The sequence below is a fragment of the Clytia hemisphaerica genome, unplaced genomic scaffold (assembly GCF_902728285.1).
Source record: "Clytia hemisphaerica strain Z4C2 unplaced genomic scaffold, Clytia hemisphaerica genome assembly, whole genome shotgun sequence".
Taxonomy (NCBI): domain Eukaryota; kingdom Metazoa; phylum Cnidaria; class Hydrozoa; order Leptothecata; family Clytiidae; genus Clytia; species Clytia hemisphaerica.
In genome coordinates, this window is record NW_027104627.1 from 1 (window position 1) to 64,330 (window position 64,330).

Below are 64,330 nucleotides of genomic sequence, written 5' to 3' on the forward strand. Positions count from 1 at the left end.
CCAATCGACGCGTTTTTTGACGTAGATTAAGAAAAAGGTCAGTAACTATGTCTGAAAATAAAAAGTTACAAGCTTCCGAAGTTTTGATGACGTCATATTTACACTTTCTTTAGGATCGATTTTCTCGAGTTAGGTTGAGAAATCATATATATCCACTTAAAAGTCTTCTATATCGATTTTTGAGAGCTCTCGAATGGCGGTCTTAGATTTCAAATTTGAGAAGTTTGAATTTTTGATTTTTTTTTCGTCTCGGACAGGTAAAATTGACGTTACGGACATAAAGGAAAAGCGTTCTAACTTTTTATAGCAAAATTTTCAGATATGGTTACTGATCATTTTCTTAATCTACGTTAAAAAACGCTTCAATCGGTATATAATATGTCTATGTTGGTTCTCAAATTTTTTTCAGTTAGCCTATGGGCACGCATGACGTCATCAGGTACTAAAAATACCGGACACGTCCGGTAAGTAATTTCAACAACTCCGGTTGATGGTTTCTAGATATTTAGGTTGTATATTTTCAATTAAAAGTGGTTTGGGATTGTTCGCACCCCGTCCAATTTTTTTGTGACCTCAGCTGCCTGTCTAATACCATGCTATATATTTCGCCATCAGTATATAGAATAAGAAATCATAGCATGGATCTCCAGGCTACAGCAAAAAGGGATTACCAGATGATTTTTGATATTTGGCTTAGAGATACCTTTTATGGTCCTAAGAAACACCACCAAAGTTTTTTACCCAATTATTTTCCAAAGCTGAGATATTCGTCTTTGGATTTTCAAATTTTTACTTGAAAACAGACTGTGTAAAGACTCATTATTAGAGATTTCAAAGTCAAATATCTCAGCTTTGGAACAAAAATGGGTCAAAAGATTTAGAGGTGTCTCTCGGGACCATCATAAAAGGTATCTCTAAGCCAAATATCAAAAGTCGTCTGATAATCCCTTTAAAGTTTCATATCTTAGGATTGAGCCAAGTTTTAATTCTAAAATACATTTGACCTAACTCGTACGCATGCGTAATAATTTGAGAGTGTTTTCGAATTCTGATATATTAGGGTGAAGCAACCAAGAATCATTATGCAAAAAAGAATAGTCGTTTTTCGTCAATCCAGAGAAAAAAGAAATTCAAAATACAGTTGAACTCATGTAATTCGAATTCTCAAGGGACCGAGAATTTTGTTCGAATTACATGAGTTTCGAACTAGATGAGTTTTCGCATTTTTGACCTTATTCGATAAAAAATGTCTTTCCCAGGTTTCCTTTTGAATTTTTTTTTGTATTTGTACTTGATGGATGCGTCTTTATTGGACATACCATCCGCTCCAAGGAGTCACGGAGAGCTTCATATTTCGTTTTTAAAGTGACTTCTTCATGTTTTCTTTTTCCCATCTTGTCTTGATAGGAAATGGAAGGCAAGCAGAGAAGAAGAAGAGCTCCAATTGAATGTAAAAAAAACAACAACATTCGATTGGTAAACAATAATTCTAACGTCAACAAACGTTCGATTGAAAACGTTTGATTGACAAAATGTCGAGTTTGTCAGCTTTAAAAACTCAAAAAATTCGAAAATTCGAACTACATGATTAAAATTTCTTGATGGGACCGGAAAATCTGTTCGACTTACATGATTTTTCGAATTACATGGGGTCGAATTATAAGAGTTTTCTTGTAAGGTTTTCAAGGTAAATTCTGAGGGGACCACAGAATCTGTTCGAATTAAGTGAGTTTTCGAATTATAGGAGTTCGAATTACATGAGTTCAACTGATGCAAATGACATCAATTATATCGGAAATTCCGTTATCATTCCCAAAAAAGTAGAGCCCGGAGCATCTACTGTGGGACGCGACTGCATGTGATTGGTTCAAAAGTAGATATGATTTTGAAACTTTTTAAGAGGGGGCCCGCGAATTTGGCATGACAAAAATTTTCACGGTAAAAAAAACTGACGTTGTAGGCAACTCCAGCCAAATATCAAACGACAAAATATCGACAATTTTTCTAAATTGAATTAAACGAAATGATTGATAACATCCGACAGAGTATGAATATGTACTTACAACAAAGTTTGCCCCCTACTATGAACATGAACATCGCGAAGGCTCGTAGTTCCCTTATTCGAAAACATGGACACGAAATCAAATATGATACAGTTTGCGATGAATTTCATAATTTTTCTATTTTCTCTTATATAAAATGAACCAGAAAATTACATGATGCTATTGAGTTTGTTACCAACGGAAAGTTGGGATTTCGTTAGACTGGACAAGTATAATACCATCAGCAGATCCTGAAAATGTGAAAGGTGAAAAATAAATTAGCTCAGACAGCCAGACTGCAGTTCGCTACTGCCTACAAGTTTTCTTTAAAGAATTGAATTCGAATTGTAGAGCGTCGTTTACGAGTGCTTCATGTTGACGTTGGCTTTCAATGTTATCGAATAATAGAGCGAATCGAATAGCAGAACGTCGAAAAGTTCGGTTCACCGCATCAAGTACATATTTACGCTAATTAATACACCGCGCTTACTAAGAATTCGCCGGCCTAGAATCTAGAAATCGCCAGAGTTAATTTTTCATTCGTCAGCCTACCAAAAACAAAGCAAAACCCTGAGTACCCCCGCTCCATTTTTTCCCCAACCTATCCATTTATTAGGCAGCTGAGACTTCCGAGAAGTCATTTCAAACAAACATTTCACATAATTCACACAAACCTGCATATTATTATTCATCATTTGTTCGACTTGCGACGCTTCCATTTGTGGAACGGAACCAACGATTGACATCAATTTTCGTCCGATCTCGTTATCCCCTACTCTATCACCATTCTATAAAGAAGAATGCGAAAGAGTGAGATTTCATACGGGGTACTGTTCGTGCGTGATGAAGCTAAACCAATAAAATCGCACCTTTGGAACGGGAGCTTTTGTCAAGAGGTTCTAATGTAAAACATCGACTGAATAATTAGAACATGACCACTCACCACGACTTCTTTCACGTATTGTAAAGTTTCTTTTAGACGGTCAACCAAAACATCTGTTGATCTACGAGAAAAATATGGAAACGCGTTCTAATTTCTAATTTCATTTCATTTCAATTTTATTTCTGCAGTTGACGTTAGAAGCTACCCCAGAGGCCACAACCGAAAAAAACTAAAAAGCTTTGGAATAGATATTAGAAATTGTCAATTTGAAGAAAGGAGCTTTAAAGTGATTTGTATACCGTGATACGTGGTGCACACCGTTCTGTAGAACAGCTGGGCTCTTTGATCCACCCTTATTTCTTGAGAAGGTCTCCACTATTAAAAAAAAGATGAATTGCAAAATTCTTTACATTGAAATCGAACAGCCACCCCAATTCTGAAGCCTGTATTACCGTCAGGTCGGCCCAGAGGTCTAGCCACTGTGTCGCCAAGCGAACGGCCCAGATTCGATTCCCGCAGGTGTGATATTATATCATCTATCTCTCTATATTACAGTATATACAGCTCGTGACCAGAGCCAGCTCAGCTCTCTATCCGATTTCGGTCGGAGTACCAGTAAGCACTTCTGCAATAAGTGGGTCAACCACAGGTCTTTGGCAACCAGGTTGCGCTGTGTTGGCCTTACCCCAAGTGAAGTAAGACTTGCTACAAGAACCCTACCCTCGGCATGGGATTGGTCAAGGTAGCTTCTCAGTTATGGAAACCGCTAATTGCTTGATTTTACCGTTGTTTAGATCAAAATAGGCGGTGTCACACTATGGGATGATTACTTGAAACTAACCTGCGACAGCTTCAGCTTTTTCGTATTTGATTTGATGTGGAATAGGAGTGAAAATGAGACCAGTTGTTCCTCCAGGTACCCCCATTGTCGAACTGAAAAATAACAAGCAACGTGCTGAATGGACCTACCTGAGATACATAGTCAGAAACAATGCTGAATGAAGATGAAAATGTTCGAACGAAAAAGGAAAGATAATGTATGGCATAGAGGTAAGTAAGCTTGAAAACATGAAGCTTGTTTCACACTGGCTTTCCGTTGGTTTTTAGAGGAAAGGAGCCCCATATGAAAGGATTTTTTGGAAATCGAAGTTTTGGGAATAAACAAAAGCAACACCGCTAGGGTTGCAGAAACTCGATTCAAACTCAGCATGTTAAACTAACTTAGTTGAGTTCAATGTATAAAAGGTAGAAAACAAAAGCAAAACTATTTAAAAACGGTATAAAAGTGTTCCTCTTGTGAAAAATGGATGGGAAACCTAGATTTCTTATTTCCTACCCAATCGAAAGATTTTTGAGTAATTGTTCGAGTTACGGAAATTCGAGTTATAGAGAATAGCCTAAGAATCTCCTCAAGAGACCGGAAAAAGCGTTCGAGTTTATAGAGATAATCGAGTGGAGGTTCAAGTTATGGAAAGTCGACTGTAGTTTAAAGCGATAATGGAAAAGATCGCGAACAAAGAGCGGACGAGCGGACGGTTTCTTAGTGATCTAAGAAAAATCATTTTCCCGGCGATTTTAAGAAAGTTCCGGCTACCAAAACCAGTTTCGTTGAAAATTGAACCATTCTTAATCGTGGGCATTCTTATAAATAATGTTTTTGTTTGAAAAAAACATCGATGACGTCATCTATGACATTTTTGGGCTATTTTCTTTAATAGCTTCTCAAATATCGATTTCAGATATATATTTTATGATCTTTTTTGGAATCCTTGGATATCTTTCATTTGAGCTTCTAATTTTTACTTTCATTTTCAAGCCCCAGCAAAGGTGATAACGTCACATTGGAACTAGCAGAATGGTCAAAACTTTTCTCACCACTCATTTTTGTGATCTTATTTAAAAAAGTTAGTTTGCTTCTATCAAGTCTGTGCACTGCAAGGATGTTTTCAGAACATAGTGGCTCTCACTATTATGATGCCCGCGTTATTAGAGGAAAGCTCCATACTAAAAAAGAGTCAAATTCAAACTATGTACCTGACGTAAGCTTTCATAGCCATTCTACCGTTTTTCATTTGTGTGTCAACAGTGAAGTGAATTGGATTATCAGTAGCAATGGAATAATACTCGTGAATCAATGTAGAATGGTCTGTAACGTCGTCACTTGTAGCAAACCTACAAAAAGAAATTCATAAAGTTTAAATATAATCTCAGTTGCCGAAACGACCCCTCGAAGTTGAAGTGTTGGAAAAACTGTTCAAATTCTAACGTCGAAAATCTTATTGCCAGTGTGAAGAAACATACAGACGGACATTGTAAATTATCTTATAACGAATGGCCTTACCATCCGACAATATCTTCAGTCCTTGATGCTTGTTTGTGTAAATCCAGCATTGATATGGCATACTCTTTATCGAGTGCAACCTACAAAATTAGAGTTAAAAAGGAAAACTTTCATCAGGCATGTTGATTATACCAATCTAGACTTTTTGACAAGAAGGTAGATCATTTGCACTACAATCCAAGGGTTTTGGGTTTAGGGTTTGATCCTCAGTCGACGCCAACTTAGCTCAGATGAATAGCTCATTGAAACAAGGTAGCCAGTCTGGTCAAGGTAGCAGTAGTATCTAAGAGGTGAGAAAACTTGGGCAGAATCCCAAAAGTAGCAGTTTGACAGATAGAATTCAGCATGGCTGAAAATGTTTATTTTAGTGTCCCTATCTCACTCTTCTTTCTTTACCACACATAAAAGCTATCCCATCTAAAGTATCTTATATGGTCATATTCTGATAATGAAATAGTAGTAAAAATTTCGAGTGGACCAGACCAGTCTTGCTTTAGATTAAAAACTATGATTTTTGGCCAGACCAGAAGCAATTTGGTTCAGAAAATGTCTGATGTTAAACGGTTATTTCGAACCCTTGAGTAGATGATAATTAGAAATAATATAATAGGTTTCACCAGTAATGTCTTTCGGTGCTGTTTTCAAACCCTGAAATACCAAAATATACATAAAATCGCATGTTTTTGGGATTTAATTGTTTCGTTTCCCTATAAATAATAAGTTAAAACATTTTTAATCACGCGGCTAATCTAAAGTTGTTTCGAAAATTTCATTTTTCATTCATTATTTTTAAGTTTTTCTTAGACCTTTTGTACCCATAAACCAGGGAAAATCTAATATCTAATCCTGAACTTTCCAAAAAAACTACTCGTGAATTATTTTTTGTATCCTGAAGGAGCAACCTCTAGGGCTTTCTAAACAATCGAAAACTCACGATGTTACGCAGTACAAAAATTCAGGCATTTAAGCTGAGTGAATCTATTGTTCTTTTTAATGTAAAAAAAAAATAAACAATATAGAATGAAAACGTTTTCATTTTCATCACTTATTTCTTTCGCCCTATCGCAAATAAAACAATAGGTTTTCAATTCCAGATATCTGTCTGAATTTATTTTTTGCGACAAACAATTTTGCGAAAATCTTATTTTCCCCAGCTTTATGGTCCAAATTCGACTACTCTCGGGTACCTAATAGCCTCCCCCCCCCCCGCTAATTAATTTTCGAAAATTTTCCACCCAGGACATTTTTATTCCAACCCCCCCCGCTTATTAAGTTTGAGATTTTTTCCAACCTCCCCTCACTTATTCCAATCCCCCCGGCTATTAGGTACCCGAGAGTAATTGAATGACGAGATGGCAATTTCAAGAAGCATCTCACAATAGAAGGCTTCAGCAGACTTGCTTTTTTCATTGATATAATATAGACAAAATTTGAGGAACAAAGGCTGCAAAAAGCTTGCTATGCAGTTATTAAGGGCAATCCTAAGCAAAACACAAGCTAAAAAAGCCTATTTTCTCAGTCTTCTGCAGGTCTAAAGAAGCTTATGCTTAGGCAAGCTCTCCTTCCAAGTCACTTAAACCTAGAGCCTTCGCCATTATGAATTACCAAAAAATGAGAAAGTAGTGCAAAAAGTCAATTTTACTCTGCCCGAAGTCTTACTGCCACATTATTTTCTTTCGTAAAATGATAATACATACTGAAGGCTCTTCAAAACAGCAAAAACCATGTGGCAGTAGGGGCCTTAGGAGATTTCGAGCTTCAAAGCATTTTTTTTGTTTTTTGTGATTTTAGGCCATGGAATCTAGACAACTTAAATTTCTTTTGAGCGTAAAACTCCTGTTGGGATTTTTGCTATGACAAAATGCGTCAACATTACACGAAGTTAAGGAATGTATCCTCAGAAATTCAATATTCAAAACAAGAACAGTGCACATGGTCTGCAAAGTAGTTAGGGTGATTTTCAAACAGCTTACTCAGGAGGTTTTATTTATGAACATTTTTTTTAAAAGACCAGAGTCGCTATGACGGAAATTAGACACGGTATATGTTGGCATTACAAGAAGTTACGGTTGTTGTGCACTGAGGATGTGATTGATGAAACAATAGAGAGTTTCAAAACCTAAGCCAATCAGCTGTGTTTTAAGCATTCTTTTATTTTAAAAGCAGATGCACCTAAGAATCAGAAAACCTTAGTATAAAGTGGAACCATGGGGGTCTTTATATCTCCTTCAATTTTCACCATAGCTGTACAATCTTGGGCATAGTGTGCAAGGGGCTCAAGGTCCCACCTAAAAATTCAGGTCCCACCTAACCACCAAATTCCCATCCTCAATCCAGACTCCCAGATCCCAGCTGAAAGTGCTATCTTCGCGAAAAATTATACTAATTAGAGGAACGAAACAAAAATTCTTACAGTACAATAATAAAAGGAGAAAAGTTAAGTATAGTAAAAGAATTATTCATAGAATATAAAATTGCATAACATTATAATTATAATTGGAAAATAAGAAAAAAATAAAAGATGGCATTCAAAAATTGTGTGAGGTTTTTCAAAAACAGCAAAAAAAAAGAAATTTGAATATCTTTTTAAAAAATTAACTGTTTTCACAACGAAATTCACCATATTGGTTCTAAGCAAGGGGGGGGGGGGTACAGCCGCAGGGTACTAACCCATAGGGTACTAACCTGATTTTTAAGAAAAATTGTCTTAGGTACCACCACCCCCTTTTTAGTCCCGGGTACTTTACTTTTTTCTTAAGGAAAAAGGGACCCCCACCCCCCTTTTAGTACGGGGACTTACTTTTTTTTAAGGAAAAAGGGACCCCCACCCCCTTTTTAGTACCGGGTACCGGCTTTAAAATTACCAAGGAAAATAGGAGACACCACCCTTAAAACTGGCCAAGCATGGTCCCAATCTTTCAAAAGCCAGAAAAAGCAGCTCTTGTGTTGATTATGACTTGTATACCATATTTTTAACTCAGATCCTCTAAAAGTTCTTTAAATCCAAACACAACTTTAATTGCAAAGGTTAAAACAACGAAATTCCTTGGCAAAAGTAAAAATATTATATGCTGTAATAACGGCAATAAAAAGTATATATCTATCAGAAGAAGTAAAAATCAAGGTGATAGAAATTGAAGCAGAGTATGAAAGCTGGATTGGATGGATTTCCTTATTTCTTCTTCAATAGTTTATTCAAATTATTCAAAACTGGTGTCAATCTTATGAAAGAAGTTGAAATAGAAAAAAGTTGCATTGTTGGCTCTGGTTGGCTTTGCTTAGTTGACCTGGCTCCGTCTTAATTGTCATAAACAGACAAACAAACAAACAAACAAACAAATATAAACAGAAATAAGCTATAGGGTATAATATAAACTGCAATAAACTAAAATAAACTAACCCTGCTAACAAAAACAATCATCAGTTTGGATAAGAATTTTATTGTTTAAAAGACAGATTGTATCACTTTGGATGCGACAGCTTGTAATTCTTTTCATCAGAAGGCAATGAAAAACATATACCTCGTTCTAACTTGAGATATCAAAGAGGAACTATCCTTCTCACTAATTAAAACAATACTGATTTTGAACAATAGGTTTCTTTACATTAGCTATTTCAATATTTGTATAACTTAGTGGTCACAAAATTCTCCTCTTAGAAAGTAGGGAAAGTACCCATGAATTTGAATACAATAATAATTGATGGAAAAACATAACAGTTCTTTCTTTCTGAAACTATTGAGACTAACAACCTCCAAACTTCCCTACATATGATAAGCAGGGAAGTACCTTCATTGGAAGGAGGAACTTTTCAATACTGTCAGATACTGTAAGCCATAACAAGGAAATCTTTTCTCATCAAAATCTGAAAGTTGAAGACAAAAAAATTAAACAAATGTACCATATTCAGAGCCTGAGTACTTGAAGAAAAATTGAAATGATACCCACCCCACCCTTAAAATTGGTACCGGGGTACTAACTTAAAATTGGAGATATACCACCCCACCCCAAATTAGTTACCGGGTACTAACTTTTTTGAATTTCCAAATTAGACACCACCACCCGGCTATGGGTTAGTACCTGTGGCTGTACCCCCCCCCCTGTCTAAAGTAGGTTGAAAAATTTTTTTTTGTAAAATGGGCCAAAATTGCGGCACAAATCAAGAAAAACACTGTGTTGATAAAACAGCAGCCACAAATTTGTTCAATGAGTAAAAATCATTTTTTTCAGATGAAACTCGTAGCAAAAGGGTTTATCCACAAAATATCAAAAATGAAACCAAAATTATTGGGTCATTGGGCTAGAATTGCGGCTCAAAGTTGACGATTTCTTTCATATATGCTTTGATTGAAGCCACATTTCAAGCCCATTGAAAACCCTGCAGTCACAAATTAAACCCATAAGTATCTTAAGACCTTAAACTACCAATTTCAAGAAAAACGGTTAAAAAATATTCAAGTCATAAAGCAGGACAGCACATAAGCCAACCCTAAAAATGCCAACTAATACCTAATGTAACAGCTCAGAAGGTTATAGTTACAAAAAATGGTATTTGCAGCCACAAAATGTACACTCTTTCTTAAAATAACACTGTCTTGTGTCAGATTGTGTTTGTTTTGCTTTAGGCTTTGCTAATATTCATGTTTCGAAAACAAAACCCAACCTGGAATGTGTAAATTGATAAATTAGTGATTGAAGTATGATTGAAGCCACATTTTAAGCCTATTGAAAAAAACCCTGCAGCCACAAATTAAACCGATAAGTATCTTTATCAGACCTTAAACTACCAATTTCAAGAAAAACGGTTAAAAAATATTGAAGTTTTAAAGCAGGACAGCACATATAAGCCAACCTGTTGAGTGACCCACATGACATACAGCCACAAAACCTGCCCTCACTTTGCCATCTTATATTTCAAGACTGAATCACTCAACTTCAAAGATAGCCTGGGAATCCAAGCTCATAATCTTAGAAAAAACAAAAAATACCTCACCTCACAAAGTTCTAAGATTATAGAGCTTGGTACAGGTAGATTAGTCTGACACAGAATCTTATAAACAGTCTGTGTGTGAACCCTTGTTGACAGACTTTCTGAACTTTGGGAACCCAGGCAAACACACATAATTAACTTACCATAAAAATTCTTTTACAAGCTCTAAAGACTTTCAAAAATACTAAAAACCACATCAAAACATCAGCCACATGTATTTAGACTTCCAGTCAACAGCCATTTTGTTTCGAAATTAATCTATGTTTTTCTGCAGAGTCAGCTTTTTCCATAAATTATGCGCGCGCATCGAAATTATCAGAATGCGCCCGAAATTACTGCTAAGTAATACGCCGAAAGCTGGCCAATCAGGCCGAACCTGGATTGCAGGGAAAAATCTCCCTGCAGGAGAGTTACCTGCGCCAAGCGTTAAACAAGCAGCAAAAATATCATAAACTAGACTGTGAATAAAGTTTAACGCTTGGATTCCCACGCTACTTCAAAGAGGGCCACATTTTTGGAAAGCTCATCAATTTCCTTATTTTATGGAATTTTGTACTACACAGCAGCCACAAGAATGTCAACGCCGTGGGCTAAAAATTCGTTGTGATTGAAAACCTCACTTTTTGGGGTTCTATTTTTGAATGCAATTTTCAAGGTCACATTATGTACTAGTTATATCTAATCTCATGGATCAAAACACTACCCTCAACATAATCTCAGCAAAAGCTGAAACACAATCACACCCCAATTGCTCGACCGAGAATACCAACAAATATGATACAAAACAGACAAAACATTCAAACAAACAACTATACAAAGAAAAAGAAAATGGCAAGATGAAGACAAAGCCTAGAGTCAGGTGTGGTACCAAGAGTAAGCGCTCTCTGGCGCCTGCGAGCCACCCGTCATCTTTACCAAAGAAGAAATATAGACACTATTTCGTACATAAAAAAACAGAGAAAAGAGATTAAAATAAAACAAATTGTAAACAAAAACGTTTAAAATATCTGACCATACAGTGAAGTACAGCAGAAAGAAAGAGAAAAAGTTGAAAGGTTGACCGAGAGCCCGAAAAAACGAATGTTTTGGTTTAAAAAATAAATTTTTGGTCAACAGACTAACTAAGCAATTGGAATGCAGTCAAGAAAGAATTTGCATTAACATGTCCTCAAGAAATGACGTTTTGATATTTCGAAACCGTCTACAATTTCATTCCGGAAATTACACAAACGAATTTACGATGCAGCCACACTTAGTATATCTTATTCGGATGCCGGGAAAACCCTCAAAGACTCTATACTAGAGAAATATCCAGTGAAATGTCCAAAGAATGCGGGAAAACCAAAGGAATTAGATACTTTCATGAAAGATGGTAATCGGACAAAAAACTGAGAAAAGTACAACAAAAGTTATATGATGTAATGGGGCCACTTGGAACACTTTGGAAAAATCTGAGCAAGACCAAGAAGAACTCCACTAAGACTGTTTCAGGGCCAGAAATTATTGAACTATTAGATCAATCAGTTGTGTTATTAGGCCAAGCCAACAACTCACTCAACTTCATTCGTCGGCTAACTGGACTCACCTCCTTGGGAATTGACAAGATCCAAGCTGCTTCCATGTTAAAAGAATCCTCAGAGGATTTCAAACCGAAATCGGACAAATTATTTGGTAAAAACTTCTACAAAACTTTGAAACACAGATCCAAAGATCTCAAGCTGTCAAGATCACTAATCTGGGACTTAAAGAAGAAGCCCAATCGACAAGGCCCCTCTGGCAAAGGTGAGAGAAAGTCTAAAAGAGGCTCAATCTCCCTATCTCAAAAGTCCTGTAGCTCCAAGTCTAAACTTAATGGAAAAAAGAGATCTCTCAAACACAAAATCAATAAGAGGTCTAAAAAATGTACACCCTGTTCTCTTAAATCTGATAAAAACAAGCAAAGAAATAACAAAGCCCCTTGCGGGAAGATTAAAATATTTTTCGGAAAACTGGGAGAAACTTACAACAGACCAGTGGATATTACAAACAATCAGGGGAAAGACACTAGACCTAATAAATATTCCAAGGCAAAAAGCCTCTCCAAAAGACATAAACATAAAAAAAAAAAAAAAAGACATCTAACACCCTTCGGGCTGCTTATATCATGCTTATATATACTTCATTGCGCGAAGCTTTGGAATCGAGCGTTAAGCAAAGGGCAAAGACTAATCTCGGGCGTTGTTTTACCGCCCCCATTACCGGAATTACAATTTTAAGTATATTAATGAACATCCATCTCCTTTGTATTTTTGTAGAAAGCACTGCTACCTTCGTTGCAGCCTGGTTAAAGGGATAATCAGATGGTTTGAGATATCTGGCATGTGGAAACTTTCTATTGTCCTAAAAAAAAAAGCAAAACCTCAAAATATTTTTGCCTAAATATTTTCCAAAATCGAGATATTTAAATTACAAGTTTTCGACTTTCAGTAACAAAACAATAGAATTTTAACGTAAGAACCCTGTGAGAACCTGCATTTTCAGAAATTTCAAATTGTGATATCTCGACTTTGGAGAATAGTTACCCAAAAATACTTCGAGGTTTTACTCAAGCCCACACAAGCTTTCTGTAGGCCCAACATCTCAAACCATGTGATTATCCCTCTAAAAATATAAAATAAAATAAACAATGGATTTTGATGATACACCTCTTGGGAATACATTGCTAACTAACAAAGTCAAAATTTCGACAAAAATAATCTCTGTTTTATGTTCTACTGTTCTCAATATTTCTAAATTTTGACCTAAAAGTGTCAAGTGATTTTAGAGAGTGTCACATTAAAATTTTGATATTCTTGCAGAGGGTCTCAACTTTTTGGCAAGCTATTTTTTTTCAATTTACAAATAAAAATTACTGGAGTGAAGAAAGTGATTCAACAGTATACACGCAGTTGAAATTATGAAAAATTTTAATGAAAACCATTGCAAGGAAAGCCGAGATAACACCCCCAAAATGCATGGTGTATGGGGCCTAATAGAATAGAGATTCGCGCAACCTCGTCCCCATCATGAATACAGGCTTTATTTACGTTGTGATTGACGCCAGAGTAATTTTACGCGTTCGAAAACCAGACAAGGCCTAGTGCTATCAGTAAGAGCATAAAAAAGCTGATAATGCACAGGGAACGAGGTTGAGATTCGCTGCAACAGTCTACAATATTAATTACATGTACAATTAATGCTCATCTTTTACGCCCACACGCCCAAATCTGGCTAATTAAATTAGCCCAGAAACCCTCAATTTCCTGGCTCGGGGAGGGCTGAGGGTTTCCTGGCTATTAGCTACCTAATTTGCATATTTGCGTACACCAATATGGTGGCTCAGGAGTGTCATAAGCATTTTTTTTTAAAAATGGGGAAAAAACAGAAAGAAAGAAATTTATTGAAAAAAGACAAAAAAAATTTTTATTAGAAAAAAAAAAAGAATAAATAATAAAAAACAAAAAGAAAAAAAAAAAAATAGAAAAAAAAAGAAATAAAAATAAAAAAATAAAAATAATAAAATAATTTTTTTTTTAATTTTCTCTCGTGGACCATTGATATCACAGCCAATGAGTGTCATACGGTGCCGTAGAGATACGATTTGCCGATGCCGTATAGTTTTCTTCTCAATTGTCGGCTACCGTATGAAAATTTATCGGCTACCGTTGCAAATGATGTGTTTTATGTTTAGATGTGCATGTCCATTTCGTTCCTTTCCTCTTCCTGTGCACGATTGAAGAAGCTGTCTGAAAGGAAAAAATGCCAAGCAATAAAGTAACAAACCCCAGTACAACGCATTCGTTAACAACTTGAAAGAACAAACAGCAGGAATGGGAAATTTGATTCTGTTGATAATCTGACTGTACAAAGGTTATCAACAAAAGTTAGTGGTAAGCTTCAAACTTACACCAGAAACGGGCCAATGGTTTTGGTCAAAACGAATGGGAGAGAGCTGACATTTGCTAACATCAAGGCGGCATGCAAAGAACACTTTAGATCCCAAATGAAGCCAAATGAGGAAATTGATATTCTTGGTGGTGAACGTGGCCCTTCATACACATGCATCTCTGAGATAAAGAAGTTTGATCCTTTGCACATTCGTTTTGTGGCAAAAGTAGGTGTTGCTTCCAACTGCCAATCTTCCATAATACCACCAACACAAGCGATGAAGCGTGCCAAAACCTCCACTGCTCAAAGTGCCTACTCTAGTGCAGCAGGTGCCAGGAACATACCCATGCGTTCGTATCCAAGCAGCAGACCAAGCAGATTGCCTGTAGTAAATATCAACAATAGGAAGTTGGTGTCATTACCACCGTCAAAAATAATGAAAATAGGACAGTTCATTGAACCAAACTCTTCAAAATATAAAGTTTTTATGTTAGAAGAGTTTAGTGTTGCATCTCAGAGATGGCTCCCAGCGATTGAAGTTAAAATGTCACTAGAGGACAAACCGTTTGATCATGGAGGCTTTCGTGACGTTTTCAAAGCCTTTGCTTACAACAAATTGTATGGGGAATATGTGGTAAAGATGTTTCAGGAAGATAAAGTCAATGTTCTGACTGAAAGAGCCTTTACAGAAGAAGAACATGCACGTAAAACGGTCCAAATGCATTCGCTTGCCAGGCATTTGGCAATGAAATTTGCTCTTTCAGTCCCACAGGACTTTGGTGAAAATTTCACTTATACCAAGCTCTTCTATGGAAAGTTTCATGATGGCAAAAAAGATCGCTTTGTCACTGTTGAGAAATATCTTGAAGGTGAATTTGTCAAATATGTGAACGATGATGGAGCAATAAATCAAGGTGTTAATGATGAAATCAAGTTGAAAAAAGCTGAAACATTTGCACACTTTACTTACATTGACTCTGAACAAACAATAATGGTTGTTGATCTTCAAGGAGTCAATTTTACGCTGAGTGACCCTGAAATAGCAAGCAAAAACACATATGATGAAAGCTCAAATAAAATGTACTTCTGCTCTGGTAATTGGGGTGAAGAAGCTATTCAGAAATTTTTGAAGGCACATGTCTGCAATGAACGGTGCAAGTATGTTGGAAAGAAACAAGGAGAGTGACTTATCAATTAGCACATATATTAACAGTTAACTTTATTGATTGATTTCTTCATATATGACCTAGGATTTTTTGTTGTACTATGAAATTGGGTAAAAGCAATGGGTGAGGGTAAGATACCTCCATTTCACAGTTTGACCAAGTTATTTTTTGTTTACTTTTTGATTTTAGCATCTCACATTTTATGTTTTATTATTGATATAGCAAAAAATTTAAATTTCGTTAAATATTTAGTAATGTTTTGCTTGCCAAACACTAATTTACATTTGTCATTTGGAGTTTATTTACTCATGTTTGCTCGTGTTTGGACAAAACCTACCACAAGGGAACTATTTTTTGTGGGAACTAATTTTTACGAATCGCAGTTTTGAGATTTTTTACAGGAACTTTAAATTTTGCGGATTTCTCACTTGAAAGAAAAATAGAGCCGTTCTATTAATTAATCAATCTTTTTCGCATTTGAGAAATTTTACAGGAGCTAAGTTTTGCGGTTCGGGCCCAAATCCACAAACACTGCTAAAATTTGTTTCCCTTATAATGTAGCATGCAAGTAGGATCCTTAGAAGATTAGTTTTGAAACATTTAAGTCTTTTGTTTACATTTTTTTATCCCTTTATTAAAAAAGAAAATTTTATTTACTAGAGTTATTTCAAGTTCCAGGAAATTTATATCATGAAAAAATATTTAAGTAAAAAATATTTACTTCTTAGATTTTAATTTACTTAGGGCAAAGTAGATACATTTTATGGCAAAGTAGACTATTTTGAATAACTCTAACCAAAGTTCTAGCCATTTACCATTGTATGATATTATCAAGATCGACCCTGTTGTTTGTACTATACTGGTAGCAGCAAGTAGGATACACTCTTTTTTATTTATAAGCATAACGTTTATAAGCATACTTAGGCTCAAATTCGCTAAAAAATAAGCATAAGCATACCTCCAAGCTGAAATGCAAAAAAATTGTATAGCTTTTTTAAATCGTTGACCTTTTTAGGGTTGCTTTTAAAGCTGTTTGGGCTTTTTAAGACAAAAGATTTTCGCTTGTGGTGCCAAATTACAAAGAAAACTTTCATTTCTTGGAGCCAAATCAATGTTCCGACTTAAAAATTTTCATGAAGTCAAAGAGAATCAACAAATCGAAGTCTAAGCATATAAATAAGCATAAATTAAGGCTGAGAATGAAATTTTGCTAAGCATATTGAGCCTTGACCCGATTTTCCCGTATGCTTATAAAAAAAAAGAGTGTACTTGAAAGATTCTTTTTGAAACATGTAGGTCTTTTGTTTACATTTTATCCCGTATTAAAAAAAGAAAATTTTATTTACTAGAGTTATTTCCAGTTCCAGGAAAGAATATTTATGTAAAAATATTTACTTTTTAGATTTTTTTAACTTATAAGGCAAAGTAGATATATTTTATGGCATAGTAGACTATTTTGAACAAATTTAAAGCCCATTACACTTTTCTAAAGACTTTGTTTGCCTATTATTTGGACCATCCTGAATATTGTTTCTTGTCGTAAAGTTATAACATTTTTCAATATAGCATATAAAGCATGTCTATAATACTTTTGCAATACCTACATTTTGATAAATTAAACCTGATCAATAAATGACGTTTGCACGGGGTATTAGGGTTGCCAGCTGACGGGGATGTGCTGCCTGACTTTCGAACCTCGGACCCTTAGCGGGACTGAAAAAGGAGAAAAAATAGGAAATTTTGCGAATTTTACGACCCTTATGGTAGTCTAGCAAGCTAGACGACTAATTTATACATAGTAGAAATAAAGCAAAAAGTAATGAATGGAACAATTTTAGTCGTCTAGAAACCTTTGTACATTGACTCCAAACAAAAGAAAAGTGTCAATATTGCAATTATAATTTTTTCCTGCTCAAAATAATTCTTGAGAAAAAAAATATGTGTGGATTTGTGTATTGAAAGTTCTTCATTTGAGTTGATTTCGTTTTGAGAGTTTGTTGTTGCTTGATAAATTGTTTTCTCGCTACGCAAGTTTCTGCGTAGCTAGCCCCTGTATCTATAAGACTGGAACACCGGATTCTTCCAGTCGTTTATACAAACTAAATCCCGTGTAATTATTATTATTATTTCTATTATTATTGGTATTATTAGTATTACACGCATTATAAACGACTCCAGTCTACCCTTATGGGGACTAATTTGACCAAATTTCAATCTTTGAAGAAGCAATAAGTTGAAATTTCCTATTTTTTCGATCCTTAGTGGGACTGAGATTTAATTTTATCATTTTCCGACCCTTACATGGACTTCAAGGTCTCAAAAAAGGTACCCTTAAGGGCGGCACATATCCATACCCTTCACTTGCCTAAGTAACCCCCCCCCCGGCCACCATTAAGGTGGATTAATTTTGGCGATTGCCCAAAATGCGATTTTTAGCTAGGATTTGATTTGGCGATTGATCAATTTTGTAGAATTGGGCAATGAGAATTTGCAATTACACTATTAAGTATACTAATGAGGTGCGATTTTTCACATATTACTCATTTTATTTCGATTCTATTTGGCAAATGACTGATTTTCGAACTTTTGATGAGGATTTAGAATTTAATTCACGCCAAAATTAATCCACTTAAGGTAGCTCAATCGAAAGATAATCGGGATTAGTTGATTTGGAAAACCTTTTTTTCGAAAGAATTTAAAATGAAGATATTTGGTGATAGACTTTTCTTTCTTGTGCACAGACCTTGTATTAATTTTGGCGTGGATTAAATTAAAACCATTAGAATGTTTAATTTAAAGGGCCTAATATTAGCCAATCCGCAAAATTTTAGACACAACCCGCCAAATTAAATAACCGCCGAAATTTGCTCTTTAGTCAACCGCCAAATTAAGTAGACGCCAAAATTTAATACACTTAAGATTGTCCATTTTCGGTTGGTTTTTGGATAATTACACTTTGAAATTGCGATTTGGCTCCCTCCCTGACAATTGTAAATCCGCAAACGAAAGAAAAGAATTCCGTCATCTAGCAATCAAAAGTAGAGGTCGGTCCTTCATTCAATCTAACGCACTCTCGAGAAACCCAAGTCAGGTCACAAATTTGTGTCCTGCCAAGCGATTTCCATACAGCAAAAACACACACCGGTTTTGACTCGGTTTTGACTCGCAACACACCGGTTGAGATCGGTTTTTCCCGACTTAAACCGGTTTAAAACGGTTGAGAAATCGGTGTCAAAGTTTCTAAAATTGAGTATCTCGAGCTTGTTGATTTTTACATACAAACCGGTGCAAAACGGTTTGAAAAGTGATCTCTACCGGTTTTGGAACCGGGTCAACCCGGTTTACGGAGCCGACAAAATCAAAACAAATATTGATAAATTGCAGAATGGAATGAAAAGGGAAGATCCTATTGCGACATTACGTTCCGCATTTTAGCCTGAAAGCATGAGCAGTTTGAGCTCTGACCGTGTCTTTCGATGAAACCTTTTTTCTTTGACCTTCACCTTGAGAGGTAGAAACAAAATTTCAATAAATTATTACAGTGTGTTGTTGTCTTGGGGGTGTTTCGATGATTGAGCAAATCAATTTGTTGCTTGGTTTCTGTTTGTTGAAATACCATTAATCTGAAGTACAGTAAGTGTGTTTTTAGATTTAGTTAGTTCTGATTCATTCTGTCTTTGAAATGAGTTTCTAGCAGGGTCCAAGCAAAAAAAAATACGAAAAGAGGCAGGATTGGAGGTCAACATATTGTTATTGATATGATAAATTTAAGATTTAATCAGTAGCAAAAACTGTAAATTGTTTCAAATTACTGACTTAAATCCTGTGTTTGGAAGGTGGTTGGTTGCTGTCACCCAATCCTGAATTTAGGGAGGTGGGTCTGATGGTCTATCTTGAAGATTATAACATTTTGAACAATAATCTTTACAATTTACAATCGTTAAATTTAAGATGAAAAAGCTTCTGCAAAAGTAGTTCCTCCCAAAATAATACCTTTAACTTTTTCAACAAGTGAGTACCAAGCTTAAGGGAACCTTTTTTGGTGAGCACTAATTTGACGAACGAACTAATCTAAGATTTTTTAATTTCGGCGAGAACTAATTTTGGTCAAACAGGAATTTTTTTAAACTTCGCCGAATCAAAGATTTTCTAATTTTGGTAAAAACTTATATTGGCGAATGGGCGAATTCCAGAAAATTTTTGTTACCCCCCGTCGGACGACGTGCATTTTTAAATTTTTTCTAGCCTCGGAAATAATTTTTCTTTTCCAGTGGTGGTCGGAAATTCCGATAAAAATCCATTTACTTTTCCAAAATGCATCGGAAATTCCACTCTTTTTTGCCTACGAGTTTAGAGCAGTTGAATTGAATTGAATTGACGGTACTAATTGGACTCTGTTAGCTATTCCCAAAGATTTTCCATCAAAATTATTCACAAGTAACATAATCTGACATAATGAAAATTATAACTAATTGAACTGGACTAATACATGAATGGTGTCAAAAATAAACGCTCCCATCCTGCTCAACTTGCATGAAAAATTTACAATTATAATCTGTAATGAAACTTAAAAAAACAAAACTTCTAGTTTGAGTTGAATCTTAGAAAATAAAACTTTGAAAATGGTTCAGGTCAAATAGATCTAGACTTTAGACGATTTAAAAAATTAGAAAACTTATTTTACCAGCTATTATGCAAAAAAAATTTTTAATTCAAGAAAAAAATATGTTAACCAAGAATAAGAATGAACTATAAAATTGCTCAATAGAAGTTTCTTGGACAAATGTTTTGAAAAGTGGCAAATATTGATTTAAAAATCTGAGAATTTCAAATATGGATTCAAAAGTCAAAGTTTCTTTAAATAAATAACCTTTCTTACTATTTTTAGACATTGGAACAGCTACACATCATACACAAACAGCTACACAACATACACAAACAGCTATATAAAATACACAAACAGCTACATAACATGACACAAACAATGCAAACGAGGATGCAGTTCTTTGGGAACTTATAGAGGTAAGTTTTTCTTTGAGATTCACAAAATTTAAGAACGAACATTACGATGCATCTTAATCTATAAAATATCACGGATACCAAACCTGATTAAAGAAAGTCAATTAGATTCAAACTATACTTGAAATTTCCAAATAAACCTCGTCACTTGTACGATTTGCATTAACTTTTCAAAAATAAAGTGGATTTTAAGCAGTTGACAAGTCAAAGGCAATAGGCTTATAACATCTTAATTCTTCAAAAGGGCTATATTATTACTTCTTTTTAAAACTTTACACCTATTTCTAGAAAACCCAGTAATATAAAATTGTTCTTGTAAAAAGTGTGTACTTTAATTAGATCAATTTTTTGCAAGATGGACTTTTTGATCAGATTGAAGAACAAATGCATTTTCAGTTTTTTTTGTTTTTTTTTGGACCCACTTAAGTCTTGCAAAAAGTATCAGATCAAAGTACACTCTAGGGATTTGAGGCTGGTGGTAGTTTGATGTGTTTTCGGTACTGTCTCATTTTCTCACCAAGCTTTGAGGCAACATGCCCTTTGTTGAAATCAAACCCAGGCTCAAGGTTAAACTCTTCCTTGAGCTGTGCAAAAACAATCCGGACACGTGCCTCGTTCAATTTCAACAGCCCATAACCTCCGCCTATATTACCAGTTTTTAATTCGTAAGCATGAAATTCGGTTTTCATTAACGCTAAGCCACGCAAAGCTATTCTCTCAACTTCAGTGCTCTTCAACTCTTCACTTCGGTTCCTCACCAATCGGGGGGTGTTGTCTTGGGTGTGTATCGATGATTGAGCAAATCGATTTGTTGCTTGGGTGTTGTCTTGGGGGTGTATCGATGATTGAGCAAATCGATTTGTTGCTTGGGTGTTGTCTTGGGGGTGTATCGATGATTTAGCAAATCGATTTATTGCTTGGTTGTTGTTGTTTCTGTTTGTTGAAATACCATTAATCTGAAGTACCTCATCCAAATATGTACTGTCCAAATTATTAAAAATTAAATTGTTATCTTCTAGGTCAACCAAAGATTGTTGGCAATTACCCAGGTCCGGTAACGCTTGTTGTGATTTCAGTATCTGGAGGATTGCCGAGATGTCCTGTGATTGACGTTTTACAACAGTGGTCAGTGATTCAACCTCTCCGCGCAGCCTTCTGATCTCTTCCCGCAAATTACAATTGTTGGGGTACTCGTTAGACAGATCAAATGATGGAACGTTTTGTAAAGGAGTTAACCCTATGGGTGATAACGGGTTTTTGAACGATTGAAGGACTGCACCAGGCGATAAATTTATTGAATGACTGGAAGAATGATGTGAGGGAAATTTTGAACGATGGCTGCTGGGTGTTGACGTCAAAGTGCTAATGGTTGAAGATGTTGCTCGCGACAAAGGTTTGCGGATAGCTGTCAGATTGGTCAACGTTGCTTGCGACGTGGTTATCGTAACCAGAGAACTTGTCGACGTAACCAGAGAACTTGTCGACGTAACCAGTGGGCTCGTGTACGTAACCGGAGAAGGATTCGTTGACGTAACCGGCGAAGGATTCGTTGACGTAATCGGAGACGGATTCGTTGACGTAACCAGAGAAGGATTCGTTGACGTAACCAGAGAAGGATTCGTTGACGTAACCGCAACCGGAGGAGAATTCGTTGCCGCAACCAGAGGTGGATTCAATGACGTAACCGCAACCAGAGGAGGACTCGTTGTCGAAACCAGAGGAGGACTCGTTGTCGAAACCAGAGGAGGACTCGTTGTCGAAACCAGAGGAGGACTCGTTGTCGAAACCAGAGGAGGACTCGTTGTCGAAACCAGAGGAGGACTCGTTGCCGCAACCAAAGGAGGATTCAATGCCGCAACCAAAGGAGGATTCGTGGCTACAAGCGGAGCAGGATTCGTGGCTACAAGCGGAGCAGGATTCGTGGCTACAAGCGGAGCAGGATTCGTGGCTGTAACCGGAGCAGGATTCGTGGCTGTAACCGGAGGAGGATTTGATGAAGTAGAAGCACCTGAAGATGGTGGAGGTTGCTTCTGGCAAGCTTTTGACACGGCAGCTACTTCTTTGTCCGGCTTAGGTGAGTTTTTCTTCAGATTCACTTCCTCGAATAAGAAGGAATTCACCAACTTCATTTTGGTACCATTTACAACAGTTCGTTCAGGCTGTAGAAATAAACGATTCTGTTTAAAATTGGTACCCGCTAAGTGAGTGGGTAACATAGACAAGATGGCGCAAGCATTGTTCAGTAGGAAAACTTAGATTAGTGATTTTTACAGTTTTCTGTCCGGGTGACATTTAAGCACAGGCTTAAAAAGCCCAAAAGGCTAGATGTCGTGCTTAAAGCTCTTCCAAGCAAAAAAGTGAATATTGTTAAAAATATTGCTACTATTGTTTTCAAAAACCCAAGAAGCTTCTGATTGGTAAAGCGCTGTGGTTCTTTAAATGAGAAATTTAAACTTTTTTAATTAATAGGGTTGATAGGGTTCCAAATAGGACAGAATCCTCACTTTAAAGACTAATTCAAATTAGCTGACAGTGTTTTTCAAACCTTGTTAACTTTTGATTGAATTTTAATTAAAGTCTGTCTCAAAATAGTTTTCAGCTGAGAAAAAATGGCTGTAACTTTTGACAGAAACGTTAAGATGAAAAGATATTTTGAGCATAACAAAATGCTGTAATAACAGTTAAGATCAAAGCATCATTCTACAGGAAGTTAATTTTCTTCTTCTTCGTTTTTCCATTTTTTTTACAAACTAAAGTCTGTCTCAAAATTACAATTTTGTGCCCATTGAAAAGATTTGTGAGTGGAATATTATCAAGCAAAAAAAAAACGAAGAAGAAAATTAATTTCTTGTAGAATGATGCTTTGATCTAAATTGTTATTACAGCATTTTGTCCATACGGGACAAACGAATCTTAACTTTGAAAGGTGACTTAAAGAATAGAAAATTTTACTTCTTGAGTCTTCACGTGTTCTCTGTTTCCCTCTGCTTCCCTGACCTTCTCCACTCTGCTTTTTCTGCTCTTCTTTTCAGCCAATTTCTGAAAATTTAACAAAATATTTTGAAAGTAAGCATCCCCAAAATATAACTGGAAGAAAGCTCTTGTGTGTATTTCAATAAAATTTGCAATGTTTATCAAAATTTCTTTCTGTGTCATATTGTCATTAGACACCTTTCAGAACTTTAAAAAACAATTTTCAATAACTTTAAAAGTTTATTCCTTTTAATCATAATGACTGTAAAGAACATGTGATAAAAAATTCATTCCATCGAAAGATACAGTCCAAATTTTATCTATGATAGACCTTTTCATAAATTACGTCACGAACATCACTTGCCTCGTTTTGAAATTATTGCCATGGTGATTAACTCCCAGCGGATTTTATCTAAACTACTTTCTATTCATAAAAAAATCATTTATTGTCACAAGGGACACAATCACCATGGTAATTGTTTGAATACGAGGCAAGTGATGTTCGTGACGTAATTTATGAAAAGGTCTATTGACTTCAAGAAATCATAATAAAAAATGACTGACTATAGTTACCTCTTCCTTAGTCTTTGGTGGTTTCGCTTTCTTTGCGGGTCTCTTCACAGGCTTTTTTCCTCTCTTGCCAATCTTTAAAAAAAGGACAAAAAATTCTAATAACATATCCCCACGCACTAACTGATTGAAATTTCTACTTCCCTTCTTTTATAGGATCGTGATATGAAGTTATTCGCAAAGTATTCTCGGAGCGGTGTCTAGATTCATTAAAGAGAAAATGACAGTCTTTTCACTGAAACTTGGATTCTTTGCACCAAAAGCTGTGCTGAATTTGAGTGTCAACATTGAATAAATTTGGAAAAAAATTACCTTTCTCGTGTTTTTTTTCTTTTCCTCTTCGTCAGAACTACTACTGCCACTACTGCCCTCGTCGTTTTCAACGGTGTCCTCTCTGTTGCTGTCCCACTCGTTCAATTCCTTCAATGTCCCTATGGTAATAAAATAATATACTTGAAATTAAAACTGATAGAATAGATTTGGGAAATAGGTGCCAAATAAACGGGCCCACCACCGTTGATTAATTTTTAAGAATATTCTCAGTTGGTAAAAAAAAAGTTGCTCCAAAAACCTGATTAACTAATATTTTCCTTAATTTTGGGTTTTCAGTAGTACAATTTCCCTTTATTTGGCACCTATAGCAAAACTAGAAATGATGAGAGTAATTTGGGAAATAACCCTTTTAAGTTCTTTTCACGAGAACGTGAATTTTTATCGGTTGTCATAGCAGTCTCGCCATATAAGGAATTTTTTTTTCCCGACATTATGTGAAGTTGACTAATTGGCGTTTCCTTTGGGTAATTCCCCATATTTTTCCTTACATGGTTAAAATTTCTTTTTAACATCGACATTGACTTTTTTAGTCCTTATTAAGTGAATGCATTCCATATTGTACGTACGCAAAGATTTTCCAAAAATTCATACCCTCTCCCACCCTTGTACGCTGAGAACAATCGAAATGATTTCATTTAAACAATAAATGTACGCCTTTGGGGTACCCCCTCCCCCCTTCACTGCGTACGTACTATATGGAAGGCATCAAATAATTTAACTACCTTTCATCTGCAATACATTGCCGTGAAATTCTACACCGTCCTTCCTGATAACGCACTTCTCGCCTCGTACTGTCCAATTTAACGATTCTGTTTTACGGACAATCGTTCTTCCGTCCACATCAAAATGAATCAATGCCCAATCAGGCAATGGTTGCAGAGGTTCGCGATTTCGCATGACACGTTGTTGAGTTGAAGCCATCTTTAATAATTTACAAATTTAACAGCACCAAACACCGAAATAAGAAAACACTGAGAAAAGAATATGGCGACAGACGACGCTTTTATAGGGGGCTTTATTCTTATCTCCACAACTATAGAACGACATGGGAACGACATTTGAGTTTGCACCAGTCAAGTTTCGAGTTTTAGCGACCAGGAAATTTTAATTGTTCATCCTTTTCTGTATCCACCAATCAAAATTTAGAATTCTGACGACCAGTAATTTGACTGAGGGTGGGCTTGATTTCCACAACTATAGAACGACATGGGAACGACAGTTGAGTTTGTACCAATCAAGTTTTGAGTTTTAGCGACCAGGAACTTTTAATTGTTCAACCTTTTCTTTATCCACCAATCAAAATTTAGAATTCTGACGACCAGTATCGAGACTTGTTTTTGATTTCCACAACTCTAGAACGACATAGGAACGACATTTGTGTTTGCACCAATCAAGTTTAGAGTTTTAGCGACCAGGAAATTTTAATTGTTCAACCTTTTCTTTATCCACCAATCAAAATTTAGAATTCTGACGACCAGTACTTTGGCTGAGGGTGGGCATTACATGGATGTGACGTAAATCAGTGTCCACGATGACGTTTAGAATTCGAACCTATGTATTGCTTTCGAATGTTGAAGTATTTGACTTTTGAATTGATGGTCATTTCGCTTTATTTACTTTTGATTTTGTTGAGAGTAAGAACTAGGATTTAAAATGTCTGAAAAAAGACCTCTTGACGTCGAAGAAGAACAAAAAGTGGATAAATTTTGGACAAATGGCTGTGGTTGCAAAATTGGACCTCAGAAGGAACAATGCTGCCTTCAATTTAGTAAGGATGAAATCGCCGCACTTCGGGACACTATTTTAGAGTTGAGTAGCACTGAGAGGGATTTTTTGGTGTTAGGTTTCATTTTAGCAAACAAACCAAAATCTGGCGATACTACGTATCTTCTTTATGGAAAACGTGTTTGTCGTGCGACCTTTTTATTTCGTTTGGCAATTTCTTCCTCAGTTCTTAATACTTTGTGTAAACATTTTGAGGAGAAAGGCCCGGTAGCTCGTGAACATGGGAATAAGGGACGTTTACCACATAACACTTTTTCGCAAGCAACAAATGAGCACGCGGTTAGTTTTCTTAAAAATTTCGCTGAGGTTAATGCTTATTACCTGCCTGGCAGAGTCCCTCATTATAGAGATGAAGATGGTTCAATACAGCTAATTCCATCACATCATACTAAGAAATCAGTTCATCAAAATTACCTTACTGCTTGCAATGAAATCGACACTCGTCCTATGGGTTTTAGTTCTTTTCGTGATTTATGGAAAAAACATCTGCCCAACATTAAGATTGCTAAGACCATGGCTGACCTCTGCTGGACTTGCCAGCAGGGCAATACTAAATTGATTAGAGCTCGTGCTAAAAATGCAGCAGGTAATCACACTGAAGCAGATGAAGAATATGATGAAGTCCTTCGTGAACACGAGGATCATATTATTCAATCGGCCGAAGAAATCAGATATTATCGAGCTCAAGTAGAAAAGGCAAAGGAACATGCCAAAATTCTTGTTCAAAGCTCAGAAAATTTTAATGCATTCGAAAGCAAACCTAAATGTTCGTTTAGAGGCATTGCCCATTTTTCTTGGGATTATGCACAACAGGTTCACTACCCTTATCACCCACAACAACCTGGGCCAATTTTTTTCAAAACTCCGCGTAAATGTGGTCTATTTGGAGTTTGCAATGACGGAATCGGCCTCCAGTACTGTTATTTCATTGATGAAATAAACAGCACTGGGAAAGGTGCAAATGCCACAATCAGCTACGTCCACCACTTTTTGGAGAATTTCAATTTTGGTGAAACTGAAACTTATCTACATGCTGATAACTGTTCGGGTATGTTAGCTTGTGTCCCTTAATTCTTAGCAGCATTGTTTTTATAAAATTATAAAGTGAAAGGCTAAATGTTCATTTTCCAAAAAATGTAAACAGAAAATTCATTGAAGAAGATTCTCATAGACTGCTCAAGGTTTTTTTTAATTCCTACTAAAAAATACCTTCTACTAAAAAACCAAAATTAAAAAAATGTTTTTTGTCAACTTATTAGGCCAAAACAAGAACAATGCTTTCATTCATTATCTAATGTGGAGAATCATCAATGGATATCATGAGAAATTGGAATATTCTTTTATGGTAGCTGGTCATACCAAGTTCAGCTGCGATAGGTACTCATGATGTTACATCTTTCTTTGTCTTTTTTTCAGTTTCCCTGTGTACACATTTATACGAAATTCCTACCTAAATGGGTTTAACTTGTAAGGGGAAAATGACTCTAGCTACTAACGTTCTGCTCTTTTGCTTGCTACTAGCTTTTTCTACTAGGCTTTGAGTTATAAAAATCTTTTGCCAATTTGGATTTTCCAGGGCTTTTGGTGCATTCAAAAAGAAATTACGACGAACTCAGGTGTCATCATTGTATGATCTAAGAGATGTTTGTGACAATACTACAGGTAATGTAGCTGTTTTAGTGGGAACTCATGATAAGCAAGTCAATGTTCCAACCTATGAGTGGACAGAGCATTTCCATACAGGGTACAAATTTAAACCGATTGACAACATGTTAGAATATCACCATTTTACTATGTCCTCGGAAGAGAAAGGCATAGTATATTGTTCGAAGAAACTAGGTGATACACCGGTAAAAGTATCTATCCTTGGAGATGTTCCAATTGAAAAAATTACTAGTGATTTGCCAAAAATTGTCAATCCAAAAGGTTTCAGTACGAAAAGGAAAGAATACCTTTATACAGATATTCGTGAATTCTGCACAGAGGAAACAAAGGATCTCACAGCGCCTGATCCAAGAACATATTAGTATTCCTATGATAGGAAATAAAGGAAATATGTTATTTATTTCTTAGTTCCGAGCAAGAAAAGTGTTTCATCAATTCATTGCGAATTGATGTTAGTTGCATTCAATGTGAATTGCATAAGTCTAACATCTAAGATGTTAGATACTCTTTCTTTATTGCAAATTAAGAGAAAAAAAATACTAGTAGATCATTGCGATCGGTATCACTTTTTGATATGCTCGGTTTTTGTTATTGACTATAAATTACAGTCAGCCCTAATAATTAATTTATCTTTTTTTTAGGGCGGAGTACTAAATCCTATTGGCTTACCTTCACGTGGTGTACTCTGTTACGTACTTTCAACAATAAAATCTTACAAAGTTGTGTCCATTAATACCTTTACTTGTATATACTGACTCTGTTTCAATGTGTTGAAAGTGCAAACTAAAAGCCAAAGGTAGAACAAAGGGTAGAGCTCTGATAATAAGAACAAATCAGACATAATTATTTTCTTGGCAAAAAAACATATTCTCTTCTTTTTTACGTTAAGTTCAGTTTTTACTTTTCTTTTTTTGATAGTGAATATTAAAAAATTTAAAAAATGGAATTGACGGTGCAGGCATTCCGTCAATACCGAAAGAAGAATCCGGGAGGTGTTAGCCCGGAAGCATTTCTTATATGGAAGAAGGAAGGTGGGAAAGACAAAGATGGATATGTGTATATCCCCAAAAAAAAGAAAAAACCAAAAAACCAAAAAAAAAGCAGAACAAAGAAAAAGAAAAAAGATGACTACATCAATAAAAAAAACAAATTTTATATTTAAAAAAGGTTCTAAACCGACAATTCATTACCATTAAAAGATGTTAAAGTGTGAATTTTGATAATCCGTACAAATTTTGATGATTTCTTTTAGCACCAAAAAAGTGTTGAAAACCTGAAATGTGTTTCTTTTAATGGTAATGAATTTAACATTGTATTTTATTAACCTTATTATTTATTTCTATTTATAAATTTTTCAAAAAAATAAAATTTCTACTTACATGATTATGTATGGAGTTTCAAATTCCATATTATAATTTTGTAGTAGAAAGAACATTAATTTATTATCTATCTATATATCTATATTTTTGCATTACATGTTTTTTTTATAAGCATTGCACTTGTAAGCATATAGGCTATGGGGAAAAATTAAGCATATACTAAAGCATTACCTCAAGCCTATGAAAAAAATATAAGCTACTTTGTAGTATGGATATAAGCAGTATTAGCGTAGTATGTAATAGGCTATGATATCATTTTTTTTTCGGGCTGTACTGAAAATATTGCCCTCGGTCAACGCAACAACCTCGCAAGCTCGGTCGTTACTTGACCTCGGGCAATATTTCTCAGTACAGCCCTCACTAACCGGTCATTATTGTATTAGTTGCAAGTGCAATATGAGAAATATTTTACGAGTTCTGAGATTTTTCCGTACAATATTTACGGAAAATCCGTAAACTGACCCAAAAATTGCACTTTTTGTGTTGGAGGACACTTTTGTAGCAATGTGACGTTAGATTGCTTCTACCGCTTCAATGCAACAACATCTTTTCGTCAATTTATAATTTTACATGTAAAATACAAGATATATTGTACTCTTTTTAACCAATCCGATTGCAGATATTTTTTGGATCGCCGATAAAGCAGTATATAAGCAGTATTAAGTATTACCGCCAACTGCTCTAGCTTGGGACAATTGGTCAAAACATGGGACTGTTGCATATCTGGTCTGTACTTTCACTTACTGTAAAATCGAAAGAGAAATCGTGTATTTTTAATACGCCGTTCCTTAACTCAAATCAAATGACTTTGGAGGTTCAGTGAAATGGTGGCTGAATTGCCGTCCCATGTTTTGTTAGGAAGTCCCAAATTAGAGCAGTTGACGGTAGGATATAAGCATTCATCCTCAAGCATTTTTCGGCCTTATCAAGCTTTTGACCTAAGCATCATCTCTCTCTGAGCCTGTTTTCGGATTTTTATAAATATGTAATAGCTGGACTAGGACTCATTATCTGTTAAAAAGAATGTTACCATCAAAAGAATTTGGCTGTAGTCATTAGTTCAATAGCTCGTCGTCATAATATCACCTATAAACAACAATATTTTTCTTTGCTTTCAAATAATATTATATCGTATGTATAGAGTACCCTGCCCAGTTGGCGACCAAATTTTTTTAATTAAAATTTCTCACTTACTTTTTACTTTTTTGAAAATCCTTTTCGACTAACGGCTAGACAACTTTTAACATGCTTCGTGTTTGTTAATTATTCAAAAATGTGTGTTAAAACCAAAAACCCTTTTTAGTACACTTAGTGTTTTCTATTGAATTCAATAAGAGATGTTGCATATAGACAGGCTGTGTCTTTATTTAGTAAAATAAAGATTGGTACGTCCAGCCAAACACAGATTCGATCTGTAGCTCTCACTATACCATTATTCAAATTATTTAGAATTTACGAAACAATTCTCTCTCTTCAAATCACAAAGAAAACTCCATTGAGAAAAAATGGAACGCTAATCTATGAGCGTTTGATAAAAAAATTCATCACTCTTCATAAACAAAAAAGAAAACATTTGAAAGAAACAACGATGGAATGAAAATTAAACATAACCTTACCTATCATATCTTTAAAAATTCAATTCCTTCCGACTTCTCTGAAGATAGATTTGTATGGAGGGGCTTTGTTTACTTTTTTTTTTATTAAACGCATGCGCAGTATATTACTTTGGAACTGCCGGCAGCCGAAATCTATTGCAAAACCGGTCTTCTTCTCTTCCAAACCGGTAGCAACCGGTTCTGATTGACTGAGATTTCAGATTTTTTGGAAACCGGTTCAGATCGGTTTGAACCGGTTGCACAAACGATCGGCACCGGTTCGAACCGGTGTGAAACGGTGCAAAGATCGGTTTTTCGATAACCGGTTCAAATCGGGTGTTATGGAAATCGCTTGGCAGGACACATTTAGCCTAATTTAATGCTTTTCAAAAGGACCGTGAAACCGCTTATTTCCGGACTAAGAACCTGATAGCCACTTGTCAAGGGGAAAATATCGGAACTGCTGGTACTTAGAAGGTACAAATTTTTGCGAGGTCGGAAAATCCCGAAATTTCGGACATTTTTCCGCGAATTTAACGAACAAAAAATTTCGCGACTTGGGTGATCAAAATGATAATTTTCACACCAAAATGGCTCAAAAGTCACATTATTTAAACTGGTATTTTTGACTAATGAATGAGGCTTCTAGCCAGTTATTAAGTGAGCGAGTAACGTTTTCTGAGCAACTTCTTTGCCGGTATACCCGAGAAAAATAGCGGAACGATCCCGGAAGAGCAACTAATTTTCCCCAAGATTCTTGTTTTGTAGATAATTGGGATTGGAAATGTGAGGCGCGTGGGTGTTCCAGAAAAGCAACTAAATATGATGAAAACTATTGGACTGGTTTAACCCCTCCAGTAAAATAAAGGTGTTGTCACTTTGTAGCCGAAAAGTCGTTAAATGGGAGGGGGTGAAAAATAATAACAATATGACACCCACAAAAAGACTTCACAAAATATGTATATTCTTCCAATTAACGGACGCATATAATTTGCGGGTATTAATTATCATGACCACCCTTCTACATGTAATATATTTACTGCTGATTACTGGGTAAAATTAATGGAAATAAAGTAGTAGACCCTCCAAGTTCTTGTCAGTAAAACCATGAGTCGAAAAAGCGAAAAAGTACATAAATTAAAGAGGGGTATTTCGTGACGGGGTAACAATATAAATACAAGCGGATCCGGACTGGATCTTAAGATACTATTATAACTTTTTAATCAACCACAAAATTGAAGCAAAATCTAAAATAATAAAATAAACCAAGGCCTATTTAGTTCTTTTCTTACGGCAACACCAGGTGCGTTTTAACAACCCAGGTCGGTGATATTCGGTAAAGAAATTTTTGATCCATGAAAATTTTTATTCAGAGAGTTCGATAAGATTATTCGATGAAAATAACGGGTTTCGAATTAATGTTTTGTGTTTTTCTTTTGTAGATAGGGGTCTGACTTTTGTAGATCGGGTTCCGACTTTTGTAGAGAGGGATCCGACTTTTGTAGATCGGGGTCCGACCTTTTGTAGAGAGGGTCCGACTTTTTTGGAGAATAGGGTCCGATTTGGGGTCCGAATTAGGTCCGATTTGAGGTCCGATCTTGGGTCCCAATAGAAGTCCCGGGGTCAGGGTCCAAGGTCCGGGTCTGACTTTTAAGACGCGTTTTTTTGACGTAGATTAAGAAAAAGGTCAGTAACTATGTCTGAAAATAAAAAGTTACAAGCTTCCGAAGTTTTGGATGATCAATTTACACTTTCTTTAGGATCGATTTTCTCGAGTTAGGTTGAGAATCATATATATCCACTTAAAAGTCTTCTATATCGATTTTTGAGAGCTCTCGAATGGCGGTCTTAGATTTCAATTTGAGAAGTTTGAATTTTGATTTTTTTTTCGTCTCGGACGGTAAAATTGACGTTTACGGACATAAAGGAAAAGCGTTCTAACTTTTATAGCAAAATTTTCAGATATGGTTACTGATCATTTTCTTAATCTACGTTAAAAAACGCTTCAATCGTATATAATATGTCTATGTTGTTCTCAAATTTTTTTCAGTTAGCCTATGGGCACGCATGACGTCATCAGGTACTAAAATATTACCGGACACGTCCGGTAAGTAATTTCAACAACTCCGGTTGATGGTTTCTAGATATTTAGGTTGTATATTTTCAATTAAAAGTGGTTTGGATGTTCGCACCCCGTCCAATTTTTTGTGACCTCAGCTGCCTGTCTATACCAGCTATATATTTCGCCATCAGTATATAGAATAAGAAATCATTAGCAAGGTCTCCAGGNNGTACTTAACTAGAGGTCGTGCTTATATGTTACACAAAGGGTTTTTTTTATAAGAATAAACAAATGTAGTACTAATAGAGGTTGTGCTTATGTTACACAAAGAAGGTTTTTTTTATAAGAATAAGCAAAATGATAGTACTTAACTAGAGGTTGTGCTTATGTTACACAAAGAATAAGAATAAGTTTTACTTTAGAGGTACAGAATAACAACTGATAGTTACTTACTAGAGGTCGTGCTTATATGTTACACAAAGATGGTTTTTTATAAGAATAAACAAAATGATAGTACTTAACTAGAGGTTGTGCTTATGTTACACAAAGAAGGTTTTTTTATAAGCTAAGCAAAATGTATACTTAACTAGAGGTTGTGCTATGTTACACAAAGAAAGGTTTTAACTCTTATATAAGAATAAGCAAAAATAGTACTTAACTAGAGGTTGTGCTTAGTTACACAAAGAAGGTTTTTTTAACAAAAAATAAGCAAAATGAGTACTTAACTAGAGGTTGTGCTTATGTTACACAAAGAAGGTTTTCTTTTTATAAGAATAAGCAAAATGATAGTACTTAACTAGAGGTTGTGCTTATGTTACACAAAGAAGGTTTTCTTTACAAAAAATAAGCAAAATGATAGTACTTAACTAGAGGTTGCTTATGTTACACAAAGAAGTTTTTCTTTATAAGAAAGCAAAATGATAGTACTAACTAGAGGTTGTGTTATGTTACACAAAGAAGGTTTTTCTTTATAAAAAATAAGCCAAATGATGTACTTAACTAAGGTTGTGCTTATGTACCAAAGTTTTCTTTACAAAAAATAAGCAAAATGATAGTACTTAACTAGAGGTTGTGCTTATGTTACACAAAGAAGGTTTTCTTTACAAAAAATAAGCAAAATGATAGTACTTAACTAGAGGTCGTGCTTATATGTTACACAAAGAAGGTTTTTTTTACAAAAAATAAGCAAAATGATAGTACTTAACGAGAGGTTGTGCTTATGTTACACAAGAAGGTTTTCTTTACAAAAAATAAGCAAAATGATAGTACTTAACTAGAGGTCGTGCTTATATGTTACACAAAGAAGGTTTTCTTTATAAGAATAAGCAAAATGATAGTACTTAACGAGAGGTTGTGCTTATGTTACACAAAGAAGGTTTTCTTTACAAAAAATAAGCAAAATGATAGTACTTAACTAGAGGTCGTGCTTATATGTTACACAAAGAAAGGTTTTTTTTACAAAAAATAAGCAAAATGATAGTACTTAACTAGAGGTTGTGCTTATGTTACACAAAGAAGGTTTTCTTTACAAAAAATAAGCAAAATGATAGTACTTAATAGAGGTGTGTTTTAACAAAGAAGGTTTTCTTTAAAAATAACAAAATGATATACTTAACAGAGGTGTGCTTATGTTACACAAAGAAGGTTTTGCCTCCCCGGGGGTGGAGGCCTATAAATTACCGTGTTCGTTAGTTAGTTCGTTCGTTCGTTCGTTAGTTACCAACTTTTCTCGAGATTGGCTCATTCAATTTTTCTGATTTTTTGCACAAAGGTGCATTACTATAAACCCTCGAATGTGACGGAGCCCGATTTTCGAAAAAAAAAATTTTTCCGGCCGGTAGAACCGGAAATGTCCCGAAAAAAGCGGTTTTTTTGAGATTTTCTCGAGATTTTATCATTAGTTTTTTGCGATTTTTTGCACATAGATGCACATTAGTACTGCCGAAAAGGTGTGTCGAAAACCGTTTGCCGAAAAAAAATTTTTTCCGGTCTGTAGAACCGGAAATGTGCCGGAAATCGTCGTTTTTTTCACATTTCCGTCACATTTTTTCAACTTATTTAATTGTTTCTTTACAGAAAAATGTTCTTTATGATGATGCCCAAAACTTAGCATCGTTTGATTTCCAAAAAAATCATCCTTGAATCCGGAACTCCTTAAAAATCGCCGGAACAGCCGAAAACCGGCGTAAAAAAAACGGTTTTCCTTCATTTTTTTTTTTCAACTTATACTCGACAGATTTTCATGATTTTTTGCACAATGATGTAAAATGGCAATGCCCAAAATGTGACAGAGCCCAATTTTCGAAAAAGAAATTTTTCCGGCCGCTAGAACCGGAAATGTCCCGAAAAAAGCGGTTTTTTGAGATTTTCTCGAGATTTTCTCATTAGTTTTTTGCGATTTTTTGCACATAGATGCACATTAGTACTGCCGAAAAGGTGTCGAAAACCGTTTGTCGAAAAAAAAATTTTTTCCGGTCTGTAGAACCGGAAATGTGCCGGAAATCGTCGTTTTTTCACATTTCCGTCACATTTTTTCAACTTATTTAATTGTTTCTTTACAGAAAAATGTTCTTTATGATGATGCCCAAAACTTAGCATCGTTTGATTTCCAAAAAAATCATCCTTTGAATCCGAAGCCATTTGAATTTTTTACTTCAGTTTTAATTTTCTCTGAATGATTGATTAAAGTGTCGATATTATTTTTCTTTCACCGTTAAACATCGATGCGTTTCTTAATTGCTTTCTCCGTTCCAATAGATATATAAATCGAAATTTAAAATTATACATTACTTCCATTAAATTCTAATTATTCGTTTTATAAATAGGTAGGTCCATTAAAGTATTACNAATTTCGCTTAGCGAAGTATTACGATAGCCTTTCGCGGTGGCGGCGGCGGTGTCCTCGGAAAAAAAAATAGAAAACGAAAGTACTCAATACGGTGGATGAACTCACTAAGTTTAATTTAAACTTGCACGCTCCGTTTAACCACGGCAATTTTCGCGGGTTTTTTTAAGATTACGTCATATCTTTCATATTAGCTCATACTAGTTTGGTATTGTGGAGGTAATGAGTTGATCAGGTTCATTTTGTCTATTGTATCATTAGCTCCACAGTCTGACGCGTACGGCACCATACTTCTGGAAGAAGGGAAGGCAAGGAGGAATTTCAATTTTTAGAAGCGTTTGCAGGTTTGCAGCCATCGATTTTTAGCAAATTCCTTGTGTTTACACTTCTTCTCAAAGCAAAAATTATTAACTAAGAAATAGTAAGTATAGAGTTTCAACTTTGCTTTTCCAGTTCCACATAGAGTTATTTTTCTAGTGGATCTGTTTAAAGCACCTTTTTCGCCTCTTCACCTAAAAAGTGATTGAGGCATCTTTTCTTTTTTTTTTGCCACTTTTTTTCAGATTCATTCACTGCACTGAATCTGATTGTGGTTTTTTTTCCCGCCCTTCAGATTCAAGGTCGAGACTCACCTGTGAATCTGATTGCGGCAACCCGTGACCAGGACAGGTGTGGATTCTGTGCCTGCGACCGATCGAGCTTGTGCGTATCGACAGCTCATAAAGAATTCAACTGCATTGTCAGTTAAGAAATACACAAAGCTGCGTTGTCAGCTCAAAAATTATTCAACTGCGTGTCAGTTATCAAATACATAAAGCTGCATTATTGTCATTAAGTACTAGTATATACTAGAATATTTTATTTTACCAGATATACTTTGTCATATATTTAGTTAGAGTTAGTTTTTCTATCTGTGACTGTACTTTGTACTTAATTGAAGATGATATCTGTTGCATTATATCGCGCACGCATAGGAAGTTTTGCTTTTACAGCTCAGAGAAACGTTAAATGTGTCGCTAAATCTATTATTGTTGGTTCAGACCTTTCCAATAATGCATTCTCAAAACTTTTTAAACCTGTACGTTTCATAGCACTTTTTACCCTCCTATGTTTTGCAATTCCAAAATCGTTTGAGCTAACAGAGCTTTACACACCTCTAGATTTTCTCAATCTTTCAAGAAATGGAATTTTCGTTCAATATCCCAATGTAGCGGGAGATCCAAACCTTACTTTTTTCAAAGTTAATTACACACTCTTATTATCAGGCGATGTAGAACTTAACCCAGGCCCAACTGTTCAAGGTTCATTTCACCAGGGCAACAGTAAATTTGGCAAGACGGCAGGTATACAATGTTCCTCAAATTGTTTTTTTGCTATTTGCTATGCTCAGTTGAGAAAATTATCGCTATGGAAGACTCATGATTTGGATTATGTTTTAGATCAAGGCGATTTGAATTTCAAAAAGTTGGGAATCACAGGACAGTCTCCATTTGTTGAAGAGTTTTCTAAGTCAATCCCAGCCGGTACACAACGTTTTCAAAACGTTTTTTTTAGGTTTAAATTACGTTGTGAAAAAACGCGTTGCCAAAAAACGTTTTAAAAACGTTTTTTCAACGTTGTAGAGAAAACGCGTTATTTCATAACGTTTATAAAACGTTGTTGAAACGTTATAATCCAAACGTTTTTCAAAGGTTTTGCTAACAACGTTTAATAAACGTTTTTTCTAAACTTGATTTAAACGTGATTTTCATCAACGTTTTTTAAACGTCTATAAAACGTTTTTTTGAGACGAAAGTGTAGTGCCCAAGATTTATATTTGAAATATATAAATATAACCTCATTGACTCTCAGCTTTTATCCCGAGAAAATTTCTGAGACTTTACCCACCTGCTCTGAGATATAGGAAAGATATTCTATATATCTTTTTCTCTATTACTTTATTGACTTCTCTTTAAGCGTTAAATATATTTTAATAAAACGCCCACTCCCTGTTTGAATACCTTGTAAGATCGCCCACCCGTAGATTCTCTCTGTCACGCCCTTTCCAAATTACAAAACCACGCACCGCTCCCCGTCCCGCCATCCACTCGCCGCCCCCATCGTCCGCCGAATTAACAATGGAATCTTAAACTGGTATATACTATTACCGGAGCCAGTCCCGGCACGGGTCTTTTGTGTTACAAAAGTTAATTGTCTTTAAATACTGTAAATAAATAAAAATGAAAATATCACAACCTCACTCACGGAAAGACGACAAGACTTCGTTCAGCTTTTGATCTTTCAGTGCTACTTGGTCTGGGGTAAATGTGCGACTCGCACGTTCACCTCTCAGACAAGCAACAACTGATCGGATCAAGATGAAGGAAATCTTGTGTAGAATCCCGGCGATCACGACACTCTTCATGCAATTTTGCTTCTCTGAGATTTTCTCAGAAAGTCTATTTAAAAAATATCGAACCATTCACGGGAAGTTCCGCCAGTAGCACCAAAAAATCAATGGTGTGAAAGTCCCTCTTCAATTTCCTGGATTCGTTGGTTATAAGCTCGTTTCTTCTGCTTCTCAAAGCTTGCTAATGTAGTTGAAACGGATTTTTTCACGATAACTCGGAGCTAGAAGGTTTGAAACCTTAACATCAAAGAATGCTCTCTGAAACCGTGTCCAAAAACCGTTACCACTAACATCGGCCCTTGCCTCATTACCACAAATAGCTGATTTTTTAAAATCAGCACTATCAGTTCTTGTGAGTTCCAATAATGCGGGTTCAATTTTCACATCATGTGCAACTTCTTTCAACATCATCGCTAACGCATCACGGATGTTGTTGTGACGATGAATGACGTAACCACCGAGGTGACAAGAAAGTGCATGTTCGATGGAGAAGGATGCTTGACATGCACATTTGACCGGTAGTCTCCTCATCTGCCAACCGTACCGCATGAAAATCGCATCAAAGAATTCTTGCTTGTTCAATATGAAATTTTCTTCCCTCAAAGGAAGAGTCGTCAACCACGATGAAGCACCCGGACATTGAGCAATTTCCAGTGCTTTGCGCTCAATGGATGGTAAAGAAGGCTCAATTTCCCGAAGGGTTTCCTCATATTCCTTTAGTCGTTGGTTTTTTCTCGATTTGATTATCGAAATCAATGAAAACAATGGAATGGCTTCTTTTCTGGACAGCTTTCGAACGTTCGAACGTTCAAACGTTCGAATTCGAAATAACTTGTAGTTCAAAACAAAAATCAAACAAAGTAAAGGTTCTGTTAAAGTTAAGTTGGATGTTTCATGCACGAAGACTGGAAGAAGCTGGTTCTCTTACAAAAATCAACTAGATAATGTAAGTAGTTTACATTAAACTGAAAATGCTTTTGATATTTAAGTTAATTCTTAGAGGCTTTATCGGTGTAGCTTATTTCAGGTTTCAATTTCTGATGATATTTATTTTTGAGAGCAAACCCTGGAAAAATTACATTATCTTCAGTAAACTTTATGTTAAAACTTTTTTTATTTTAACTTTATTTCCCTCAGATTCAAGCTGGAGTGTATTATTGGTTTCCTTATTGCGACTATCCTCAGCTGACTTTGTGTGGTCGCCAGCAGAAAGTTACCGAAAAATATGCTAGTAAAGGTAGGTGAAATGTAACAAGACTTTAATAATATCTTTCCAAAACTATGCTAATATCTTGCGAATACCCCTGCATCACTGAGTGAGCTTGGTACTTCAAACTACTGAAATTTGACTTGAAAACACCCCTGTCTCAACGACAATAATTTAGCAAAGTCCTTAGTAGAAAACACTTCGTGAAACATAAAGTTTGGCCATGAAATTTAAGAAGTTTTTTCTTTATCCTTCTGGAGCATTCTTTTTCCCGTGGAAAGAAAAGATAGTTTTCAACGTCACAACCGCAGCTAAAAAATCTTTAAACATCAAATTTACTATTTGTCTGTTATTTTGTCAGGATCGCAAATGTGTGAAGGAGACCAAAGAAATCGCAATCAAGATATCGTTTTTAACACTTCGAATAACAATCATACTGGAAACGTTTGGAATGATTATCACAAAGATGCCAGAAAGGAAGGACGGAAGAGAAAGAACATCAAATTTTTGATTTCATTACGTTTAATTTATACTGATTGTAGATTTTCATACCCAGAAAATTGTATAGAAAAGAGCATTCAAAGAAAATTCAAATCTGTGTACGGTCTTTATCATAATAGTGCAATGAATAGGAGTTATTTTGGCAAAGAACGTCTTAGAGACGTGTTCAAACTAATCTAAAATAACTTTTAAAGACGTTTTTAAGTCGTCTCAGAAACGTACCATACCGAAATTAATAAAATTAAGACGTCCTGGAAACGTCCTAGAGACGTCCATAATTCGTTCCGAAAAGACGTCTTTCAAGTAGCTAGAAGAAAACGTTGAAACAACGTTTTTTAAACGTCTTGCAAAAACGTAATCTATAAACGTTTGAAAAACGTTTTTTTGACGTTGTGAAAAAACGTTGTAAAATGCGACAAATACAACCTGAAAAAAACGTTTTCCAAACGTTGTGAAAAACGTTTTTTAAACGTTTTTTAAACGTTTTTTTGCCGGCTGGGATTGACATAGGAGGTAGCACTTGTGCACTGAATTTCAACATTTTTGAAGGCTATTTTGAGACTGGTAATATTTCAGTAAATTTTGTTCAGGAGGAACTCTTATTACAACATTCTGGTGCAGTTTTAGTGATAGCTGGAAATTGCTTAGCTGTGATGCACTATAACAAAAATTACTTTTTTTTTGACTCGCATAGCAGAGACTCCGAAGGCCATCAAGTTGAAGGCAGTATTGGAACTTCAGTTCTTTTAAAATTTGACAACTTACAAGAAATTAAACAGTATATAAGATCTGAGTATAAGAACATAAATCTTTTCAATATCATTTATCTCAAAACTGATTTTCATGATCAGGAAAGTATAAATAGTACTGTATCAAGGCAAGTATCACGCAGACAAAAAAATTGTTCACAAAAGAGATCAGTTGAAAAGATTAAAGGTACTGATCAATATAAAGATTTAATGGAAAAACAAAACGCTGCTCAGAAAAGGTCACGTGAAAAAATCCAAGGCACGGATAAGCATGAACAGGTAAAGAAGAACAAACGTAAGCATCGGGAATTAAATAAAGGATCAGAAAAACATGAGCAAGAAAAAGAACTAAAACGTAAGCATCGGAAATTAAATAAAGGATCAGAAAAACATGTGCAAGAAAAAGAATTAAAGCGTGTACGTCGGGCATTGAATAAAGGATCAGAAAAACATGTGCAAGAAAAGGAAGCGAAGCGCAAAGCTGCAAAATCTGCTTATATTATCAACAAAAAACTTGATTTAGGAAAAAGGGTTGACAACTTCAGGCAGAAAAAACATGAGGGCCCTTCCTACATCTGTGTAATGTGTAACCGGTGTATGTTTAAAAAATCTGTGTTTGGTTTTGATGAACAAAAGTTCTCATTGATCAACTTTGAAGAAATAGAAAATTTTAATCCTTTAACCTCGTTTGATGGTAATTTCTACGTATGCACAACCTGTCATAGAAAATTAATGAAGGGAGAAATCCCATGCCAGTCTGTTTCTAACAAACTTCAAATTTTTGATCTCCCAGATCATCTAAGTGATATAAGAAAATTGGAAAGAATTTTAGTGGCTCAAAGAATTTTATTTTCAAAAGTCATGATCATGCGTAAAGGTGAATTCCCCAAATTGCAAGGTGCAATATGCAATGTTTTCCTATTGAAACACCAGGTGTATGTAAAGTACTTCCTAGAGGAAGTGATAGTAGTGGTGTAATAAATGTTGAATTAAAAAGAAAAATATGCTACAAAAACCCTGTTATTTCGCAGCAAGTAAGACGACAAAAAATTTTTGAAACTTTGGACTTTTTAGTGAATAATAATCCTTTGTATCATGATATAAATATTGATATGTCAATAATTGACCAAATGAATAATGATGAATATGTTGAAAGGGTTTTATCAAATAATGATTCCATATCAAACGCTTCTTCCAATGATATAAGATTTGTTGATGATACAACAGTTACTTTAATCAAGCCTTTTGAAGAGCAATTAGAGAATGAATTTGATTCTGATGATCCACTCAGTGCGTATCGGACACCAACATGTGAAACAGTCATTGTATCAGAAGTGCCAAACATTATTTTTTAGATGATGAAAATGCAATTTTAGCTCCGGGTGAAGGTCAAACCCCCAATTCATTAACTCAAGATGAATTTTGTGAAGAGCTTGCCCATCCTCATCTTTTTCCTACTGGGAAATTTGGATATAACGTAGAGCGAGATATAAAATTGTCGCCAACAAAGTACTTTAATCAGCGTCTTTTAAATTACACTCAAAAGTTTGCTTCGGATTCAGATTACATTTTTTTTGCTCACAAAACTTTACTACAGCTTAATCTTAGAAGTAAAATCAATATCGCAATGAGAATTTCGAATTCCAACTTGACTGCGGGGATATTAGCAAATAATTTTAATGATACAATTCAAAATTGCGTAGCATCTGATAATGCATACAAGTTTATGAGTACTATAAAAGGAACCCCTGCATACTGGCAACATATGTTATCTGATGTTCTTGCAATGGTTAAACAACTTGGTGTCCCAACATACTTTATGACTCTCTCTTGTGCAGATTTACGATGGGAGGAATTTGTTACCATTATCAGACAATTAAGCGGGGATGCTGATACTGATCATGAACTTCTTGATTACCAATCTAGATGTGCCCTACTCAATAGCAATCCTATTGTGCTTGTGCGTCAATATCAATATAGAAAAGAGTTGTTTTTCAAAGAGATTATAATGGATGGCCAACTTGGAAAAATTACATACTATGCTCTCAGAGTAGAATTTACTTTCAGGGGTAGTCCACATGATCATTGTTTGCTTTGGGCTAAAGATGTTCCAAAACTTGAAAATGGAAAAGAAAAGTATATTGAACACATAGATAGTGTTATTTCTGCTAATGTTCCTGATAGAGAAGAAAGTCCAGAATTATGGAAGTTAGTCACTAAATATCAAATACACTCCCATTCAAGAACGTGTAGTAAATATCGCAAAAATGAATGCCGATTTCAATTTGGAAAACTTTTCTGCAAGCGTACTATTTTGTCTGAACCGCTTCCTGAAGGTTTACCTGAAACTGAAAAACATGATATTTTAGTTGCTAGAAATAATGTGATCCAAACTGTTCAAGAGTATATAGACACAAATTTGCATCCTAAAAAGAGAAACATTTTGGATCCTGATAAGCCTGAGTATATTGAAATTGGATCTATTGATATAATTTTGGATTCTTTAGGATTAAATTATGAAACATATGAATATTACTTATCAATCTCACCAGACAAAGATCAGCATTTGTTTCTAAAACGTGACCCATATTCTTGTTTTGTCAACAATTATTTTGCAGAAGGCCTCCTAGCATGGGAGGCCAACATTGACATTCAGCCAGTGTTTAATGCATACAAGGCAGTTACATACATGTGTGCCTATTTTTCAAAAAGTGAAGATAAGTGTTCAACTGCAATGCAAGAAGCATTAAAACAGGCCAAAGATTCAAATGACAGTCAGTTTGAGCAAATGTCTAAAATTGCCAAAGTTTACAACTCTAATAGAGAATGCTCAATCCAGGAAGCAGTTTACTTAACAATGCCCGAACTGTGGCTTAGAAAATGCTTTCCTGCTATTTCATTCGTTAACACTAACTTACCTGATCAAAGGTACAGAATTTTCAAGTCAAAAGAAGAAATTGAGGAATTGCCTGAGGATTCTGACGATCTTTTCAAACGAAATATGTTTTCAAATAGATATATTGACCGCCCAAACACAGGGCAATTCAATACTATGTGTTATGCCACATTCTGTGCAAACTATACATTAGACACAAAAAAAAATACAAATGATGAAAATGATTGGCAGCCTACTGTACTAGATGATCCAACAAGTGCAGTGAATCATCAAGAACCCCAAACACTTCCAAAATCAGCCAAATTACTCAACAGTAAGGAAAAACTTAAGCTTCGTAAAGTTCCAAAAGTTTTGAGGTACTACACTCCTAACAAAAACAAACATCCAGAAAAATTTTCCCACCATATTCTAATGTTGTTTTTACCCATTTAGATCAGAAGAAGAGAATGATTTGAAACTTGATGGTTCATTTGTGTTGAAGCTCAATTTAGATGAAGTCAATGCAGTTGTTAACGAGAACAAGCAAATCTTTGAACCTGATGGTCATCTTGTTGATTTAGTACTTCAAAACTATCGCAATGACCTTATGCATAATCAAGATGCCTTTGCTCAACAAGAAAATGATGAAGTGCAAGACCTAATGAGCAACTCGTCAGACAGTGAAAATGATGATGAAAGTCATGAAATCGAACAAAATTTTGCACCATTTACTCAAACAGTTCATGGCTTGCAAACTGATGACCAAATCAATACCCATATAAGATCTTTAAATTCTAAGCAAAGAGATATTTTTGATATTGTACTAAATTGGGGAAAAATGTATGTGCAAAATTCCAAGTCTAATAATCCTGTACTACTAGAACCATTGAGAATATTTTTAACAGGTGGTGCGGGCGTAGGAAAATCTCACTTAATTAAATGTGTTTACAATTGTTTGTCAAAAGTCCTAGCATATAAAAGTGATGAGCTAGAGAAGCCACGTATTATTAAATTGGCCCCAACTGGTATAGCAGCTATCAATATATCTGGCACCACAGTACACACAGGATTGAGTATTCCAGTTGGAAAATTCAGAAATATGGGCTGACAAACAAAGGACTGCCATTAGAAAATAAATTACATCATGTAAAGTTGATAATAATTGATGAAATATCTATGATTTCGTCGCAACAGCTTTTGAACATCCATACAAGATTATGTGAAATTTTTGGTGTAAATGACAACACACCATTTGCAGGGAAAAGTATCATTGTTTGTGGAGACCTCTTTCAATTACCTCCAATTTTTCAAAGTTCAGTATTTTCAACTGAGGGACCTATTATTGGTGCATTCAAATTATGGCACCTATTCAAACTAGCTGAATTAGATGAGATTATGCGTCAAAAGGATGACTCTGACTTCATTGATCTCTTGAACAATGTAAGAGTAGGTGAATTGAATAGTAATGATGAAAGTATGATTAAATCTAGACTTATAACACGAGAACACCCTGATTATCCAATAGAATCATTGCATTTGTTTGCAGAAAATGCTTCAGTCCATCTTCACAATATTCAAAGATTAGATACTCTGCCCTCAGAAACAATAAATGTAGAAGCTATGGACGTTTATCCAAGGGATTTTACTGAATCTCAAATTACCAAGGTTAAGAACCTGCCACTTAACGATACAGGTGGCTTATCAGTTCTATTCGATTTGAAAATAGGGGCAAGAGTAATGCTAATTAGTAATATTGATATAGAGGATAGGTTGATCAATGGTCAACTTGGAACTGTCACTGACGTAAAATTCAGAAACAATAAAGGAGAGCTAATTTATGTTAAACTAGACGATGAGACGGCTGGAATAAAAGCTCAAAGTAAAGACCAATATGCTAAGGCCACTGAAACTGTTCCCATTGAAAAGAGTGAGGTAAATTTTCCCTTTGACAAAAAAAACCCATACACTTCACCTATCATTTCTCGGACACAATTTCCTCTTAAGCTAGCTTATGCTTGTACAGTGCACAAAGTTCAAGGATTGACTTTGGATTCAGTAGTCGTTAGTTTTGACCTTGCAAGGCAAAGAAAGTTCAATGCTGGTCAAATGTATGTTGCAATGAGCAGAGTGAAAAATTTAAATGGTTTGTACTTTACTGGTCAATATCGACGTAGTGCTTTTGTCTGTAGTGATAAAGTTAGTGAAGAATACACACGATTGCGTCAGAACAAAGTTGAAAGAGTTGCAGATATTATGAGGTGCAGTTCTAATTTAAATGTTTGCCTATTGAATGTAAGATCTTTAAAACGACATGCAGTTGATATTCAAAAGGACAGATTTTTGTATGAAAATGATTTGTTATGTCTGACAGAGACACAGATGAGTTATGAGCATTCTGAGGAAGACAAACAAAGTATTCATGAAAAGCTTCCTTATTATATTCTTAGTCATAATATTGACCAGCATAAATTCAACAGTGTTACTGTCTGTCATTCTCCTTCTTTTATTGACATTGATGAGTATGATCATTCATCATGCTTTTCTCTTGTAAAATTTAGAAAAGCTGAATTTACTGAAAAGGAAACTGGGGTGGTGGATGATCTCAATATTCTGATGATTAGTTTTGAGTGGTCAAAATTGCAGGAAGTAAAAAAAATAATCTCAAATAAAAAGGGTACAGTATCCCTTTTCTCCTATAGCAAATTCTACCTAACTTAAAAATTAATCATCAGAAAATTAGCCAACGATTCAGAAACATTTGCTTATGTTGTCATAGGTGCTTCTTTATGAACAGTTTGAATTGATCAAAGGAAATTTTTTTGTGATAGACTGACTAAACTAGGAATACTCTTTAAAGCAATCATGTTATCGAAAATCTGTTAATATGATATCAGTACAGGTTTGATTCTGGATAAAATGAAATTTGTAATTAAGGATTGAAGCTTAACTCTGTTGGAAATATGCAATTAAGGTCATCCCGCCACCCCGTCCATTCTTATTTAAGTTTTCTGACGTTTAAAGACTATTCTTAAAAGACATTTATTCTTTGGGGAGGAAGGCTTTTTTCTGCATTAACCAAAAGGAGGGCTCTGTTGAATTTGACATTTGCAGATGGAGTTGGGGAGGGTGTGAGAAATGGGTCAAATATGTGTGAGTGTCTTTTATGGATGGTCTATGGTAGAAAAAAATCTATAGACAAAGGACAATTAGTTTAAAGATGCCTTTCATTAATTCATTTTTGATTACTATCTCGTCAGGAAACTTACATACCTATGGATATGGCATTTAATGTATTATTTTATTTATTGTGCTATTTATTCCTATTTTTATATTATTTATTCCTATTTTCTATATTTATCATTTTTTTTCTGTTTTTCATAATTATTAGATTTTTTTAAATTATTATATTCAAAACAAAGTAATATTTCTGCCATTTTTAATAGGTTTTTGTTAATTGTTTTATTAATTTCTTGTATTCTTTTTGTTATTCATTTGCCTACTCAAAAATCAAAAAGACTGTCACAGAGTTTAAAAAATAGACAATATGGAAAAATATGGAATGAAAAAATATGGAAGTGCATTGCAAGGGAATTGCAAGTGAATTGATTCATCTATATATGTGTGCATTTTGGTTGATATTATAAGGATAATTATGGAAACGTTGAATAGTGGTATAAGTGGATATATATTTCTATTTTGGAATTATTGCAATTGATGTAATCGCTTATCCTAATGCAGCTTAAATTCATTGCATCTCAAAATATCCTAAATTGTCGTCATTTTCAGTCTTTATTAATAAAGAGTCGAATGGCTTCAAAAAATTTCATTACAATCACAAACATTCGATACATTCGCCAACATCGATCATAATATGCGCTTAAAGCCATTGTATCATATTATGGTTTCATCCGATTTTCACAATATGCTGTATTTGCTCATCGGAAACATAAAATTTTATGATTTTCAGCATTTCTATAGTAAATCAACTGTCGCGGTCAGCCACCAACCGACCATTGATAATACAAAAATAGCAATTCTTATCGCGATTTCCATGATTCCACTGTGACTTCTTTGACGTACGTATCCAAACTTGACCTCAATCTTCGAAATTTCTGGTGATTTGTTCCTGTTGGAAAAAAACGAATTTGGTATGTGAACTTTGTGTGGTTTGATTACTCGAAATGTGACATTTATGTAAACGAAACACTGAAAACTAATTTTTATTATTTTGGAAGCCGGAGATCCACCGGATGTGAAAAAAAGCCAAATTTGCACCCTTAAGTTTTGTAAAGTACGAACATTTTTTCTCTAGAATTAAAAAATAATAACTCTCTCAAATCATTTGTCTATATACAACGAATTTTACCCTCCTCTTCTCAACAATTTTCAAAATATTACAGATTTTTGCGTAGTACTCTTAGGTGTCAAATAAACGGGGGAGGGGTTGGAAAAATTTTAATAAACGGGGGGACCTAATTGCCGGGGGTTGGAAATTATACTATATTATTATACTTATAAATTATAGGGTAAATATAGGCAAAAATCAGGCTGTTTGAGCAAAATAAGGGACCTCCCCCTTTGACAGTTGAAAATATTTCAAAAATTAATTAACGGGGGGTTCTAATAAGGTCCAGGGGTGGAAAAATTAACAAGCGGGGGGGGTTTATTTGGCACCTAAGAGTATAATTCTTAAAGAGTAAGAATGAAAAAATTTAATCAAAATCTTATCCTTGTGTGGTCTAATTTTATCGCAGTGTTAAAAATTGCTGTCTTGTCATAACATTTCATTAGGTCAATTCTCGACAGAACTTGTTAGATTCTTTAGAATACACCTGTGTTTGAATAAACACCCCTTCGAATAAACGCCCCTCCTATAAGGAAATATTTTTGCTATTTGAACTGATTTTGACCCATTTTTACATCCCTATAAAACGACATATACATATTTTCAAACATATTTCCTTACTTATCATTCTTGAGCCCACCTACGCAAGCCGAGGAGCGAGACCTTTATTAATCTCGGTGAATTCTCCAGGCCAAAAAAATCCGTTTTTGTCGTATCGGGATAATAAATCCGACTCACCATCAAGGTTTTTGTTACTTTACCGGAATCTTTCGACTATTTTTTCCTGCATAACCGGCATGAGATTGGAAATGGAAATTCTTGTGTTTTTTTATTAATGAGAAACTGAAGCTTATTTTTCAACTAACCGTAGTCCTGGTCTTTTTCCGCTAGAAAAGTGGCAAACGGAACTTATTTTCGCGGTAGCACAGAGAGGAGGGTGGAACGAGGTTGGGTAGGGGCGTAGACTATGCTCTACAGTCTAAAACGAGTTTCTACTAAGAAGAACAAACGTGAAGGGGGTAGCTGTATAATTTCATCACTTCCCCCCACGGCGGCATTTTTCCTCTCCAGCCAACTTTTTTTCCAAGCGCGCGCTACGTTTTTATGACGTAATCTTTTCTCAAAGCAAAAATGATTGCGATCGCAGCGTTTCTTTCGTCTAGCGCCCATTTCACGGGCGCGGGTTTTACTACTTCCGCAAAGGCGTAAATCTGAATTCACCGCCCCCTTGACGTAATTTTTGAAATATATCTTTCTTGTAACTTACTCTTTGTACCATATATGGTTAAAATCATTACGTAATTAAAATTGAAGGTTTTAATTGGTTGAAATAGAGTCTGAGTACGATTCTTTGCGGGGGTTTTTATCAACATGGAAAATTTCCCCCGCACGTTTCTTCCTTTTCGAATCAAACTCACTCACATGTGCACGTTCTCGTCGAAATCACTTCAAAATGCCAAAGAAAACAGAAGCAAACCAAGGTAAACCTATCTGATACAAAAAACCTTCACTTCCAATGTTTTCATTCTTCCTGTTTTGAAATAATGAGTTCTTTTAGCCACGAGCTTCTAGTGAATGACCCCCATTCTGGTTGCTATCATCTTATCTACCCTTTTTCTCCCCCAATTTAAATTGATTTTGACAGACATCAGGAAAAGAAGTCTTCCCTCCTCTACTCAGTCCTTGACATAATGTTTCTGTTTTCTAGACTCCTTTAAAAAGCAGAAGACATCAGCAGACCCTAAGGAGAAAAGTGAAGGTAAAAATATAGCAACAGATCAAAGGATAATCATTCTATGATTATGGATTTCGAAGGGTGAGGCTGTTGGGGTTTTGGATTAAAGGAAAATATTGGGATATCAGTATCAAGAAAGAAAGAAAGTATTCTGATTTTACAAGACTTCTTTGCAATCTTTTGAGGGTAGATTTACTAGGCATTTTTTTTTCGACTTAGTTCTCAAACATCAGACATCAGGTGGATGTTCAGACCCCACTCGCTCTGTCATTAGAAGATTAAGAACCCCTCTGTACACAATAGAATAACTATTTTATTTCTTTTAGATCTCCCTGGAACTAGCAAAAACAAAGAAAATGATCCAAAGGATGACAGCAAACCAAGTGAAGGTAAAGCTACTACTTGTTAACCTTATTTATGTGTGACTGCCATGAAGGAAGATGTTCTTAGGTGTAGTTAAGCTTTCACTTTGAAAAAGAATAAAGTGTTTACAAGCTTTTTTTATAAGAACCAGTAAATTTTGGTTCAGGCTGGGCTATTCTTAATTTTTCGAAATTTTTAGGCTCATTACCATGTTCTTAATATGCTTAGTTTCTTTACTCAATAACTTTAAATGGGTTTAAAATCAGTACTTTCTCAGTAATTTTTAAAATCTGAGGCTGTGATTGTTAATTATTAAATAATGATTCTTAATTTGTTCTTAGGTTTTGTCCAAATTTCAGCTTCGTGTTCTTCCAAAAGTGTACTTTTTAAAAAAGAATTTTAAGAAAATGAAATTTTTTTACAAACAGGGAATAACTAAGAACTGAGAAGATTTTTTTCTTGTGAAATTCTATTTTGATGAAAACAAAAATTTACATAGAAGTTGACAGATTTAATTGTTGCAAATTAATAGGCACTGTAATTTAATTGGCACCGTGATGTCATGCTATCATATGTCTTGCTTAATTAAAAAAAAATTACAGAGTAGTTAAAAATGACACCAATGAGTTAATTACGAATTTTTTCATTTTTCAGATCTATACTTTGTTCACAATGTTACACCACTGAAAAGTTATGGAAATCAGCAAAAAGAATACTTCAACTGTGTATTGCAATCTCCAGTTTCCGCTCGTAAAGCTGTGTGCTGGTCACCAAAGAAGCATAAACTTATGACCGATGTTTCAGAATCTCTATCACCTGTAAAGATAACAAAAGTCAATTCAGATATCAACAACAATGATGTTATTGTTAGAGATGATGCTGAGATAATCATTTCGAGGGCACCTTCTAGCTTCTCTCCAGATCCTCGTCTTTCTGCTACTGCCATCAACACTGTCACCAACTTATTTTCCCTGGCCCCAAAGCAGTTGGTACGCCAATTGAAGTGTCATGTGACTAGAGTCTTTCAAACCACTGACCACAAGACTAGATCAAATTCGCTCATCCGACGCCAAGAAGTTAGTGTAAGTGACAATCTCAATTCTGTCAAACTCATTTTGTATGGTGATGATGCAGAAACTCTATCAGCTGGTAAGTCATACATCTTGAAAAATGTACGTCTCAATTCTTACAACAACACCATATATGTCAACACCACCTCTGAAAGGCCATTCACATTTGAGGAAATTGAAAAGATTGATGCAGTTGATGTAAGTGCGTCTTCAGAAATTACCATTTTGGCTAAAATAATCGGGATTGGGTCGATTAACATCCACTACTTTTGCATCATGTGCAATTGCAAGCTTGCATTCCCACAAGCTGAACTTGACGATGAAGTAAAGTGCAGCAAAGAATCGTGTCCAGGCCGAATGCTCCTCAGCTCGTGTCGCGCAAGTTGCAATTTGAGTCTTGTAGTTAGTGACATTGCAAACAATAACAGATCAACCGTGTTTTTTAGTACAGATAAAGTGATGCTGTTGAAAAAAATTATTGATTTTCCTATGGTAGAGAATGAAATTGCAAAAATGTTACTCCATTTTCCTGATATTCTACAGGTAACTTTTGACTTAGTTACCAAGTCTGTTTTGAACATTGTAAAAGTTTAAGTTTGACAACATTTTTCAAGTTGATATTTTTTTATCTTAGGTTTTATATCTTACTGTCAGCTTGGTAAAACCCGTGTGTTTTCATTATGTAAACGAAAGTACTTACACATAGTCGTGACGTCGAGAAAGTCAAAACGGTAGAGAACATCGTAAATTCCTTGTCAATTAAGTAGTATAAAAAAACGAATCAATCGTATACGGCATAACAGGTTTCGTTTTCCCAAAGGAGAATTAAAAACGGCACATTACATTTAATGCGTGAGTGACTTTTTAAGCTATAAAAGTTGAATACCAGGCGACTGTATTCGAAAAACTTAATGTCAAAATGACTTATGGAATGAATTTGGCATACATTTGCATCTATTTTAGATAGACTATATTTGGCAGTCAGGCAAATCCTTAATGGGTTTCCCCCCGGGGGAGGATACTAGGGTTGCGATCTGGCGAGGGGGGGTGCCGCCCGATATTCGACCCTCAAACCCTTAACGGGACTAAAAAGGAGAAAACAAAGGAAAATTTTGTGAATTTTCCGAGCCTTACCGGGACTTTACCCAAAAAAGGGTGGCACATACCCCAAGGGGTTTTCCCGCCCCGTGCAAATGAGCTAGAACGCGTCAGGCAAATACGCCAATTTCAACTTTAAAGTGAAAACGGGGGGAAATGAAGATGGCTTTCATTTTTTCTTTACAAGATTCTTCATTCTTTAAATTTAATCAAAGTCTTTGATTTAATAAAGGATTGTGCCCATTGAAAAACATTCCAATCATTCAATCTTTTTTATATCATATAGAATACTATTTAGTGATACCTAACAATCCTAAATACACCCCTACATCAAATTCATATCCGTATTCTCTTCCCAAAGATTATAGACTTACTTGCTTCACTGCTAACAAAAGCGACTGACAATCCGTTGATTTCAATACTTTGAAAGTTCAAGTTCAAATAATGTTTTTACTTTCTTTTTATTCAGGAAAAACGGATCAAATGAGGCGGAGACGATTTGTCAATATCACAATCATTGCGGACTGCTCTCACTAAACTCAAGAAGTGTCCGGAGACAGTGTGAGTTACATTGTTATATGTATGAAGCAATTATCTCATCTATGTTGAAATCTAGATTGTTTTTTGTGCTTCTCATCAATTAGTGTACGTTGTTTCTTGTCACCGTAACTTCGGCAGTTTATCTACCGACCTTGGAGCGACTGTCAATTTGACTATAGTTTCAAGCCTAAAAAATCTACAGTACCATTGATCTTCTAACAGTCATATGAATGATAATACTATTAAATTTTTCTTCTTTATTTAGTTACCGATTGTTACCATTATGAGCTGTTCAGGGAGAGCGTGATGCTTGAGAGTCGTGAAGAAGAAAATAAGAACCACCTTTTTTATGAAATTTAACAATTCATAAAATAATATACGTTACGAAATACATAAAACATTAAAAAAAGTGGCGAAAATTAAAAATGAGGTCACGAATCATTACAATCAAGTTATAATAGAATAGAGACTATAACTTCGTTGGTCTTTCTTTTCTTTCTGGGGTCTTTTCTTTTTTTCATTCTCTCGCGCACACGCACCACTGTCTCAATGCCGCCCCGTTGGAGCTTTTTCCTTCAGTGTGGATGAAAATTCCACCGGATCTCTGACACATAGGTATTCCCCAAAGGTTTCCAGATTCTTGCCTTCGCCAACGAATGTGTATCATTATGATATTACGACAGTGAAAAATGTGGAAAATATACGTATCATCTGGATAAATGATATTGCAATTGTGTTCCCATAATAAATGAAAATGACTGAAATGAAAAAGAAAAAAAGAAAATAGCACGAGAGAAGAATTGTTGTGATTCATCCAATCTAGACCATGGAGTGGCAAGATCAGGGTTCTGAACCATTGTTATCTCACAATGCCCGTATTCTAAGTTTCGTATGTTCCGCATCTGAAAATCGAAAGTATGGCTCCGCGGACAAATTCCTTCGCCACAGCATTTTTTGAAAATTCTTTAAGGGCCATTCGCGAAAGTTTATAGACAGAAAAAAACATCTGTAAACCTGGGAATAGTTAACATTTATACACCCCCGTCTCCTTAAAGTAAAATGTAAGACTTATACACCCCTGTCTCGGTGAAGTTTTGAAATCTACCAGGAGGACTATGAAAAAGGTAAAATACACCGTTAGTATCGTTATAAGCATCTTTCAGCCTTTTCAAGCCCTCGACCGAAGCATCTCCGAGCCTGTCAAAATTTTACCCGATGAAAGTTCCCATTTCTCAATGCTCTTTATTTCTACTTGGCCTTCATATCCCTATCTCATCAAATGGAAATTTAAGGTAGTTAAAAGGCAAACCGTAACGAAATTCTCACGTCCTTTCTAAGTAAAAATTACATCGAATGGAAAAACATCGAAACATTATAAAGATATTTTTGCAGCTTGAACTCAAAGGAAAATCGAACTAAACTCGCTAAAAGGTAAAAAGTTTCACCCCTTGTCCCGGTGGTAATAAGCGTCACTGAGACAATATGATGTACCGTTTCCCCAATCTTCCCGTATTCATGAAAACTCTTTAACAGACATGCGGGACATGTGAGACAGGGGTGTGTTTCTTTTCGTAAAATTAGTCAGAAAACCATGTCATCGTATTGGCGAATAAAAGCCATAAATAAAAGTCTCACCTGTCGTTCATAATTGACATAATTCTGTAACTTTTTTGTTACATTGTTTTAATTGATTTTCAGTTCATTTATTCCCAAGATAATTACTTCGCACTTTTAACGACTTTAAAATCAACAATCATCGTTCGTTACAATTCATTGCACATCGTGTTTTAGACGATTCCAATTTCAGATAACTTGAGCTCCACCGCAGACGATTGAAAAAGTCAATTCTTCGTGTGCTTCAACTTTACAAACTTCGCCAATCCTGGGGGTGATAAGATTTATATGAGAGTAATCGTCACGAAAAGCGCTAATAAAATATCGAAAAATGGAGATTCCCAAGATTGGCGAAGGTATCTTAAATCTTGGTTTAAAAAAATCTCTTTGATCTTTCTTTTTTTTCTTTTGTTAATTGCTTACGTCATTGATGACTTGCGAGATATTTCTCATGATGAAAACACACGGGTTTTACCAAGCTGACTGTTTGTTTTTTTGTACTTCAAGGCTCTTGACTCCAAAATTTATCTTTTTTGCGAGCTAATATTAACCTAAGTATTCTCTTATGTTTCCAAGTGTTCAAGAACCTTTTTTGCCATCACAAGTTTATCTACTAAAAATTACCTCCAGAGTTTTGAATCTACTAAAGTAAGTGGATTTGCTATCAGTAGATATAATATGTAAATATTGATGAACAAAGGATTTCTTTATTGTTTGTATTTATTAAACAGATCATACGCAGGACGTTTTATTAGTATTTTTTTAATTTTTGCTCTTATTTCATTTTTTTATCAAGCCTTTATGCCATGTGTTGACATTGAACAATTGCCACAATAATGTTGAAGATATATTAAATTTGAACTTTTTTTGAATGAGCTTGAAAACAAAGAAATTTATTCTCTTGAAAAGCCAAATTAAGAAGTAAGTTTGATTATGTACATTTATTTCTACTAGGGTTTGTAAATTCTTTTTAGTTTTTCTTAAAGGTTTTTTATCGGATGAAAAGTGATAGTGAAAGCAATAGCCTGAAAATCATCTAACCGTTTTGGGATTTCAACTGAAGCCAAATTTCTTTTTCATCTGATTATAATTCCTTTATAAAAAATCATTCTACTCTTTAGTTTTGTTATTTTCTGGCAAAGACATTGTTATAGTAGTAAAATAATAGTCTTATAATGGCTACCATAGGACCAACTAAGATTCCGGTTTCCGGACTGACATTCCTCCACTTGCCACGTCAAAATGGACTAAGGTTTGTTCAGACTAGTTGAAATAAATGGACCAATTTGGCCGATTACAAAATTAATCAAATATTCAGAATCATAGTTGGTTTTACGATAATAATTATTTGATCTTAGCCAGCATTTCTTTACGAGACCTGTCCTGTATTTTCTTATAAAAAAGGTGTATTTCTTATCAAACACCGTTCGGTTTTAGAGGCAAAATTTCCAAATACGTTTAACTTCTCGACTCATCAAAATGCGGGAGAACTCAAGTCGGGAAAATTTCGCCCGAGAATCCCATTTTTCAAGATCGGGGAAATTTTCCCGTCAAATCCGATTTTTTCGGAATTTTTTTCCGGAAAATCGGGGAAATCAAGGGATTATTAGACCCGTTTTTCCAAATTTTGGAGTTGCGGGAGATTTGGCGGAATTTTTTGCATGCGGGAAAGTTGACAACTATGGCTTCTTCCCTCCCATTTTTCGCTTATAGAACTTTTCGGTCTTGACCATTGAGAGGGTGCTAGAGGAGAAATTTCAGGATGGGTAAGACGAGTTTCATCTAAGAGGAACAAACGTGAAGACGGGAGTTTTTTCGGGGGTAGCCGTTGTATTTTTTCGTATAATTCATCACTTCCGCGGCATTTTTCCTCTACAGCCATAACGGCTTTAACCTCCCGCAATTTATTTTCCCCCGCGCTCTTATACGGACGATAACATCGTCTATTATTAATGGCCCATTTAAGTCAGATTAATCGTTTTCGGCAGGAAGACTCAACGAGTAGATTTTTGAAAGGGATCAATTGAAATTAACCTTACTCTGATAATTACAAACACTGTATGTGCGGACTAGAAATGAAGGGAAAGAGCGTACTCTCGGGTTCCTAATAGCTTTAGAAATATCAGAACAAGCACATGTCAGTGGTTTTTCACTCTAACATCACTGGAATATACAATTTAATTTTAGGCAGACCTGCATTTTGGGGGCCACAAACCTACATATTAATGACCAAGGGATACTGTGAACATTTTATCGAGCAAATTTATGCCCATAATCTTTCAAATTATAATTCTAGACTGTGGTCCAAATTTTATATTTGTATCTCGAGAAATCGCAAAAATTGAAAACCTGCATATTGGGGGCCATGAAAAAAAGCTATCTGTCTTCAAGCGACTGAAAAATATTGCTAAAGTTGAAACTTTGGGAAAACTACTTTTGGGAAAAACAGTTGAGATGCTGAAGTTTTAAAAGTAGAAAAAAAATTTGTAAAATATCTTTTCCTGTGGATTTGAGAGAGCTTTCAAATTCAACCTGCATATTGGGGGCCATATACTGTATATACACATATATATTATATACAAATTTACAGCATAAAAATGTTCAAATCAAAAGTACAGTTAAAAAGAAAATATGTGAATATAAGAACTCTTGTGTTCCTAAAATCTAAAAATAAAAATTCCAAACAAAAATGCGGTTCAAACTTAAGGCTTCGCTTATTCTTGCTTGAGAACTGAGAAAGAATCAGCTCTAACATCTGGAACTCCATGCCCACCCACATATTATTCCGCTCCTGTTATACCATGCATTTACACCACGGATAGGTTAGCATTCATCGTACTTTCTTCAGTATATACGCAAGTAGAATTAATCTTCGCATATAATTTCCATTTCAATCACAACTACTTTTAATATTGCGAAATTTTCGACTACTTAGTCGTCTTGTTTTTATTATTAATGAGGTCAAAATGTTCCTCTCTTTCGGAGGCTTAATGATGCGGTTTAATTATTTTCAAAATGATAAGTAATAGTTATCAGACATTTGCTCTCCGAAAGAGAGGAACATTTTGACCGCATTAATTATCATAATTAAGAAAACCGACACTAATTATGTCATCAAAGACCGTATAATCAACAACTTGTATAATTATAAAACTGACATCATAAAAATATTGGCACGGGAAAATAGTATTCTTTATGCAAGTCCACCCACCATTTTGACCCGATTTTAGAATCATAATTATAAATAGTGGTAAGCTAGACGGCAATCAAGTTAGTTGGCTGCTGTATAAAAACACCTTTTCTACCGTAGCCGCCAATTGCTGCGCGGGCATTTTTTTGTCCGTTTTACCACCCTAAAGCCGTCCCAGTCTTTTTTTTCGCATCTAAAGACAATAGTAAAAAGTGTAAAAAAAGGATTGGATCGAGTTTAGGGTGGTAAATTAAATAATAAAGTGGCACGTGCCTAAACGCGAGACTGGTGTATTAAGGTGTATTATAGAAAGACTTCAGTGTAGCGCCTTGTTTTGCCAAGGCTATGGACTTCAAAGCTGAGGAGGTTAGGGTTCGATTCTAACTTAATAAGGTGGGAGTCACATGAAAAATTGAGAAAGTTGATTTTTTACATTTTCCTGTATAACTTTTGAGATTGAAGAGATTTTTTAATGAAATTTTCTACAGAGGTAACTTAACAATAGATGATTTCAAAAATGTAAAAAAAATCTAAAAATAGCCAAGACGGGGGTAAAATCAGTCAGGGGGTAATGTACTGTGAAAATATTTTGTCAAGGTTTTAGAAAAATCTACAATAGCTATCACAAAAAAATTTTTTGCAGCTTGTTAATATTAAGGAGTGTTATGAATGGAATTTTTTTTTGAAATTTCATTCCAGGGGGTCTGGAAACTAAAAAATGCATTTTTTGAATTTAGAAATCAAAAAAGCATTTTTTCAAAAATGTAATCCATTCATAACACTCTAGACCATAAATTGAATTTCTCCTGAAAATTTCAAGTTCAAAGCACTTGCCAATCCTGAGAAAACGTTGCCAAGGTGTGCGAAAACCCCCTGAAACCTATTTTGAGAAAACGGTCTGTAAAGTCAGAAGTAGATATATATCTCTATTTCTCTGTAATAAATCGACCGTTTTACAAAATTCTTTCTCTGTTTGACTAAAATGGACTATTGTTCTACTTTATATACTTTAGAAAAGGCTTTGAAATATCAAAATAGTCCAGAAATTCCAAATTATCACTTTCACGTGGTGTGCGCCAATCCTTAAAATTTTGCGCCAAACTCCATGTCAACATTGATTTAAGTCAATTTAAGTGTGTTTTCACAACAAATACCATATTTTAAATGTTATAGATCATCCTAGTAAATTTTCCTTACTGATTCTGTCAGTTATAAGTTAATCTAAAGTTGATCTGTTGTGATACAAGAATCCACTTGGACATCTGTACACGATTTCTTCGTGAATGTAAATAATCCAGCCAGAGGGCGGAGGGAGCGCCCCAGACCTTCAATAATTCATCATACACAATTTTTAAACCAGCCTCCAAGCTTTCAATTCCTTTAACACTTGGATCTTCAAATAGATACATCATTGAATATGCCTTTGGTCTTCGCCCTTCAATAAGCTTTTCGGTGTCGTCAAACTAAGTTCATATCGGAAACGTTGAGTTTGAGAATCAAGTCTTTGGTTTCACCTAGCTCAAGCTTTCTTAGTTGAGAAGAATGACATTAAAGAGCTAATGTTATCAGTCAATCCAACTTTTCCAAACTAAAGCAGTTTTCATAGTCAAAAACACTGCTGCTGACTGGCTGACAGCCTCCAAAATGGAAAGATCTAGTTTCAATCACCAATTCCGCCCTTCCCCTCTTTTTCTCTATTTACTATCTCTAACTCTGTTTTTTCTGATTACTGGACTGAATTTGACTATTTGAAGCTATTTTGCTAATTCTGAAACTATACTCCCACACCTCGGTTCGAACCACCAAATGCAAGCAACCTTGGTTTCCAAACCCGACGCCTTACCACTTGAGCTATCGTCGCACAGCAGAATCACGCAATTTATAACATATTATACCAAACTGGCAAAAGACGGGGGTAATGTTATTATAATATGGGTAAAAGTACCCCTTTTTAAACCTGACTGAAATTCGAGCCGTTACTAGCAACCCTGCGGGGCCAAAGGCGCCGAGTATGCACCCGGCACAGTGACAAGCCGTTACTAGCAACCCTGACCCTAACTGATAATCGAATCCTGACCCCCGGAAAATTACCACGGACTAGAAAGAACGAAAAAAATTGAAGGGGCAGAATTGCTGAATGAAACTAGTTTTCACCCTCCAAAATTGGTATGTTTTTAAAAATATCACTTCTTTGGTTACCATCTTTGATTACGTTATATTAAGAAATCCCGCGAAAAAAGGGCGGTATTGATTTAGACGCCCGAAAAGGGCGTAAAAAGATCTTTCGTTTGGTATGTCATGATCCTATGTTTAAATCAGCCATAAAGAAATCGGGCCCTAGCAACAGGTATGATTTTTCGTTGCTAAGGAGAATACTTTAGGTCAGGGTCTAGAAAAAACCTTATATCTCAGGAAATATAAATGCTACGGCCTTAGAATTTGCAGAGTGTGTTCAGAAAGGGTATAGGGTCATAAAACGCGCAAAATCCCGAAATCGATAATTTTTTTACCAAATCTCAAAACTTCATGTGACTCCCACCTTATAATGTCGTGATTCACTTGGCAAGTGAATGTAACTTCACCCGGACTAACCCATGCCATGTGAATCAGTATAAAGTTTTCAAACTTTTTTTCAGAAATACAAAAAATACCTCATTTCTTAATATTATTTATACAAAAACCTTGATTTGACCTTAATCTTAGTGCATACCCACTACCAAATAGCAAGAAAAAGTTTAATTAATTTAAAATTGAATATAAAACCTCTCTCGAAACTAAAAAATAGAATGATTCAAAGTTGAGTCATACTAGAGACTCAACTGTTGTATAGATAAAATAAAAGTGAAGTATCTAAGGACGTTCCTCTGATATTAAAGTAGACATAATGAACCTAATTTCCAAAAAGATATAGGAAAATTTTTTATTTTCAACTGTCTTGTTTGGCTAAAACCATTCCCTTTTTTCTCAAATTTTGCAACTTTATAATATTCAAAATAAAAATATAAATGAATGCAGGCAAATATGTTGTACATGTCAAATTTTTATGTTCCATTTTCTAGCAACCCTTCGACAGTGCACTACCCTGAGTATCAGAGGTTAAGTTTTCAAAGAAAATAGTAACCTCTGAAGACAAATAATAGAAATTTTATCGCGCATGTGCCAATCTAATCACTGTACAAAAAATCTAAGATGAAGAGCAAATATTACCATATTAATGTCTAGCAGACTGTATCAGTATGCAGTTTACTATTTACGAATTCCCCAGAAACCTCCAAGTGTAGTTGAAATGAGTTTATTTCGAAAGAAATCTTTTACATGATCCCCAAATGTATAACAGTAATTACTAAACTTTTAATTATGGAAATGTCACTTTAATTGAATCGAAATAATAGACAGACTTTATGTTATGATTCTCTATCACTGACTCTTTTTACAAAGCATTGATGACTTTTTGTAAGTTGTGTTTTCAACGACGGGAATAGAAATATCGACTATGACGCTCATCCAAGATCTTGGATGGTCGTCATGGTGACTTTTGTCTTCGCTGATTGCGTGATGAATAGAATGTCGATTCGTCGGCACAGCGTAAATATATGATTTTGAGCTGTGCTTTTCACGGTAACAGTGCACTGGTTTTTGAAAGTAGCGTTTTTTTCCAAGTTCTTTTTGATAAAAATCAATTTTCAATATTTTGGCTCTAAAAATGGCTTTTAAGCAGAAACTTTGGTACAGTTGGAAAGCTCTCGGTCTCAGCTTTCTTAAACAACTAGGGTATTTTATCTGAAAACGTAGTAGTTCTGAGTTATGGTTGGTAGCATTTTATTTAAGATTTACTCGCCAGTAAATTGTCAATGTTTGATTTTGTGTCTGATTTTGTGCAACACATACTTACCTATTAGCAGTGCAGCTTAAGACTGATGGTTTTTAGTAGTAAAAGCGCTAAGATTGTTGAAAAATTTGCGCCCTTGCTTCGCTCGCGTTAGAGATAGCCCGCCTTGGGAATTTGTATCCCCCTGCTTGCCCCTAGTCGCACCGCTGTTAGCTATTAATACTTTAATTAGATTTTTACCGATTGACAGCAACCGACCCATTTTTTAGAAGAACTTGAGTGGAAAAATAACTAAAGTTTTACTACTTTGATTGAAAAAGAATTTGAGCCTTTTTTGTGTATTTCATTTTCACAACATGGATTCCATAAGAGAAGAGGAGATTGTAGTTGGGTGACCCTTTTGTTAAGAAAATTCTACTGGGGTACATCAAAATCAGAACATTTTGAGTGGGGTAGTGTGGTTTCTTCGTTATTTTCAAGGGGGGGGGGTCATTTTCAGCTACAAGATTCCAGTGGGGTGAGTGATTTATCTAGTGGGGTGAAAAAATGGGCCATTTTCGGAAATATTTTTCACTGGGGTGGCCAGTGGGGTGGATCCCACTGGGTCACAGAGACTGGGGTGTACAAAGGGAGTGTTAATCGATTACAGGAGATAGTGTGTCTGACAAAAGCTAAACATTTTTTTAAAAAGGTTGACTTTATACGTATTTCAAACCATACGTGAATATGGGCATACTAAGGAAAATATATATAAGAACGTACTTAAGCCTGATAATCGCAAAAGATGCTACAAAAGCCTAAATTTACTGGTTTTCATTAAAAAAAGGCGTTATCATAAATATATTTTTATAAGTCCTGATTGCAAACAATATGTTGAAAGGATCACCCTAATTTTTATTTTTAAAAACATCCCGAAACTTTTAAGTTCTTAACTTTTTGAGTTGATTTTAAAATGTTTTTAAGTGGTTCTTTAATTACATCATTTTGGGAGTATTTTTGTGCAATTTTTTATGAGATTGGGTATTTGAGATTCTACTAAGCTCTAAAATGTTCTTAACTTGTTCCTACTAATTTAGCCATCAAAGTCCTATGTTCTTATATAGTTTGTTCTTTTATATAAAAAAATGTTCGCAATACGTCACTTGTGGTTAAAGACACAAGCTGCGTTAAGGTGTGTTTAGACGATGAAGTTATTCACTGGTTATCTGATGACCACTGACGACAAGCCTGTGGCTTAAGGGCTCTATAGTCAAAAGAACGGTTACTAGATTTGAAGATAAAACTTTTGTTTTGAGTTCTTTGACCTTGACACTTTTATTAAAAAACTGTCTTTACAAACTGAACTTATTCTATCAAGAGTAATTAGCAACTAACGCATCAAACATCTCGTGTTCCCAAGTTATTAATTGTAGTATGAGTGATCATGATATTGTTGCTTGCTGTCGAAAATTGAACCATTTTAAATATGAACCAGAAACTATTAGGTGCAGAGATTTTTCAAAATACAATGTTGACACAATCAATAATGAACTGTTAAATGTTGATTGGAATGTCGTTTACAGCACTACATGTCCTGTCAATGCACTCACCCACCTTTTATCGATTCTCAAAGAAACACTTAACAACCATGCACCTATCATCACTACAGTATATGGCCCCCAAAACGGAGACGGCCCCCAAAACGGAGGTTTTCATTAAAATGAAGATTCTGACTTGTAGATTTATCAGAATTAAACGATTTTTGTTTATTTTGAAAGAATGATGGTTATACTTAAAAATGAGCATGTTTTTGCTGGTTTGAGACAGATTCAAAACAACATATTTGCGTCCAAAGGAAATATTTTAACACAAAAATTAGCGTATAGCTCACTCTAGCTCCTTGGATATTGAAAATAAGTTATGAAAACGGGGTATAGGAAACTTTCTACACCTTATGCCGTTCAGAAAATGCAAATACATCTGTGACTTTAGAGGCTGGGTAAAAGATATAGCATCTTGAAGGTCAACCAGTATTTTGGAGCCCTAGAATCAGCATTGACAAAACCGAAAATTCTAAATATGAGAAAAAGCAAAAAATCTTGGAATTCTATTCCTATCACCTTGAGTTAATAGTTTATAACAAAAAATTAACATTATATATAAAATTTTTCGCTGAATCAGCAAAAACGGCAAATTCTGTCATTGTTTTGCAAAACATAGGAGAAAAATATCTTTAAAGCTTAAAATTTTCAGTTTCAGTTAAGCTTTTTTTCTAAAATTTTCACAGCTTATCCATACATGAAGGAATTTTCAAAAGAGATTTGTGTTTCAAAAACTTATTATTTGTAAAAAAATTGTTTTTGAAAACAAATTTTCAGTTTGGATTTGCATATCGAAATTGAATATTTCATAAAATCATAATTTTAAAATCGGTCTAATTTTTAGGGGAAACACAATAGGTTTCATAGTTTCCCCCCTATTACCACTGGGACTTAATATATTTGATTTCTAAGAACAAATCGTCGTTTTGGGGGCCCCAAAACTGCATTTTTGGAAAAAGAACTAAAAGAAATAAAGTAAGGTTAAAGGTTTTCATGCAGCAAAATTTTTTGTAAAATCTCTTTTCCTCTTGATTTGAGAGAAATTTCAAATTTGATCGCCGTTTTGGGGGCCACATACTGTAAACGCATCAAAGGTAAACCATCACCTTGGATGACAGAGGACCTCAAAAAACAAATGAATACTCGCGACCAGCTAAACCGACGTGCTAAAAAGTCTCGAAACAACTATGATTGGCAAAGTTATCGTCGAAAAAAGAACTTTGTTAAAAATGCAATCATACGAGCCAAAAGAAATCACTTTAAAAACGAACTGAAGGAGAATGCTAATAACCCCAGACCGCTTTTGGAAAATCGTTAAGAAAATTTTTCCTGTCTAACAAATCGAACGTTATTACGAAAAGTTTTAATCTCTCTGATGGTAAAACACGACTGACGAAGACATCTGACGGTTCTGCAATTTATTCTTCAATCACGAAAGCTAAAGGAAAAGTCTTTTTCTTTTGAAAAACTTCTGGACTATGCACCCCAAAATGATATCACATTACCAAATTTCAAACTTTCAAGAGTTTCTGTATTCAAGTATCAATACCTTAAAAACTTGAACGGAAATGTGCTACTGGGTTGATGATTTCTGCATCTACCTCAAAGATATTGATTATTCATCGCAAAACCGTTAACCCACACCATCAACAACTCTATATCAACTGTTTGTACAAATGAGCTAAAATCGGC

The 64,330-nt window shown here is 35.1% G+C and overlaps 4 protein-coding genes and 2 long non-coding RNA genes across 6 annotated transcripts; 5 read left to right on the top strand and 1 right to left on the bottom strand.

Moving 5' to 3' along the window:
- Positions 1 to 2,163: 2,163 nt before the first annotated feature.
- Positions 2,164 to 5,353, bottom strand: LOC136824697 (eukaryotic translation initiation factor 3 subunit F-like). Its single transcript, XM_067080680.1, has 7 exons — positions 5,267 to 5,353; positions 4,960 to 5,097; positions 3,767 to 3,858; positions 3,225 to 3,300; positions 2,986 to 3,046; positions 2,717 to 2,830; positions 2,164 to 2,293 (listed from the first exon to the last, which is right to left on the bottom strand). Exons 1-7 carry the CDS (start codon positions 5,314 to 5,316, stop codon positions 2,213 to 2,215), a joined length of 612 nt encoding a protein of 203 aa, XP_066936781.1. The 5' UTR covers positions 5,317 to 5,353; the 3' UTR covers positions 2,164 to 2,212.
- Positions 5,354 to 38,710: 33,357 nt separating this feature from the next.
- On the top strand, positions 38,711 to 39,734 carry LOC136824696 (uncharacterized). The gene is made up of 3 exons (XR_010849146.1): positions 38,711 to 38,888; positions 39,080 to 39,179; positions 39,511 to 39,734. It is a non-coding gene; the product is annotated as an uncharacterized lncRNA (long non-coding RNA).
- Positions 39,735 to 41,529: 1,795 nt separating this feature from the next.
- On the top strand, positions 41,530 to 44,382 carry LOC136824698 (uncharacterized). The gene is made up of 3 exons (XM_067080681.1): positions 41,530 to 41,689; positions 42,103 to 43,327; positions 43,728 to 44,382. Exons 1-3 carry the CDS (start codon positions 41,530 to 41,532, stop codon positions 44,380 to 44,382), a joined length of 2,040 nt encoding a protein of 679 aa, XP_066936782.1.
- A 28-nt stretch (positions 44,383 to 44,410) lies between these two features.
- On the top strand, positions 44,411 to 45,992 carry LOC136824699 (ATP-dependent DNA helicase PIF1-like). The gene has a single exon (XM_067080682.1). It carries the CDS (start codon positions 44,451 to 44,453, stop codon positions 45,990 to 45,992), a length of 1,542 nt encoding a protein of 513 aa, XP_066936783.1. The 5' UTR covers positions 44,411 to 44,450.
- A 2,910-nt stretch (positions 45,993 to 48,902) lies between these two features.
- Positions 48,903 to 51,427, top strand: LOC136824700 (uncharacterized). Its single transcript, XM_067080683.1, has 4 exons — positions 48,903 to 49,100; positions 49,328 to 49,378; positions 49,681 to 49,743; positions 50,372 to 51,427. Exons 1-4 carry the CDS (start codon positions 49,073 to 49,075, stop codon positions 51,379 to 51,381), a joined length of 1,152 nt encoding a protein of 383 aa, XP_066936784.1. The 5' UTR covers positions 48,903 to 49,072; the 3' UTR covers positions 51,382 to 51,427.
- An 846-nt stretch (positions 51,428 to 52,273) lies between these two features.
- Positions 52,274 to 52,900, top strand: LOC136824701 (uncharacterized). Its single transcript, XR_010849147.1, has 2 exons — positions 52,274 to 52,446; positions 52,691 to 52,900. It is a non-coding gene; the product is annotated as an uncharacterized lncRNA (long non-coding RNA).
- Positions 52,901 to 64,330: the final 11,430 nt, after the last annotated feature.

Excerpts from the sequence above, each read along its gene's own strand:
- LOC136824700 (XM_067080683.1), top strand. The coding sequence starts at position 49,073 with ATGCCAAAGAAAACAGAAGCAAACCAAG. Across the intron at positions 49,101-49,327 it reads GAAAACAGAAGCAAACCAAG|ACTCCTTTAAAAAGCAGAAG; the intron begins GTAAACCTATCT and ends TCTGTTTTCTAG. Across the intron at positions 49,379-49,680 it reads CCCTAAGGAGAAAAGTGAAG|ATCTCCCTGGAACTAGCAAA; the intron begins GTAAAAATATAG and ends TATTTCTTTTAG.
- LOC136824699 (XM_067080682.1), top strand. The coding sequence starts at position 44,451 with ATGATTTCGTCGCAACAGCTTTTGAACATCCATACAAGATTATGTGAA.
- LOC136824698 (XM_067080681.1), top strand. The coding sequence starts at position 41,530 with ATGAATAATGATGAATATGTTGAAAGGGTTTTATCAAATAATGATTCC. Across the intron at positions 41,690-42,102 it reads TGATTCTGATGATCCACTCA|CATCTGATAATGCATACAAG; the intron begins GTGCGTATCGGA and ends AAAATTGCGTAG. Across the intron at positions 43,328-43,727 it reads ACTAACTTACCTGATCAAAG|ATCAGAAGAAGAGAATGATT; the intron begins GTACAGAATTTT and ends TTACCCATTTAG.
- LOC136824697 (XM_067080680.1), bottom strand. The coding sequence starts at position 5,316 with ATGCTGGATTTACACAAACAAGCATCAAGGACTGAAGATATTGTCGGA. Across the intron at positions 3,301-3,766 it reads AAAAGCTGAAGCTGTCGCAG|TGGAGACCTTCTCAAGAAAT; the intron begins GTTAGTTTCAAG and ends TTTTTTTAATAG. Across the intron at positions 2,831-2,985 it reads AATACGTGAAAGAAGTCGTG|AATGGTGATAGAGTAGGGGA; the intron begins GTGAGTGGTCAT and ends TCTTCTTTATAG.